General features: G+C 32.6%; 2 protein-coding genes across 2 annotated transcripts; both read right to left on the reverse strand.

Annotated features, from left to right (window-relative positions):
- Positions 1-12,488: 12,488 nt before the first annotated feature.
- On the reverse strand, positions 12,489-17,382 carry LOC142632046 (cytochrome P450 CYP736A12-like). The gene is made up of 2 exons (XM_075806472.1): positions 16,650-17,382; positions 12,489-13,440 (listed from the first exon to the last, which is right to left on the reverse strand). The coding sequence occupies exons 1-2, from the start codon at positions 17,355-17,357 to the stop codon at positions 12,613-12,615; spliced, it is 1,536 nt and encodes a 511-aa protein (XP_075662587.1). The 5' UTR covers positions 17,358-17,382; the 3' UTR covers positions 12,489-12,612.
- An 18,488-nt stretch (positions 17,383-35,870) lies between these two features.
- Positions 35,871-49,389, reverse strand: LOC142632695 (uncharacterized). The gene is made up of 4 exons (XM_075807060.1): positions 49,042-49,389; positions 48,142-48,935; positions 47,895-48,072; positions 35,871-35,978 (listed from the first exon to the last, which is right to left on the reverse strand). The coding sequence occupies exons 1-4, from the start codon at positions 49,387-49,389 to the stop codon at positions 35,871-35,873; spliced, it is 1,428 nt and encodes a 475-aa protein (XP_075663175.1).
- Between the last annotated feature and the right edge of the window lie 22,700 nt (positions 49,390-72,089).

Below are 72,089 nucleotides of genomic sequence, written 5' to 3' on the forward strand. Positions count from 1 at the left end.
AACACCAATTACCCAAAGCTTTTTTGTTTTTGTTTTTTGACCTCTTAAGAATGTGCCACCTCAACTTTATAGCCTCCACAATTTTACAATTCATTTTAATTTTTAACTGAATACTACTTGACATGAAATCTTTGAAGGAAAAAAAAAAACCACTCTTTACTAGCTCTATTTATCTTGCTCTTGTTCACTTTTCTTTCTCCAAACCCTAACAAATTTGAAATTTTTGATTCTAAAGAACATTTCATAAATTTGTAAAATTTTTAGGATTTTCAAAAACAAAACCAGACCCTTAAAGTATGGTTGGTGTTTTGGCGAGGCCTTTGCTATTGAGCACAAGTTTCTATTGGAGAGGTTATTATAAGTAGAAGTTCTTAAATCAGTGATTTCATTAGAAGTTCATTCTCTTGGGGTATGTTACTTTGTCTAAGCCTTTTTAAAGTGATAGTATATTGTTCTATCCCGTTAAACATCTATGACTTAGATTTGCTAATAGAAGAAGAAAAATGTTTTAAGTGGATAAGCATAGGATGAGTAAAGAAAAAATTTTCTTTGTTAATGTTTAAGACAATAATTTTTTATTTAATATGTAATGATTAAGACAATAACATGAAAAATTCTATTGAGTATTTTTGCATACTGTTTATGTAAATTCTTTTCTTATTGGATTAGTGTTGATTGCTTGCTATCTAATTTTTTTACGGTGTATATACTTTAAATTTGTATATTTTTTCATGCTTTGATTGTTTTTAGTTCATCTAAATTGAAGAGGTTGTAATCAGATTATAATATATAATTTAGCAAATATAAATATTCATTAGGTTAGTTGCAATTAGATATCGGATATAATTAAGCAACCAAGAGGTAATTGTTTTCCAATATTAAAAGATAAACAAAGTTTAGCTACAAAATTGATTGTAATCTAAGGCTACAACCTTTTCAATATCTTTTTATTGGAGGTGAATTTTGACAAATCTACTATTGAATTACATATTCTTCTTATATCCTCCATGCTTACAAATTTCTAGAAAATTAAATATCAATAGCTATGTCATTAATAAATTGTTTAAATTAAAAGTTTTTGTAATTTAAATTTGTGCATAAAATATAAACTTATAAATCATATAATAAATAATATCCGATTTACATTAAATTTGACATGTATATTAAGAGTATAAAGAATATGTAATTCAATTGGTTAGCTACAACCAATTTTGTAGATAAACTTTGTCCTTAAATGATTTAATGCAAAACATGTTCATTTTAAAATACAATCTTATAGTGGCAATATACCCCATTACATAGTTTGTCAAATTTTACATTTAGAAAAATGTAAGCATGCAAATGGTTCAAATCATAACCAATCCAATCCAATCAAATTTCAAATTTATTAAGATGTTAGTAAGGAATCTACAAATTTTCACAAATTCAAACATCTATTACGATTAGTAGATCAAATAGATAATTGGATTGTTGGGTATGATATTGATTTTACAGCTTGTGCTGCACTATCTATAGAGGTTTACTTTTAATGTAATTATGAACTTTAGTTGCACTATATTCATCTAACTTAGCTTGCTCTCACTTTTAAAAATGAAAATGCTCGGTTAATAGCGAAAAAAATTATATTTGTATTTTCTTGATTGAAAAACTGACTAAAAAAGTGCACTTTACATCCGACAATTTGGTATTTTCAAATCTCATACTCTTGTAAATGACACTTATTTTTCATGAAGAACTAAGTCAAGAGAATGGCATTCTAAAGAGACTAGTCTCGTAGTGAGTTCAGAAATTGTTAGGACATATGTGGAACTTGTTAGAACATATGTTATGTAAAATTGGCTAATCCTTTGACAAAACACACTTTACTTGTAATTGAGTAGATCTAGGATGAGTTTAGTACTTCAAGGAACAAGAATTCTAATATTGTAGCCATGCAAATCTGTCCAAGAAACAAGTAAATAAGTTTTGTTCATTAAAACTCGACAGATAGCTCAACAGATAAATATCTATCAGGGTTTAATGCTTATGCTCGATAGTTGCTTGACAGAAATAGTATCTATCAAGAATTACAAAATTTAGATTTCCAAATATGTTTTCACGCATATCCAAGTGTATTTTTGTAGGGTTTTTTTTTCTCACAACCCTAGACATATATAAGGATTATTTTAAGGGTTGTCTTAAGTGATGCAAAGTGATTATTCATGCATATTATGACCAGAGATAATTTACCCTAGTTCATCTTTTCTTTGAAGAAGCTATCGTGTCTTTGCACCAAGGGTTTTGTAACCAAGGAGCTTCTTGATCTTCATCGTTGGATGAACTAAAGAACTTTGCAGCCAACATCTTCCTCAAGTTGGTGTGTTAGTCATGTACTTGGATCCCTGCATCAATTGGTTAGTCACGTACTTAGAGCCATGCATTGAAAGGAAAGATTGTCACTACATTACAAGTCCAATTAGGTATTGGGGTAAGGGTTCAATTGTAGGTTGGTATAAGGAACTGGGATTCCTTTACTTGTAACCGTTTGTTTTGATAACAGTGGATTCTCAAAAGTGGTGACTTTAAATTCACCCGGTAGGGTTTTGCCTCGGTGGTTTTTCCCATTTGTAAACAAATCACCTGTGTCAAATTTATTTTCAGCTGCATTTAACGTAGTTGGTGGTTTGTTTGTGCTACTGTGCTTATTGCATGTAATTGAATCTAATTAGTTAACTTGGCTAATTAATTGTTTGATTTACTAGAGGGGTCAATACATTCTTGGCATAACAAGTGGTATCAGAGCGGGCACACTCCGATTAGGTTTTAATCATTGCTGTGTGATCCATTGACCCTTGTTGTCATGGAAACTCTTGATTGTTTTGATTTGCATGATCTTGTGTTGAATGATGATGATGATATTCAAGATGCCTATTGTAAGCCTTATAATTTTTGTATGAGATCTCTTAAAAGTTCTACAAAATCAAAAGTTAAATTTAAAAAGCTCAAGCTTGAAAAAGATTATTTGATTGCAAAATTCGATGAAGCCAATAATTTGAATGAGAATTTTAAAAATCAAATTTCATCTCAGGTGGACAAAATTAAGAGTTTGGAAGTGCAACTAGTTGAATTTAAAATTAAAGTTGAAAAATATTTTTATATTCCTCTATTTAAAAGGAATAATGAAGAGTTGAAGGCTAATATTGTTAGGATAGACAATGGTAAAAATTATGATGTTAACACTGAAGTTTCTAAACCTATGTCTAAAACTCCTCCTAGGAAGAATAAAAATTATGAATTTGTCCTCACTTGTCATCATCGTCATGTTGTTGGTCATATTTGTTAGGATTAATGTCCTTAAATCCTATTGTATGATGCTATGTATGATATTATGTATAACATGATGTATGACTTAACATTGTGATTAATAAAGTTGTTTTATTTTTATCTAAAATAATGGTAACATGAATATGGGACATTATCATATAGTCCATGAGATGCATAGTATGTGATTTATGTGAAAAGTCACAGAAGATATAAATCAAAGTTCTTTGTAAACTCAAAATTGTAGTTCATAGTCGGTGATGAAATTGGGATTTCATCTACGAAGCCTATAAGATATCAACTAAGATGATTTGTCTTGATCATGGAAATAGAAATTTTTAGTTGGTATGTTGATATGTTTTAAGAGTTAAAACATATTGAACTGGACCACAGTGAGATTTATTATTCTTCTAACGACTGTCAAATGAATAATAAACTAACGACTTATATTTACATGAACTCTTAATCCTGAAAGGATAATGGACTTGATCATGAAGTGTAAGTTGCTTTGATATATCAAGAGTGAGATCTAAAGTTGCGGTCAAAACCTCAGTATGTTGGGCAACCACATTTAGTGTTGATGGAACATATATTCTCAAGATGGAATTTATAGTCTCTTAACAGAGATACAAAATATTCCCTTGAGATAAGTTTAAAGGGTTTGGTTATTCAGAGAGTTAGGATTAACCACTTTAGTAAGGAGTTACTAAAGTATATATATTTATGAATTGAATTTCATAAATATATGATGAATAACTTTAAAGGATTAAACTGGATACTCAAGGAATTAAGATGTAATAATTTATAAAGTGGCCATCTACATTTATGACTTTGTATTACTACGAATATTTTATGAAGGGGTTGCATGTACAATAAAGTCTTGGAATATAATTTATAAATAAGGCTTAGAGTGCAACTATATTTATATAGTGGTATTAAATATAATTAATGATAACTTTAGACTTGTCAAGAGTTAACAGAAAAGCCCAAGACCCATTGGAGCTAGTGTCTTATTAGTCCCTTTTGGTCCCACTCCAAGCCACACACTTAAGCCCAATTGGAAAGGCCTAAAAGGCCAATCCAATTTGATAATCAGTTAGATACAAAGGGAGAAACATACAGAATTTTGTATGTATGAAAATGAATAATACTATTGTGAAATAGTGTGTATGTGAGAGTTAGACACTTTGACATTCTCCCTATTGTGAAATGGTGTGTATGTGAGAGTTAGACACTTTTACATTATCCCTTGAAAAACTGATTGAGAGACCACACATCTTGGGCATTAGTGGAATTGGAGTGAAGATTGAAAGTGTTTTCAAGTACTTCTGATCTTTGGTTTTGAAATTCACCACACCAAGGCACACTCTCTTGTTCTTAAATTCTGAGACTTACATAGTACATGTTAACATTTATGAATGAAGTAGATCAACTATTTTTTCCGCTGCGTATGTTTTGTATGCAATACAAACATGTTATTTCCATTAAATGGTATCAAAGTGGTCTTCATTTTCGTATCTGTTTAACATGTTTTGAGTTTTGGAATTAGAGACAATAGTTTCATGTTGTTAGAAATTAGTTTTCTACATGGTTGTTGAAATTATTGTTTGATGAAAACTGATATTGATGTTATGATGTTGTTTGAATTTGAGTTTAAGTGTGTTAAATTGAATTTTAAGACTATAGCATCAATGATATTCAGTTTAGATATCAATCTTTGTCTATTATGTTCATATAATGGTTGTTTAGTACATAAAAACGTTAAAAAAATTGTCTTAGAAAATTTTGAAAAATTCAAAATTCGTGAACCTCGATCGATCAAGAATCTGTCGAGTATCGATCGAGCTGGCAGAAGTTTTCTCAACCGATCAAGGATCTGTTGAGCATCAATTGAGCTTCGCAGAATTTTTCTCGATCAATCGAGCATCTGTCGAGGATAGATCAAGCAGCCAAAACTTTTCTCGATCGATCGAGGACTGAGGATCTAGAATTTTCTTAAAGAGTTTTTTACATATATAAAGAGCAAGTCTATGTGTAATTTGTTTACGCATGTTTTAAATTAAAACTTTTTATTTTAAAACATCTAGTGGGAGAGAGATACAAGAGTTGCATCTCATGGCCTCCATTGTTGGTTCATAGTAGTGAGAAATATATACTTTGTCTTTGCCTCGAGCTTAGCATTCCATGTGGAGAGTATTTATTTCGTGGTCCTACAAGATTGAATTTCCTAGTTTATAGTGGTTTGATCAAACACCTTGTCTTAGTTTCGAGCTTTGCATTCCATGCGGAGGGTGTTTTTATCATGGTACTACAAAATAAGCCTATTATAGGGATGAGACGTGGCTACACATGATTCTAGACAATGGTATACGCTAGACTAAGTATTATAGTATCCTCTATGCTGAGTTCTTACTATTATTACTTAGAGGCTAAATTTAAAACAACATATTATTAGTGTTTGATAAAAGTTATCATGATAACACTAATAATGAGAATAGTTCTCAATCAATCATAGTATTCAATGCTCACTCTATGCTGAGGGATATTGCATATAGGATTGGGTTATCGTTGCATATATTATATTGTGGTTTTATTAAGGTTCCATACTATATGTTTATATCCTAAATTGATAATATCCAATTTACTTATTATATTCATGTTTATTGTTTTTAGATTTGACCATGGCATCATTTAGCCCACTTGTTACTATTCTTAACCAAAACTAACTGACTAGATCTAGCTATGTTGACTGGAAAAGAAATTTGGACATTATTCTTACGGCTGAAAAACACAAATATGTGCTTACTCAATCTTGTTCTAGCTTTCCTTCATTAGATGCTCCTGCTGAGAAAAAACAACAATATGATCGTTGGTAGAAATCTAATGAAATGGTCAAGTGCTATATCCTAGCATCCATCTCAAATGTTCTACAACATCAAATGCAAGATGTAGAACTAGCTTTGGACATTATGCTAAGTCTGAAGGAGATGTTTGGTGAGCAAGGTCGTTTAGCAAGGCAAGAAACTATGAGGTAAATTTAAAATATTAAAATGGCTGAAGGTACTTTAGTGAGGGAGCATTGTCTTACAATGATCTCTAATCTGAATACATTGGAAGTTTTAGGTGCCGACATTGATGGAGAATCCCAAGTAGATATGATACTCCAGTCACTACCAGAATTATTCAAAGAATTTAGACTTAATTATAACATGAACAAAAAATATTTACTTTTTGTCTGAATTAATGAATGAGTTAGTGGTAGCGGAAGGCATCCTTGGTACTTCTAGTGTTGAAGCCAATGTGGGTGAAGCTTCTACTTCTCAACCTAACTCGAAATGCAAGGGTGAGAAGAAGAAGATGAAGAAGAAGGGCTTCACTAAGCAAGAGGGTAAGCAAATTACCTTAGGGGTTGCCGACAAAGGAAAAAAGATCAAAGGAAAGTGTTTCCATTGTGGTGAGAAAGGACATTAGAAGAGGAATTGTCCAAAGTTTAAAGCTGCCAAGAATAAGGGTATGAAAAGTTTATTTCTTCTTGAAATATGTTTGGTACAGAATCCCACGGATTCCTGGTGTGTGGATTCAGGTTGTGCTAGTCATATCTACAATTCTTTGCAGGGGTTTCAAGAGACTAGAAAGCTAAGTGAAGGGGAATTGTTTCTTACCTTAGCGGATGGGAGTAGAATTCCAGTTGTAGCTGTTGGAGTTGTTAATTTATGCTTTGAGTCTAGGGTTTTAATATTGCAAGACTGTCTATTTGTGCTTAATATTCATAGAAATTTAATTTTTGCAACTTATTTGGGTAAACATGGATATTGTATTGTTCTTAAAGACAACGTTGTAATAAAGAAGGGTAAAGTGTTTATCTGTTCTGGCAATATTGTGAATGGTCTTTATATTTTTAACTCCTGATAAGCATGAATTATATAATTCTGAATTAGATAATAACTATCATGTAAAATCATTAAAGAGAAAGTTTCCTTCTACTAGTGAAACATATCTTTGGCACTTATGTTTAGGTCATATTAATTCAAACAAAATTCAAAAACTTATCAAAGATGGACTCTTAGGGCCCATGGACTTTGATTGTTTTCCAGTTTGTAAATCTTATTTGGAAGGTAAAATGACCAAACGACCTTTTAATGCAAAAGGTAGAAGAGCCCAAGATTTGTTAGAACTAGTACATTCAGATGTATGTGGTCCTATGTCAATCTAAGCAAGAGGTGGCTATGAGCATTTCATTACTTTCACTGATGATTACTCTAGATTTGGTTATGTGTATCTAATGAAACAGAAGTTTGAAGCTTTTGAAAAGTTCAAAGAGTTTAGGGTTGAAGTTGAAAATCAATTAGGTAGACACATAAAGGCCATTCGATTTGATTGAGGTGGCGAATACCTTCTTAGGGATTTCAAGGATTGCTTGATAGAAAATGGGATTATATCCCGGTTGACTGCACCTGGAACTCCATAACAAAATGGTGTGGCAGAAAGAAGGAATAAGACTCCTTTAGATATGGTTAGATCCATGTTGAGTTATTCGAATTTACCAATTTCTTTTTAGGGATATGCCTTAAGCATTGCAATGTATCTTCTGAATTTAGTACCTTCGAAGTCTATTCCTAAAACACCTGTAGAGTTGTGGAATGGGCGTAAGCCTAGTATAAGACATCTCAACATTTAGGGTTGTCCAGCACATGTGTTGAAAGGAAAATCTGACAAGTTACAGTCTAAAACAAAAGTGGTATTTTTTGTAGGATATCCAAAAGGAACTATTGGAGGTTTATTCTATAGTCATAAGGATAATAAAGTGTTTGTTAGTACAAATGCCAAATTCTTAGAAAATGACTACATAAATAATTTTACTCCTAGAAGTAGAGTTGTCTTGGCTTAAATGAATGAACTTGTAGTTAAACAACCAATGTATGAAACTAAGGATGATGTGGTTGTATTAGATACACCACAAGATATTACTTATGAGATGTCTAGTACACAGGTACCTTGTTGTAGTGGGAGAAATGTTCAGCCTCCTATGAGATTTATAAGTTTGGGAGAAACTTATGAAGCTATCGTAGGGGAGACTGAATCAGATTCCTACACTTATGAAGAGGCAATGAATGATATAGATGCACATCAATGGGTTCAAGCTATGAAATCTGAGTTGGATTCTATGTATTCCAATCAATTTTGGGATCTTGTAGAGGCACCTAACGACATTAAACCTGTTGGTTGCAAATGAGTTTACAAGAGGAAGAGAGGGATAGATGGAAAGGTTAAAACCTTTAAAGCAAGGCTAGTGGCCAAAGGGTATATTCAAAAAGAATGTGTTGATTATGAAGAAACCTTTTCACCAGTAACCATGTTTAAATCTATCAAAATTTTCTTATCCATTGTTGCTCATTACGATTATGAGATTTGGCAAATGGATGTCAAGACTGCATTTCTTAATGGCAATCTTGAAGAAGAAATCTATATGATGCAACCGGAAGGTTTCATAGCAAAGAACCAAGAGCATATGGTATGCAAGTTGAAAAGGTCCATTTATGGACTTAAGCAAGCATCTAGGTCATGAAACATCAGATTTGATCAAGCAATCAAGTCATTTGGTTTTGAACAAAATCTTGATGAATCATGTGTGTATAAAAGACATAGAGACAAAGTAGTAATGTTCCAAGTGCTTTATATTGATGATATTCTACTCATTGGAAATGATGTAGGAGTAATATCATCGGTTAAAGTTTGGTTGTCAAGCCAATTTGATATGAAGGACTTAGACGAAGCTAACTATATTCTAGGGATCAAGCTTTAGCGAGATCGAAAGAATAAGATATTAGGTTTATCACAAGCTAAATATATAGAAAAGGTTCTAGAACGGTTTAGCATGCAAAACTCCAAGAAAGGATTACTTCTTTTTAGACATGGAGTTCCTCTGTTTGATGACCAAAGGCCTAAGACTCTTGAGGAAGAAAACATGATGAGACAAGTTCCTTATGCTTCTGCGGTAGGAAGTCTCATGTATGCCATGCTTTGTACTAGACTGGATATTTGTTATTCAGTTGGTATGGTCAGCCAATATCAATCAAATCTAGGACCAAAAAATTGGCAAGCTGTAAAACATATTCTCAAGTATCTTAGGAGAACGAGAGATTATGTGCTTGTTTACCGATCTGAGGATTTGATTCCTATTGGCTATATAGATTCAGATTTTCAGTCAGATCTAGATTTCAGAAAACCCACGTCGAGTTGTGTATTCACCTTGGGAGGTGGAGCCATAAGTTGGAGGAGTGTTAAGCAATCTTGTATTGCGAACTCCACCATGGAAGCTGAATATGTTGCTGCTTGTGAGGCGGCAAAGGAAGCTGTTGGGCTCAAGAAATTCCTTTATGATCTTGGTGTTGTGAGAATGGAGTAAGTTCCCATCATATTGTTTTGCGACAATAGTGGAGCGGTTGCACAATCCAAAGATCCAAGGAATCACAAAAAGGAAAGCACATAGGAAGAAAGTACTAAATCATTCGAGACATTGTTACTCATGAAGATGTAGTGGTAGCAAAGATTTATAGTGCAAAGAATCTAGTGGATCCCTTTACCAAAGCCTTGCCTCAAAGGACTTTTGAGTCGCATTTGGAGGGAATGGGAGTTAGATTAGTACACAATAGTCTTTAGGGCAAGTGGGAGATTGTTAGGATTAGTGCCCTTAAATCCTATTGTAGGATGTTATGTATGATATTATGTATGACATGAATAATTAATAGGATTAATCTGTAATGACTATTGGTTAGGAAAATGAACATGAATTTGAACTATTTATAATCCGTGTTTAAGTAGGTCAACCTGTTTTGAAAGCAATATATATATATATTTCTATTTTTTATTGACCTGTTTATCTCATGTTGTGTTTGTGGGTTGTATCAAACACTACCACCCTTCCACCTGTCGATCCTATGCACCCTACACACCAAATTGTCTCTTGGTCTCATGTTGAACATGCATCAGACATAATTATCATATGCTCCAATCAAGAAAATCACCAATTAAAACCATGGTTAACATAACATAGTTAAGCCTAAAATCATAATTAGATGTACAATCTCTCATGTACAATTTCCTAAATCTTTTTGTGGTGAGATAGTGAGGACCGTTGCTGATTTGATCAATCTCGTTGCCAATTCCTTAGGATGGTAATATTCCTTAAAGAGTTGGGTTAGGGAAAGATGTTTGTTTTGAGCACTTGAGAGTGTTTTATTACAGAGCCTTTGTTCATATTCCAAAAAATTAGATGTCTAAGTTTGATAGAAAATCAAAATAGTACAGCTTCCTAAGTCATGCATATTGTTAGGGACATATCTTATGTAATTGGCTAATCCTTTGAAAAAATGCACTTTACTTGTAATTGGATAGATCTAGGATGGGTTTAAGACTTCAAGAAATATATTGTTCAAGTCTAGTGTTAAAGCCGTGAAGATCTGACCAAGAAATAAGTGAAGAAGAGCTATTCATTAAAACTCAACAGATATCTCGACAGAATCCTTTCTATCGAGATTTAATGTTGAAGCTCAACAAAAGCTCAACACAAGTTGTTTCTGTTAAGACTTACAAAATCAAAATTTCCAGATCTAATTTTCAGCCCATGCTGAAATATTTGTATTGAGTTTCTTTTCTCACAACCCTAGACATATATAAGACTTATTTTAAAGACCGTCACTAGGTGATGCCAAGAGAATACAAGCAAATAGTGATCTGGTTCATTATTCTCTCTGTAGAAGCTATTGCGTCTTTATGCTAAGGGTTTTGTAACCAAGAAGCTTCCTGATCTTCATTGTTGATGAACTAAAGAACTTTGCAGCCAATATCTTGTTCAAGTTGCTGGAGTTAGTCGCGTACTGGGATCTATGCGTCATTGGTTAGTCACGTACTGGGATTCGTGCATTGAACGGAAAGATTGCCGCTACAATACAAGTCCAATTGGATATTCGGGTAAGGGTTCAACTATAGATTGGAATTTCGGGATAGGCCATAAGGTTTGGTAAGATGTCTTATACTTGTAACTGCTTGTGATTAATGATAGTGGATTCTTGGGAGTGGTAACCTTAAATTCACCTGGTGGGTTTTTGCCTTAGTAGTTTTCCCCATTCGTAAACAAATTACCTGTGTCAAATTTAATTTCCGTTGCATTTAGTATAATTGGTGATTTGTTTGTACTACCATGCCATTGCATGTAATTTGATCTAATTAATTTACTTGAATGAATTAATTTGCAATGAGTCAATATATTTTTCCCTAACACACATGAAGAGTTTGGGTACAAATTAAGGGATATGGTTGATAAGAAAACCGTTTGGATTTTAGAGGAAAAGCTTTTGGATTTTTTTTTTTTGAGTAATAAATATTATGAATATTACAAATTTTACTATATAGGTCATATAAATTGAAATGTCACCAATCACAATATACAAGTAATTTAAAGGGAAAATTACACTTTATCACCTTAAACTATGCACCAGATTACACTTTGCACCCTAAACTATTAAAATGCACACTTTGCACCCTAAACTATTACACTTATCACACTTTGCACCCGGTGTTACTTTTCCTGTTATGTTTAATGGAATCTTGCTGTTTTAATTAATTTTGAAGAAGGGCATTTTAATCTTTTAAGTTTGTTCCACCTAAGTAAGAAGCATGTGCTTGTCACATGCAACAAGATTCCGTTAAACATAACAGCAAAAGTAACACCGAGGTGCAAAGTGTGATAAGTGTAATAGTTTAGAGTGCAAAATGTGCATTTGGATAGTTTAGAGTGCAAAGTGTAATCTGGTGCATAGTGTAATCTGGTGCATAGTTTAGAGTGGTAAAGTGTAATTTTTCCTAATTTAAATTCACATTTATTATTTTGTTGAAGTGTCATCAATCACATTCATTACCACATTGTTTTGTAATTTTTGGTAATAGCTTTCACATTTGTGAAAAAAAAAAAGAATTAATAGAAATCCAATCCAATCACAATTAGTCATATTAAAATGTAAGAATACTGGATTTAAAATATATATATATATATAGAACAAGAAATAAATATTATTTAACTGATAATGAAATATAAAAGGCCAATTAATAGTACTCCCTTATTGAAATAAATATTATTTAATTGACATTGAAATATAAAAAAGCCAATTAATAGCCAAAGTGACTTGATATAATGTGGCACCACCTTCAAATCTTCGAATAAATTATCCTTCTAGAAAAACAAAGAATAAAACCCTATTAAAACACACCTAATAGGAGTAAGTAACAAAATAAGATAGTAGTTCTCTTAAAAGTTTAATCAAGTAGGCGATAAGTTGGTATGGCGAGCAAGGGATTGGCTCTTGGCATTGTTAACCCATCCTTCTCCTCCATGTCTAGGTCATTAGGCGACATGCCATTAGGTAGCTCCCAGTGAAAGAAATGCACTAATTGAGCTACAATATATTTGACATTTGTAATGCCTAATAGCATTCCAGGACACCCTCTTCGACCAGACCCAAATGGGAGAAGCTGGAAGTCACGTCCCTTAATATCTATATTATTATTTATAAATCTTTCAGGGTAAAATTCTTCCGCATTATTGGACCACACATCAGGATCTCGTCCAATAGCCCAAGAATTTATTAAAATTACTGTTGTCTTAGGTATGTAATATCCATCAATCTCAATGTCCTTCATGGATTGATGTGGGATTAGAAATTCCGCAATAGGATGTAGTCTAAAACTTTCTCTTATCACCATATCCAAGTATGGTAACTTTTCCAAATCTGTTTCCTCCACCATTCTATTCATTCCAACAACACTTCTTAGCTCTTCTTGTAGATGTTTCATCACTCGTGGATGCCTCAAGAGCTCAGAGAGGGTCCACTCAATTGCAGCACTTGAAGTGTCTGATGCGCCCGCAAACATGTCCAACATGATAGCCTTTATACTCTCTCGGTCAATTGTGTAAATTTGCTCATCATGGGGATTCATGGGTTGGTTCATCAAGGAAAGTAATGTGTCCACAAAGTCCCTATGATGACCTTGTTGCCCAATGTCAACTTGTTCATGTTCTTGGATAATTGCGTCAAAGACTTTGTCGAGAGCCTCAGTAACATTCTTCCGGCGCCGGTCCAATCCCTGAGTACAATAAATGGTCAATCAATTGTAAAGTCACATTACCATTACTTGATTGATAAATGCATTTGGAAAAAAATATCATTTTTTTATTCAGTAATTTTTCAATTCGAGTATTATATATATAGTTTTAAATTTAAATACAATCCATCAATATATTTCCTATTTATAGTATAAAATCTTAGTATGTTTAAAATAAAATAAACTTTTAAAATGTAGAACAATAGAATTTAATTTATCAAGAGTACTATTGCAGTTTTGACCTGCCAATAGAATTACTCAATAACTTAAACTTTAAAAGAAAAGATGAATTCACTTCAAATTTAATTTATAATCTAAATTTTCACATCAATTATATATAAAACATAAATATATAAAAAAAAAAACTTACCTTAATTTTACCTTATAACTCATAAGAGCAAGTTTTTGAGATTGGTTCATTTAATTTTATTTCTAACATTAGATAGATTAGCTAATCACCAACCTAGGTTTACATATTCAAGCTTAATTACATTTCTTTTTGGTCAAAGAAGTTTAAGTTTGTTCAAGAGTTACTTGCTGATTTATTCTTTCCCAATAAATTTGTTTACCCCTGTAAATCTATACACATAATTAATAACTAAATTATAATTGAAATTAAATCAATTAAGTTAATTACATAGAAATGATTTTTTATATGAAATTTTAAAAATTAGTTTCTCCAAATTTAAATTTGTTAAAATTATACACACACATACACACACACACACACTCTCTCTCTCTCTCTCTCTCTCTCTCTCTCTCTCTCTCTCTAAAATAGACTATTTATATCATTAATAAATTACAAAAAATAATTGATATCTTATAAACTTACTTACACACTTACATAATCCAATTTCAAGTTTATATAAGTATATAATTATATATGTATACATATAAAAATATAATATTATATATACTAAAACTTATACTCATGAGTTTTTTCACGAACACTTCGTCATTTTTGAATTTGACTTGTTCAATTGTTGAGTTTAAATTTGGACTTAGGTTTGACTTGTTTAGTAAATAGAATAATATAGACAAGCATTTATTGGTACCAAGTGCGAATATTAATAGCTAGATTTATTTACAAGCATATTATCACTTGGATTGTTTTTAGTCCTAATCAACTACCTTATGCTGGATGTAGTTTTGCCTTTTAAAATTTTGGGGTTTTGAATATTCTAAGGGTAGAATATATAGTTTTTTTTTTTTTTTTTTATAACTTATTTTAGGAGGAGGGGGTTTTAACTTTTGAACCACAAACATAAAGAGTCTATTTGGATACCGCTTATTTTGCTGAAAACTGAAAATTAAAAACAATAAAAAAATTATTGTTCACGTGTTTAACACTGTTCATAAACCTAAAATTACTGTTCATGGACAATGAACAGTGCCAGACACGCGTCCAGAAAAAAAAAACGTAGAAAACTCAATGCAAGACACGCAATACCCAAACGCCACCAAAGTATTACAAAAGATGTTATTATCACTAGGCTATTACTTAAACCCCCAATAATGACAAATTTGAACTTCTCACCAGGTGACTTCACTCTTGTCGGTCATCAAAACCAAGCATTCCCTCTTTTGGGGGAAAAAAAGAGGGGCGCCCCAGGGGTGGATTTGAAGTAAAAAGAGATAGAAGAACAAGCTTAAAGGATAGTTAGTAGATACACAAAATAAATGAAGTCAACATGTGATAAATCTTAAAGCATTTCTATGTTTGGTATAATAAAGATCTTTTTTCATTCAATAGAAGGATAGATTTATTTTAATCTCACATAAATTAAAAGCTGAATATTAAACCTTCTGAAAGTCAATTGCGACTATATAACTAGATTACAAGGTCCTTTGTGAATATTGTAGTGTGCGTTTGGGTATAGCATATTGTTAGTAACTTATTTATATAGTATGAGATAAAAAATTAAAATATAATTTATTTTCAAAAAGTTAAAAATTAGATATTTGAAATAAATTTGAGACAAAAAGCAAGATGAAAAAACTTGTAACCAAATGGACACACATATTGGAGGATTTGGATCCTATGCAATACCTAGAATATTGCACTGGGTGTAATTACACCCACTCACTCTCACATCAATTATTACCATTCTATTTTATTTTAACTTTAAATTTTTTTCAATTTTTAATTTCAGCCATCTATTGTTATTACATCAAGTGTAATACCCGAGCTATTATACCTAATCTCAACCCATCTTGGACTAATGCTCCAGTGATTACGAGGAAAACTCCACAAGCACAAGGGGCTCCACATGCATGAATCCCATAAATGAAGATATTATACAAGATAACATTATTTTGGAAAATTATAAAATATTATTACACTATAAAATTAATTAAGGACTCACTATTATGTGAAAGAAGAGAATTTGCTTTTCATATACTCTCGAAATACTCTATACCCCCATAATATTTTTGTTGATTTATTCAAGAATCATGCTATGCATCCCCCCCCCCCCCCCAAATGCATAGAATTTTAACTTTTATGGTCTATTTCATGATGATTGTTTTTTTATCACTAGGTCACTACCCTAATTGATTTTTGGTGTATGTGGAGTTTGAACTCCCAATTTCTTATTTAATGATAAAAGATTATAGTAGGATGGAGGGAGAGAAGAGTCGTGAAAATCCTATCTTGGTGTAATTACAGTAGCCTTCTTCAGAAACTGATACCAAGAGGGTCCTAGACGTGCACTAGGTGGTGGGCATCAGTATTCCAGTTGAAGCAACAATATACCATTACCTCAACCAAACCAAATGAAGTAAGTTCTTTGTTCCCTGAATGAATAGTTGGCGGTCGCTTTATCATATCTAATATCTAAGGGGTTTTGACAACTTATATAATGCAAGAAGAGAGTTTTTAAGTGCTGATTAGTTGAATATGTGACATTCTAAAAATCGTTTTCATTTTGCTGTATTAAACTTGTTTTTGGTTGAACACAGAAAACCTTTTCCATTGACCTGCATTTTCCACCTTATCAAACATCACATAATGCAGAATATATATATAGAAAAACAATTCTCACTGAAAAGAAACGAATGCCTAACTGAAAATGTTAAATAAAACTTCTATAAAATGACTGTTCCAATCTAGGAAATGAATATCTGCAAATAAATCTATACCTCATAGTTCAATGGAGCCTAAAGTTGGAGGCCAATATAATGAAAAATACCTGTAGATCAAGTGGCCTAAGGAAAGGCAAAAATGATGATACATCAAGGGGCTGCCCCAAGAACATAAGCTCGCGAATAAGCGCCGTCATTTTCAACCTATCACCCTTATTCCGCCCAAATATCATTCTACATGTTGTTTCCTCAATAAACTCATTCACTTTCTTAGTAACGTCCACAACCTCATGCATTGCCGCACATTTTTTGAGAGATCCCACCAATGATTTTACCTCCTGCTTTCTCATAGGTGCAAATGACTCAATTTTTGACGCACTAAGAAGCTGTAATGTGCATATTTTCCTAACGTTACGCCAATATGGGCCATACGGAGCAAAAGCCAAGCCCTTTCGTGCATCATATATGGAGAAATCAGAGCTTTTGGGAGGAGGTCGACTTGCAAAAACGCTGTCATGAGTTTTTAAAAATAGCTTGGCGGCTTTGGGTGATGAGACCACGACCGCCGGTGTTTTTCCAAGCCACAATGACATGATGGGGCCGTATTGTTTGGCTAAGGTTTGGAGGTAACGGTGTGGATGGTTACCTAGTTTGTGGAGGTTACCGATAATTGGTAAGGGTGGCGGTCCAGGTGGGGGTTTCTTGTGATTTTTGGGGTCCTTTGGACGTGAATAGGAAGCATATATGATGTGGATGAATGCCCCAATGGATCCAAGGAAGAGTAGAAGATTAATGAGTAATGTGAATGGAGACATTTTGGATAAGTGGGGCAAGCAAATCGATGATATTAGGGAAGAGGAGCAAGGGGGTATTTAAATTATTTAACAAACTAAGATACTAATGCAAAGTTTGACTAGAATGTGGTTTTAGGAGTTAGCTAGACTTAAAGGGTAGAGCTGAAGGGGTAGTTAAAAAATTATCATAGAGTTTTATTTGATTTGGTTTAGTTTTGTCTTTATTTTTTAATTAATATTATTATGTTTTAATATTTATAATTACTTCTATTTAGGGTTGTTCTTATATATTTACTCCTTAATTAGTTAGTTAAGTAATTAATTAAAGAGAATGACAGATATCCAAACCTACCATCAAACTATTAAGGTTATTCAAGAGGGATAGATAACCAAAAGTATAATGGTTAAAGAAAATTATTAGTTTTCTTTTTTTTTTTTTTTTTGAGAAAGAAATATTCATTCAATTATAATAATGAAGCATCATGATACAAGGCTCCAAAGTTGGTGGAGGAGAATCCTCCATCCAATACAAGTCATCATCTAAAATTCTAGCATGTTAGGCAAGAACATGTGCAACTATATTCCCTCCCCTTCTAGGAGGAGGTGATAGAAAATTACATGTTTGTATCATATACAAAACATACGCAGCGGAAATTAATGAATTTACTTCATTCGCAATTGTTAACATGTACTATGCAAATTTCATAATTCAAGAACAAGAGAGCGTACTTTGGTGTGGTGAAAATCAAAACCAAAATCAGAAATACTCGAAAACACATTTAATTTTCACTTCAATTTCACTTTGCACCCAAGAAGTGTGGTCTCACAATCAGTTTCCAAAGGAGAATGATAGAGTGTCTCTCTCTCACATACACACCATTTCATATTAATACCAAAAATTCTATATGTTTCTCTCCTTATAACTGATTATCTAATTGGGCTAACCTTTTGGCCCTTTCTAATTGGGTTTTAGTATGTGGCTTGGAGTGGGACCAAAAGGGACCAATAAGACACTAGATCCAATGGGCTTTGGGCTTTTCTGTCAACTCTTGACAAGTCCAAAGTTACCATTAACTATATTTAATATTACTATAGTTGCACTTTAGGTCTTATTTATAAATTATATCCCAAAACTTTATTATACATGCAATTCCTTCATAAAATATTCCTAATAATATAAAGTCATGAATGTAGACTGCCACTTTGTAAATTACTACATCTTATCCTTGAGTACCCGGTTTAATCCTTTAAAGTTATTCATTATATATTTATGAAATCCAATTTCATAAATATATACTTTAGTAACTCCTTACTAAAGTGGTTAGGTCTAACACTCTAAATAACCAAAACTATTAAACTTATCTCAAGGGAATATTTTATATCTCGATTAAGAGACTATGAATTCCATCTTGAGAGTATATGTTTCATCAACACTAAATGTGGCTACCCAGCATACTAAGGTTTTGGCCGTTACTTTAGATCTTATTCTTAATATATCAAAGCAACCTATATTTCATGATCAGGTCCATTATCCTATCAAGATTAAGAGTTCATGTAAATAGAAGTCGTGAGATTTATTATTCAATTGACAGTCTTTAGGAGAATAATAAATCTCACAGTGGTTCAGTTCAATATATCTTAACTCTTAAAATATATTAACATATCAACTAGAAGTCTACACTTCCATGATTAAGACAAATCATCTTAGTTGATATGTTATAGTCTTCGCATATGAAATACCCAATTTCATCATCGTCTATGAACTATAATTCTGAGCTTACAAAGAACTTGTGATTTATATCTTCTGTGACTTTTCACATAAATCACATACTATGCATTTCAAGAACTATATGACAATATCCAATATCCATGTTACCATTATTTTAGATTACAATAAAACAACTTTATCAATCACAATATTAAGTCATACATCTTGTCATATATTATGTCATACATAATATCATACATAGCATTATACAATAGGATTTAAGAGCACTAATCCCAACAGGAGTGGCAAAGGGGGTATTTAAATTGTTTAGCAAACAAGGATACTAAAGCAAAGTCTAGCTAGAATGTAGTTTCAGGAGTTAGCTAAATTTAGAGGGCTAGAGTTGAAGGAGTAGTCAAAAAATTATCATAGGGTTTCGTTTGATTTGGTTTAGTTTTGTATTTATTTTTTAAATATTATTATTATGTTTTAAAATTTACAATTACTTCTGTTAAGAGTTGTTCTTATATATTTCCTCAATTAGTTAGTTAATTAATCAATTAAAAAGACGGATGGATATCCAAACCTACCCTCAAACTATTAAGATTTTTCAATACAGATAGAAAACCAAAAGTATAATGATTAATGAAAATTAATATTTTTTTTTTCTAGAAAGAAATATTCATCCAATTATGACAATTAAGCATCATGATACAAGGCAACCAAAGTTGGTGGACGAGAATCCTCCATCCATAACAAATCATCATCTAAATTTCTAGCACGTTGGGCAAGAACATGTCTAATTGTATTCCCTCCCCTCCAAAGAAGGAGCCTAGGGAGGAGGGGCCAAGGGGGTACTTAAATTGTTTAGCAAACTAAGATACTAATGCAAAGTATGGCAGGAACGTAGTTTTAGGAGTTAGCTATACTTAGAGGTGTAGCGTTGAAGGGGCAGTTAAAAAATTATCATTGGGTTTCGTTTGATTTGGTTTGGTTGTGTCTTTATTTTTTAATTATTATTATTATCTTTTAACATTTCTCATTACTTCTGTTAAGGGTTGTTCTTATATATGTCCACCTTAATTAGTTATTTAATTAATCAATTAAAGAGACGGATGGATATCCAAACCTACCCTCAAACTATTAAGATTACACAATAGGGATAGATAACCAAAAGTATAATGATTAATGAAAATTATTAGTTTTTTCTCTTTTTTTTTTCGAGAAAGAAACATTCAATCAATTATGATAAATAAGCATCATGATACAAGGCTACCAAAGTTGGTGGACGAGAATTCTCCATCCAAAACAAATCATCATCTAAATTTGTAGCATGTTGGGCAAGAACATGTCTAATTGTATTCCCTCCCAACGTAAGGAGGAGCCTAGGGAGGAGGGGCCAAGGGGGTACTTAAATTGTTTAGCAAACTAAGATACTAATGCAAAGTCTGGCAGGAATGTAGTTTTAGGAGTTAGCTATACTTAGAGGTGTAGCGTTGAAGGGGTAGTTAAAAATTATCATAGGGTTTCGTTTGATTTGGTTTCGTTATGTCTATATTTTTTAATTACTATTATTATGTTTTAACATTTATAATTACATCTGTTAAGGGTTGTTCTTATATATTTACTACTTAATTAGATAGTTAATTAATTAACTAAAGAGAAGAAGGATATCCAAACCTACCCTCAAACTATTAAGATTATTCAACAGGGATAGATAACCAAAAGTATAATGATTAATGAAAATTATTAGTTTTTTTTTTTTCATTCTGAGAAAGAAAAATTAATTCAATTATAATAATGACGCATCATGATATGAGGCTGCCAAAGTTGGTGGAGGAGAATCCTCCATCAAAATCATCATCTAAATTTCTAGCATGTGGGGCAAGAACATGTGCAACTGCATCCCTCTGATCCTAGGGAGGAGGGGTCAAGGGGGTATTTAAATTGTTTAGCAAACTAAGATACTAATGCAAAGTCAAGCCGGAATTTAGTGTTAGAAGTTAACTAGACTTAGAGGGGTAAAGTGGAAGGGGTAGTTAAAAATTATCATAAGGTTCTGTTTGATTTGGTATGGTTTTGTCTTTATTTTTTAATTGCTATTGTTTTTTGTAAATATATATAATTCCTTCGGCTAAGGGTTGTTATTATATACATACAGCTTAATTAGTTATTTAATTAATCAATTAAAGAGACAGATGGATATCCAAACCTACCCTCAAACTATTGAGATTATTCAATAGGGATAGATAACCAAAAGTATAATGATTAATGAAAATTATTAGTTTTTTTTTTCCATTTTGAGAAAGAAAAATTAATTCAATTATAATAACGACACATCATGATCCAAGGTTGCCAAAGTTGGTGGAGGAGAATCCTCCATCCAAATCATCATCTAAATTTCTAGCATGTGGGGCAAGAACATGTGCAACTGTATCCCTCCGATCCTGGGGAAGAGGGGTCAAGGGGGTATTTAAATTGTTTAGCAAACTAAGATACTAATGCAAAGTCAAGCTGGAATTTAGTGTTAGAAGTTAACTAGACTTAGAGGGGTAAAGTGGAAGGGGTAGTTAAAAATTATCATAAGGTTCGGTTTGATTTAGTTTGGTTCTGTCTTTATTTTTTAATTATTATTATTATTTTTAAATATTTATAATTCCTTCGGCTAAGGGTTGTTCTTATATACGTACAGCTTAATTAGTTATTTAATTAATCAATTAAAGAGACGGATGGATATCCAAACCTGCCCTCAAACTATTGAGATTTTTCAATAGGGATAGATAACCAAAAGTATAATGACTAATGAAAATTATTAGTTTTTTTTGTTTTTTCATTTTGAGAAAGAAAAATTAATTCAATTATAATAACGAAGCATCATGACACAAGGTTGCCAAAGTTGGTGGAGGAGAATCCTCCATCCAAATCATCATCTAAATTTGTGGCATGTCGGGCAAGAACATGTGCAACTGTATCCCTAACCTCCTAGGCAAGAGGGGTAAAGGGGGTATTTAAATTTTTTAGCAAACAAAGATACTAATGCAAAGTCTAGCTGGAATGTAGTGTTAGGAGTTAACTATACTTAGAGGGGTAGAGTTGAAGCGGTAGTTAAAAAATTATCATAAGGTTTTGTTTGATTCGGTTTGGTTTTGTCTTTATTTTTTAAGTATTATTATTATGTTTTAACATTTTCCATTACTTCTGTTAAGGGTTGTTCTTATATATGTCCACCCGAATTAGTTATTTAATTAATCAATTAAAGAGACGGATGGAAATCCAAACCTACCCTCAAACTATAAAGATATTTCAATAGGGATAGATAACCAAAAGTATAATGATTAATGAAAATTATTAGTTTTAGTTTTTTTTTTTTTTTTTTTTTTTTTTTTAGAGAAAGAAACATTCAATCAATTATGATAATTAAGCATCATGATACAAGGCTACCAAAGTTGGTGGACGAGAATCCTCCATCCAAAACAAATCATCATCTAAATTTGTAGCACGTTGGGCAAGAACATGTCTAATTGTATTCCCTCCCATCGTAAGGAGGAGCTCAGGGAGGAGGGGCCAAGGGGGTACATAAATTGTTTAGCAAACTAAGATACTAATGCAAAGTCTAGCAGGAATGTAGTTTTAGTAGTTAGCTATACTTAGAGGTGTAGCATTCAAGGGGTAGTTAAAAAATTATCACAGGGTTTCGTTTGATTTGGTTTCGTTATATTTTTTAATTATTATTATTATTATGTTTTAATGTTTATAATTACTTCTGTTAAGGGTTGTTCTTATATATTTACTACTTAATTAGATAGATAATTAATTAACTAACTAAAGAGAAGATGGATACCCAAACCTACCCTCAAACTATTAAGATTATTCAACAGGGATAGATAACCAAAAGTATAATGATTAATGAAAATTATTAGTTTTTATTTTTTCATTCTGTGAACGAAAAATTAATTCAATTATAATAATGACGCATCATGATACGAGGCTGCCAAAGTTGGTGGAGGAGAATCCTCCATCTAAATCATCATCTAAATTTCTAGCATGTGGGGCAAGAACATGTGCAACTGCATCCCTCTGATCCTAGGGAGGAGGGGTCAAGGGGATATTTAAATTGTTTAGCAAACTAAGATACTAATGCAAAGTCAAGCCGGAATTTAGTGTTAGAAGTTAACTAGACTTAGAGGGGTAAAGTGGAAGGGGTAGTTAAAAATTATCATAAGGTTCTGTTTGATTTGGTTTGGTTTTGTCTTTATTTTTTAATTGTTATTATTTTTTTAAAATATTTATAATTCCTTCGGCTAAGGGTTGTTATTATATATGTACAGCTTAATTAGTTATTTAATTAATCATTTAAAGAGACGGATGGATATCCAAACCGACCCTCAAACTATTGAGATAATTCAATAGGGATAGATAACCAAAAGTATAATGATTAATGAAAATTATTAGTTTTTTTTTTCCATTTTGAGAAAGAAAAATTAATTCAATTATAATAACCACGCATCATGATCCAAGGTTGCCAAAGTTGGTGGAGGAGAATCCTCCATCCAAATCATCATCTAAATTTGTGGCATGTTGGGCAAGAACATGTGCAACTGCATCCCTAACCTCCTAGGCAAGAGGGGTAAAGGGGGTATTTAAATTTTTTAGCAAACAAAGATACTAATGCAAAGTCTAGCTGGAATGTAGTGTTAGGAGTTAACTATACCTAGAGGGGTAGAGTTGAAGCGGTAGTTAAAAAATTATCATAAGGTTTTGTTTGATTCGGTTTGGTTTTGTCTTTATTTTTAATTATTATTATTATGTTTTAACATTTTCCATTACTTCTGTTAAGGGTTGTTCTTATATATGTCCACCTTAATTACTTATTTAATTAATCAATTAAAGAGACGGATGGATATCCAAACCTACCCTCAAACTATAAAGATTATTCAATAGGGATAGATAACCAAAAGTATAATGATTAATGAAAATTATTAGTTTTTTTTTTTTTTTCTAAAAAGAAACATTCAATCAATTATGATAATTAAGCATCATGATAAAAGGCTACCAAAGTTGGTGGATGAGAATCCTCCATCCAAAATAAATCATCGTCTAAATTTGTAGCACGTTGGGCCAGAACATGTCTAATTGTATTCCCTCCCATCGTAAGGACGAGCCCAGGGAGGAGGGGCCAAGGGGGTACTTAAATTGTTTAGCAAACTAAGATACTAATGCAAAGTCTGGCAGGAACGTAGTTTTAGGAGTTAGCTATACTTAGAGGTGTAGCGTTGAAGGGGTAGTTAAAAATTATCATAGGGTTTCGTTTGATTTGGTTTCGTTATGTCTATATTTTTTAATTATTATTATTTTGTTTTAACATTTATAATTACATCTGTTAAGGGTTGTTCTTATATATTTACTACTTAATTTGATTGTTAATTAATTAACTAAAGAGAAGATGGATATCCAAACCTACCCTCAAACTATTAAGATTATTCAACAGGGACAGATAACCAAAAGTATAATGATTAATGAAAATTATTAGTTTTTTTTTTTCATTCTGAGAAAGAAAAATTAATTCAATTATAATAATGACGCATCATGATACGAGGCTGCCAAAGTTGGTGGAGGAGAATCCTCCATCCAAATCATCATCTAAATTTCTAAGATGTGGGGCAAGAACATGTGCAACTGCATCCCTCTGATCCTAGGGAGGAGGGGTCAAGGGGGTATTTAAATTGTTTAGCAAACTAAGATACTAATGCAAAGTCAAGCTGGAATATAGTGTTAGAAGTTAACTAGTCTTAGAGGGGTAAAGTGGAAGGGGTAGTTAAAAATTATCATAAGGTTCTGTTTGATTTGGTTTGGTTTTGTCTTTATTTTATTGTTATTTTTTTTTTAATATTTATAATTCCTTCGGCTAAGGGTTGTTATTATATACGTACAGCTTAATTAGTTATTTAATTAATCAATTAAAGAGACGGATGGATATCCAAACCTACCCTCAAACTACTGAGATTATTCAATAGGGATAGATAACCAAAAGTATAATGATTAATGAAAATTATTAGTTTTTTTTTTCCATTTTGAGAAAGAAAAATTAATTCAATTATAATAACGATGCATCATGATCCAAGGTTGCCAAAGTTGGTAGAGGAGAATCCTCCATCCGAATCATCATCTAAATTTCTAGCATGTGGGGCAAGAACATGTGCAACTGTATCCCTCCAATCCTGGGGAGGAGGGGTCAAGGGGGTATTTAAATTGTTTAGCAAACTAAGATATTAATGCAAAGTCAAGCTGGAATTTAGTGTTAGAAGTTAACTAGACTTAGAGGGGTAAAGTGGAAGGGGTTGTTAAAAATTATCATAAGGTTCTGTTTGATTTGGTTTGGTTCTGTCTTTATTTTTTAATTATTATTATTATTTTTAAATATTTATAATTCCTTCTGCTAAGGGTTGTTCTTATATACGTACAGCTTAATTAGATATTTAATTAATCAATTAAAGAGACGGATGGATATCCAAACCTGCCCTCAAACTATTGAGATTATTCAATAGGGATAGATAACCAAAAGTATAATGACTAATGAAAATTATTAGTTTTTTTTTTTTCATTTTGAGAAAGAAAAATTGATTCAATTATAATAACGAAGCATCATGACACAAGGTTGCCAAAGTTGGTGGAGGAGAATCCTCCATCCAAATCATCATCTAAATTTGTGGCATGTCGGGCAAGAACTTGTGCAACTGTATCCCTAAACTCCTAGGCAAGAGGGGTAAAGGGGGTATTTAAATTTTTTAGGAAACAAAGATACTAATGCAAAGTCTAGCTGGAATGTGGTGTTAGGAGTTAACTATACTTAGAGGGGAAGAGTTGAAGCGGAAGTTAAAAAATTATCATAAGGTTTTGTTTCATTCGGTTCGGTTTTGTCTTTATTTTTAATTATTATTATTATGTTTTAACATTTTCCATTACCTCTGTTAAGGGTTGTTCTTATATATGTCCACCTTAATTACTTATTTAATTAATCAATTAAAGAGACGGATGGATATCCAAACCTACCCTCAAACTATAAAGATTATTCAATAGGGATAGATAACCAAAAGTATAATGATTAATGAAAATTATTAGTTTTTTTTTTTCTAGAAAGAAACATTCAATCAATTATGATAATTAAGCATCATGATACAAGGCTACCAAAGTTGGTGGACGAGAATCCTCCATCCAAAATAAATCATCGTCTAAATTTGTAGCACGTTGGGCCAGAACATGTCTAATTGTATTCCCTCCCATCGTAAGGAGGAGCCCAGGGAGGAGGGGCCAAGGGGGTACTTAAATTGTTTAGCAAACTAAGATACTAGTGCAAAGTCTGGCAGGAATGTAGTTATAGGAGTTAGCTATACTTAGAGGTGTAGCGTTGAAGGGGTAGTTAAAATTTATCATAGGGTTTCGTTTAATTTGGTTTCGTTATGTCTATATTTTTTAATTATTATTATTTTGTTTTAACATTTATAATTACATCTGTTAAGGGTTGTTCTTATATATTTACTACTTAATTTGATTGTTAATTAATTAACTAAAGAGAAGATGGATATCCAAACCTACCCTCAAACTATTAAGATTATTCAACAGGGACAGATAACCAAAAGTATAATGATTAATGAAAATTATTAGTTTTTTTTTTTTCATTCTGAGAAAGAAAAATTAATTCAATTATAATAACGACGCATCATGATACGAGGCTGCCAAAGTTGGTGGAGGAGAATCCTCCATCCAAATCATCATCTAAATTTCTAGCATGTGGGGCATGAACATGTGCAACTGTATCCCTCCGATCCTGGGGAGGACGGGTCAAGGGGGTATTTAAATTGTTTAGCAAACTAAGATACTAATGCAAAGTCAAGCTGGAATTTAGTGTTAGAAGTTAACTAGTCTTAGAGGGGTAAAGTGGAAGGGGTAGTTAAAAATTATCATAAGGTTCTGTTTGATTTGGTTTGGTTTTGTCTTTATTTTTTAATTGTTATTTTTTTTTAATATTTATAATTCCTTCGGCTAAGGGTTGTTATTATATACGTACAGCTTAATTAGTTATTTAATTAATCAATTAAAAAGACGGATGGATATCCAAACCTACCCTCAAACTATTGAGATTATTCAATAGGGATAGATAACCAAAAGTATAATGATTAATGAAAATTATAAGTTTTTTTTTTCCATTTTGAGAAAGAAAAATTAATTCAATTATAATAACGACGCATCATGATCCAAGGTTGCCAAAGTTGGTGGAGGAGAATCCTCCATCCGAATCATCATCTAAATTTCTAGCATGTGGGGCATGAACATGTGCAACTGTATCCCTCCGATCCTAGGGAGGACGGGTCAAGGGGGTATTTAAATTGTTTAGCAAACTAAGATACTAATGCAAAGTCAAGCTGGAATTTAGTGTTAGAAGTTAACTAGTCTTAGAGGGGTAAAGTGGAAGGGGTAGTTAAAAATTATCATAAGGTTCTGTTTGATTTGGTTTGGTTTTGTCTTTATTTTTTAATTGTTATTTTTTTTTTAATATTTATAATTCCTTCGGCTAAGGGTTGTTATTATATACGTATAGCTTAATTAGTTATTTAATTAATCAATTAAAGAGACGGATGGATATCCAAACCTGCCCCCAAACTATTGAGATTATTCAATAGGGATAGATAACCAAAAGTATAATGATTAATGAAAATTATTAGTTTTTTTTTCCATTTTGAGAAAGAAAAATTAATTCAATTATAATAACGACGCATCATGATCCAAGGTTGCCAAAGTTGGTGGAGGAGAATCCTCCATCCGAATCATCATCTAAATTTCTAGCATGTGGGGCAAGAACATGTGCAACTGTATCCCTCCGATCCTAGGGAGGAGGGGTCAAGGGGGTATTTAAATTTTTTAGCAAACTAAGATACTAATGCAAAGTCAAGCTGGAATTTAGTGTTAGAAGTTAACTAGACTTAGAGGGGTAAAGTGGAAGGGGTAGTTAAAAATTATCATAAGGTTCTGTTTGATTTGGTTTGGTTCTGTCTTTATTTTTTAATTATTATTATTATTTTTAAAGATTTATAATTCCTTCTGCTGAGGGTTGTTCTTATATAAGTACAGCTTAATTAGTTATTTAATTAATCAATTAAAGAGACGGATGGATATCCAAACCTGCCCTCAAACTATTGAGATTATTCAATAGGGATAGATAACCAAAAGTATAATGATTAATGAAAATTATTAGCTTTTTTTTTTCCATTTTGAGAAAGAAAAATTAATTCAATTATAATAACGACGCATCATGATACAAGGTTGCCAAAGTTGGTGGAGGAGAATCCTCCATCCAAATCATCATCTAAATTTGTGGAATGTCGGGCAAGAACATGTGCAACTCTATCCCTAACCTTCTAGGCAAGAGGGGCAAAGGGGGTATTTAAATTTTTTAGCAAACAAAGATACTAATGCAAAGTCTAGCTGGAAGGTAGTGTTAGGAGTTAACTATACTTAGAGGGGTAGAGTTGAAGCGGTAGTTAAAAAATTATCATAAGGTTTTGTTTGATTCGGTTTGGTTTTCTCTTTATTTTTTAATTATTATTATTATGTTTTAACATTTTCCATTACTTCTGTTAAGGGTTGTTCTTATATATGTCCACCTTAATTAGTTATTTAATTAATCAATTAAAGAGACGGATGGATATCCAAACCTACCCTCAAACTATAAAGATTAGTCAATAGGGATAGATAACCAAAATTATAATGATTAATGAAAATTATTAGTTTTTTTTTTTTTTTTCGAGAAAGAAACATTCAATCAATTATGATAATTAAGCATCATGATACAATGCTACCAAAGTTGGTGGACGAGAATCCTCCATCCAAAACAAATCATCATCTAAATTTGTAGCACGTTGGGCAAGAACATGTCTAATTGTATTCCCTCCCATCGTAAGGAGGAGCTCAGGGAGGAGGGGCCAAGGGGGTACATAAATTGTTTAGCAAACTAAGATACTAATGCAAAGTCTAGCAGGAATGTAGTTTTAGTTGTTAGCTATACTTAGAGGTGTAGCATTGAAGGGGTAGTTAAAAAATTATCATAGGGCTTCGTTTGATTTGGTTTCGTTATGTCTATATTTTTTAATTATTATTATTATGTTTTAGCATTTATAATTACATCTGTTAAGGGTTCTTCTTATATATTTACTACTTAATTAGATGGTTAATTGATTAACTAAAGAGAATATGGATATCCAAACCTACCCTCAAACTATTAAGAATATTCAACAGGGATAGATAACCAAAAGTATAATGATTAATGAAAATTATTAGTTTTTTTTTTTTTCATTCTGAGAAAGAAAAATTAATTCAATTATAATAATGACGCATCATGATACGAGGCTGCCAAAGTTGGTGGAGGAGAATCCTCCATCCAAATCATCATCTAAATTTCTAGCATGTGGGGCAAGAACATGTGCAACTGCATCCCTCTAATCCTAGGGAGGGGGGGTCAAGGGGGTATTTAAATTGTTTAGCAAACTAAGATACTAATGAAAAGTCAAGCCGGAATTTAGTGTTAGAAGTTAACTAGACTTAGAGGGGTAAATTGGAAGGGGTAGTTAAAAATTATCATAAGGTTCTGTTTGATTTGGTTTGGTTTTGTCCTTATTTTTTAATTGTTATTATTTTTTTAAAATATTTATAATTCCTTCGGCTAAGGGTTGTTATTATATACGTACAGCTTAATTAGTTATTTAATTAATCGATTAAAGAGACGGATGGATATCCAAACCTACCCTCAAACTATTGAGATTATTCAATAGGGATAGATAACCAAAAGTATAATGATTAATGAAAATTATTAGTTTTTTTTTTCCACTTTGAGAAAGAAAAATTAATTCAATTATAATAACGACGCATCATGATCCAAGGTTGTCAAAGTTGGTGGAGGAGAATCCACCATCCAAATCATCATCTAAATTTCTAGCAAGTGGGGCAAGAACATGTGCAACTGTATCCCTCCGATCCTAGGGAAGAGGGGTCAAGGGGGTATTGAAATTGTTTAGCAAACTAAGATACTAATGCAAAGTCAAGCTGGAATTTAGTGTTAGAAGTTAACTAGACTTAGAGGGGTAAAGTGGAAGGGGTAGTTAAAAATTATCATAAGGTTCTGTTTGATTTGGTTTGGTTCTGTCTTTATTTTTTAATTATTATTATTATTTTTAAATATTTATAATTCCTGCTGCTAAGGGTTGTTCTTATATACGTACAGCTTAATTAGTTATTTAATTAATCAATTAAAGAGACGGATGGATATCCAAACCTGCCCTCAAACTGTTGAGATTATTCAATAGGGATGGATAACCAAAAGTATAATGACTAATGAAAATTATTAGTTTTTTTTTTCATTTTGAGAAAGAAAAATTAATTCAATTATAATAACGAAGCATCATGACACAAGGTTGCCAAAGTTGGTGGAGGAGAATCCTCCATCCAAATCATCATCTAAATTTGTGGCATGTCGGGCAAGAACATGTGCAACTGTATCCCTAAACTCCTAGGCAAGAGGGGTAAAGGGGGTATTTAAATTTTTTAGCAAACAAAGATACTAATGCAAAGTCTAGCTGGAATGTAGTGCTAGGAGTTAACTATACTTAGAGGGGAAGAGTTGAAGCGGAAGTTAAAAAATTATCATAAGGTTTTGTTTGATTCGGTTTGGTTTTGTCTTTATTTTTTAATTATTATTATTATGTTTTAACATTTTCCATTACTTCTGTTAAGGGTTGTTCTTAGATATGTCCACCCGAATTAGTTATTTAATTAATCAACTAAAGAGACGGATGGATATCCAAACCTACCCTCAAACTATAAAGATATTTCAATAGGGATTGATAACCAAAAGTATAATGATTAATGAAAATTATTAGTTTTTTTTTTTTTTTTCGAGAAAGAAACATTCAATCAATTATGATAATTGAGCATCATGATACAAGGCTACCAAAGTTGGTGGACGAGAATCCTCCATCCAAAACAAATCATCATCTAAATTTGTAGCACGTTGGGCAAGAACATGTCTAATTGTATTCCCTCCCATCGTAAGGAGAAGCCCAGGGAGGAGGGGCCAAGGGGTTACATAAATTGTTTAGCAAACTAAGATAATAATGCAAAGTCTAGCAGGAATGTAGTTTTAGTAGTTAGCTATACTTAGAGGTGTAGCATTGAAGGGGTAGTTCAAAAATTATCATAGGGTTTCGTTTGATTTGGTTTCCTTATGTCTATATTTTTTAATTATTATTATTATGTTTTAACATTTATAATTACATCTGTTAAGGGTTGTTCTTATATATTTACTACTTAATTAGATAGTTAATTAATTAACTAAAGAGAAGATGGATATCCAAACCTACCCTCAAACTATTAAGATTATTCAACAGGGATAGATAACCAAAAGTATAATGATTAATGAAAATTATTAGTTTTTTTTTTTTCATTCTGAGAAAGAAAAATTAATTCAATTATAATAATGACGCATCATGATACGAGGCTGCCAAAGTTGGTGGAGGAGAATCCTCCATCCAAATCATCATCTAAATTTCTAACATGTGGGGCAAGAACATGTGCAACTGCATCCCTCTGATCCTAGGGAGGAGGGGTCAAGGGGGTATTTAAATAGTTTAGCAAACTAAGATACAAATGCAAAGTCAAGCCGGAATTTAGTGTTAGAAGTTAACTAGACTTAGAGGGGTAAAGTGGAAGGGGTAGTTAAAAATTATCATAAGGTTCTGTTTGATTTGGTTTGGTTTTGTCTTTATTTTTTAATTGTTATTTTTTTTTAATATTTATAATTCCTTCGGCTAAGGGTTGTTATTATATACGTACAGCTTAATTAGTTATTTAATTAATCAATTAAAGAGACGGATGGATATCCAAACCTACCCTCAAACTATTGAGATTATTCAATAGGGATAGATAACCAAAAGTATAATGATTAATGAAAATTATTAGTTTTTTTTTTTTTTTCCATTTTGAGAAAGAAAAATTAATTCAATTATAATAACCACGCATCATGATCCAAGGTTGCCAAAGTTGGTAGAGGAGAATCCTCCATCCGAATCATCATCTAAATTTCTAGCATGTGGGGCAAGAACATGTGCAACTGTATCCCTACGATCCTGGGGAGGAGGGGTCAAGGGGGTCTTTAAATTGTTTAGCAAACTAAGATACTAATGCAAAGTCAAGCTGGAATTTAGTGTTAGAAGTTAACTAGACATAGAGGGGTAAAGTGGAAGGGGTAGTTAAAAATTATCATAAGGTTCTGTTTGATTTGGTTTGGTTCTGTCTTTATTTTTTAATTATTATTATTATTTTTAAATATTTATAATTCCTTCGGCTAAGTGTTGTTCTTATATACGTACAGCTTAATTAGTTATTTAATTAATCAATTAAAGAGACGTATGGATATCCAAACCTGCCCTCAAACTATTGAGATTATTCAATAGGGATAGATAACCAAAAGTATAATGACTAATGAAAATTATTAGTTTTTTTTTTTTTCATTTTGAGAAAGAAAAATTAATTCAATTATAATAACGAAGCATCATGACACAAGGTTGCCAAAGTTGGTGGAGGAGAATCCTCCATCCAAATCATCATCTAAATTTGTGGCATGTCGGGCAGGAACATGTGCAACTGTATCCCAAACCTCCTAGGCAAGAGGGGTAAATGGGGTATTTAAATTTTTTAGCAAACAAAGATACTAATGCAAAGTCTAGCTGGAATGTAGTGTTAGGAGTTAACTATACTTAGAGGGGTAGAGTTGAAGCGGTAGTTAAAAAATTATCATAAGGTTTTGTTTGATTCGGTTTGGTTTTGTCTTTATTTTTTAATTATTATTATTATGTTTTAACATTTTCCACTACTTCTGTTAAGGGTTGTTCTTATATATGTCCACCTTAATTAGTTATTTAATTAATCAACTAAAGAGACGGATGGATATCCAAACCTACCCTCAAACTATAAAGATTATTCAATAGGGATTGATAACCAAAAGTATAATGATTAATGAAAATTATTAGTTATTTTTTTTTTTTCGAGAAAGAAACATTCAATCAATTATGATAATTGAGCATCATGATACAAGGCTACCAAAGTTGGTGGACGAGAATCCTCCATCCAAAACAAATCATCATCTAAATTTGTAGCACGTTGGGCAAGAACATGTCTAATTGTATTCCCTCCCATCGTAAGGAGGAGCCCAGGGAGGAGGGGCCAAGGGGGTATATAAATTGTTTAGCAAACTAAGATACTAATGCAAAGTCTAGCAGGAATGTAGTTTTAGTAGTTAGCTATACTTAGAGGTGTAGCATTGAAGGGGTAGTTAAAAAATTATCACAGGGTTTCGTTTGATTTGGTTTCCTTATGTCTATATTTTTTAATTATTATTATTATTATGTTTTAACGTTTATAATTACTTCTGTTAAGGGTTGTTCTTATATATTTACTACTTAATTAGATAGTTAATTAATTAACTAACTAAAGAGAAGATGGATATCCAAACCTACCCTCAAACTATTAAGATTATTCAACAGGGATAGATAACCAAAAGTATAATGATTAATGAAAATTATTAGTTTTTATTTTTTCATTCTGAGAAAGAAAAATTAATGCAATTATAATAATGACGCATCATGATACGAGGCTGCCAAAGTTGGTGGAGGAGAATCCTCCATCCAAATCATCATCTAAATTTCTAGCATGTGGGGCAAGAACATGTGCAACTGCATCCCTCTGATCCTAGGGAGGAGGGGTCAAGGGGGTATTTAAATTGTCTAGCAAACTAAGATACTAATGCAAAGTCAAGCCGGAATTTAGTGTTAGAAGTTAACTAGACTTAGAGGGGTAAAGTGGAAGGGGTAGTTAAAAATTATCATAAGGTTCTGTTAGATTTGGTTTGGTTTTGTCTTTATTTTTTAATTGTTATTATTTTTTTAAAATATTTATAATTCCTTCGGCTAAGGGTTGTTATTATATACGTACAGCTTAATTAGTTATTTAATTAATCATTTAAAGAGACGGATGGATATCCAAACCGGCCCTCAAACTATTGAGATAATTCAAGAGGGATAGATAACCAAAAGTATAATTACTAATGAAAATTATTAGTTTTTTTTTTCATTTTGAGAAAGAAAAATTAATTCAATTATAATAACGAAGCATCATGACACGAGGTTGCCAAAGTTGGTGGAGGAGAATCCTCCATCCAAATCATCATCTAAATTTGTGGCATGTCGGGCAAGAACATGTGCAACTGTATCCCTAACCTCCTAGGCAAGAGGGGTAAAGTGGGTATTTAAATTTTTTAGCAAACAAAGATACTAATGCAAAGTCTAGCTGGAATGTAGTGTTAGGAGTTAACTATACTTAGAGGGGTAGAGTTGAAGCGGTAGTTAAAAAATTATCATAAGGTTTTGTTTGATTCGGTTTGGTTTTGTCTTTATTTTTTAATTATTATTATTATGTTTTAACATTTTCCACTACTTCTGTTAAGGGTTGTTCTTATATATGTCCACCTTAATTAGTTATTTAATTAATCAATTAAAGAGACGGATGGATATTCAAACCTACCCTCAAACTATAAAGATTATTCAATAGGGATTGATAACCAAAAGTATAATGATTAATGAAAATTATTATTATTTTTTTTTTTTCGAGAAAGAAACATTCAATCAATTATGATAATTAAGCATCATGATACAAGGCTACCAAAGTTGGTGGACGAGAATCCTCCATCCAAAACAAATCATCATCTAAATTTGTAGCACGTTGGGCAAGAACATGTCTAATTGTATTCCCTCCCATCGTAAGGAGAAGCCCAGGGAGGAGGGGCCAAGGGGGTACATAAATTGTTTAGCAAACTAAGATACTAATGCAAAGTCTAGCAGGAATGTAGTTTTAGTAGTTAGCTATACTTAGAGGTGTAGCATTGAAGGGGTAGTTCAAAAATTATCAGAGGGTTTCGTTTGATTTGGTTTCCTTATGTCTATATTTTTTAATTATTATTATTATGTTTTAACGTTTATAATTACATCTGTTAAGGGTTGTTCTTATATATTTACTACTTAATTAGATAGTTAATTAATTAACTAAAGAGAAGATGGATATCCAAACCTACCCTCAAACTATTAAGATTATTCAACAAGGATAGATAACCAAAAGTATAATGATTAATGAAAATTATTAGTTTTTTTTTTTCATTCTGAGAAAGAAAAATTAATTCAATTATAATAATGACGGATCATGATACGAGGCTGCCAAAGTTGGTGGGGGAGAATCCTCCATCCAAATCATCATCTAAATTTCTAGCATGTGGGGCAAGAACATGTGCAACTGCATCCCTCTAATCCTTGGGAGGAGGGGTCAAGGGCGTATTTAAATTGTTTAGCAAACTAAGATACTAATGCAAAGTCAAGCCGGAATTTAGTGTTAGAAGTTAACTAGACTTAGAGGGGTAAAGTGGAAGGGGTAGTTAAAAATTATCATAAGGTTCTGTTTGATTTGGTTTGGTTTTGTCTTTATTTTTTAATTGTTATTATTATTTTTAAATATTTATAATTCCTTCGGCTAAGGGTTGTTATTATATAAGTACAGCTTAATTAGTTATTTAATTAATCAATTAAAGTGACAGATGGATATCCAAACCTACCCTCAAACTATTGAGATTATTCAATAGGGATAGATAACCAAAAGTATAATGATTAATGAAAATTATTAGTTTTTTTTTTTCCATTTTGAGAAAGAAAAATTAATTCAATTATAATAACGACGCATCATGATCCAAGGTTGCCAAAGTTGGTGGAGGAGAATCCTTCATCCAAATCATCATTTAAATTTCTAGCATGTGGGGCAAGAACATGTGCAACTGTATCCCTCCGATCCTGGGGAAGAGGGGTCAAGGGGGTATTTAAATTGTTTAGCAAACTACGATACTAATGCAAAGTCAAGCTGGAATATAGTGTTAGAAGTTAACTAGACTTAGAGGGGTAAAGTGGAAGGGGTAGTTAAAAATTATCATAAGGTTTTGTTTGATTTGGTTTGGTTCTGTCTTTATTTTTTAATTATTATTATTATTTTTAAATATTTATAATTCCTTCTGCTAAGGGTTGTTCTTATATACATACAGCTTAATTAGTTATTTAATTAATCAATTAAAGAGACGGATGGATATCCAAACCTGCCCTCAAACTATTGAGATTATTCAAGAGGGATAGATAACCAAAAGTATAATTACTAATGAATATTATTAGTTTTTTTTTTTCACTTTGAGAAAGAAAAATTAATTCAATTATAATAACGAAGCATCATGACACAAGGTTGCCAAAGTTGGTGGAGGAGAATCCTCCATCCAAATCATCATCTAAATTTGTGGCATGTCGGGCAAGAACATGTGCAACTGTATCCCTAACCTCCTAGGCAAGAGGGGTAATGGGGGTATTTAAATTTTTTAGCAAACAAAGATACTAATGCAAAGTCTAGCTGGAATGTAGTGTTAGGAGTTAACTATACTTAGAGGGGTAGAGTTGAAGCGGTAGTTAAAAAATTATCATAAGGTTTTGTTTGATTCGGTTTGGTTTTGTCTTTATTTTTTAATTATTATTATTATGTTTTAACATTTTCCACTACTTCTGTTAAGGGTTGTTCTTATATATGTCCACCTTAATTAGTTATTTAATTAATCAATTAAAGAGACGGATGGATATCCAAACCTACCCTCAAACTATAAAGATTATTCAATAGGGATTGATAACCAAAAGTATAATGATTAATGAAAATTATTAGTTTTTTTTTTTTTTTTTTCGAGAAAGAAACATTCAATCAATTATGATAATTAAGCATCATGATACAAGGCTACCAAAGTTGGTGGACGAGAATCCTCCATCCAAAACAAATCATCATCTAAATTTGTAGCACGTTGGGCAAGAACATGTCTATTTGTATTCCCTCCCATCGTAAGGAGGAGCCCAGGGAGGAGGGGCCAAGGGGGTACATAAATTGTTTAGCAAACTAAGATACTAATGCAAAGTCTAGCAGGAATGTAGTTTTGGTAGTTAGCTATACTTAGAGGTGTAGCATTGAAGGGGTAGTTAAAAAATTATCATAGGGTTTCGTTTGATTTGGTTTCGTTATGTCTATATTTTTTAATTATTATTATTATTATGTTTTAACGTTTATAATTACTTCTGTTAAGGGTTGTTCTTATATATTTACTACTTAATTAGATAGTTAATTAATTAACCAACTAAAGAGAAGATGGATATCTAAACCTATCCTCAAACTATTAAGATTATTCAACAGGGATAGATAACCAAAAGTATAATGATTAATGAAAATTATTAGTTTTTTTTTTTCATTCTGAGAAAGAAAAATTAATTGAATTATAATAATGACGCATCATGATACGAGGCTGCCAAAGTTGGTGGAGGAGAATCCTCCTTCCAAATCATCATCTAAATTTCTAGCATGTGGGGCAAGATCATGTGCAACTGCATGCCTCTGATCCTAGGGAGGAGGGGTCAAGGGGGTATTTAAATTGTTTAGCAAACTAAGATACTAACACAAAGTCAAGCCGGAATTTAGTGTTAGAAGTTAACTAGACTTAGAGGGGTAAAGTGGAAGGGGTAGTTAAAAATTATCTTAAGGTTCTATTTGATTTGGTTTGGTTTTGTCTTTACTTTTTAATTGTTATTATTTTTTTAAATATTTATAATTCCTTCGGCTAAGGGTTGTTATTATATACGTACAGCTTAATTACTTATTTAATTAATCAATTAAAGAGACGGATGGATATCCAAACCTACCCTCAAACTATTGAGATTATTCAATAGGGATAGATAACCAAAAGTATAATGATTAATGAAAATTATTAGTTTTTTTTCCATTTTGAGAAAGAAAAATTAATTCTATTATAATAACGACGCATCATGATCCAAGGTTGCCAAAGTTGGTGGACGAGAATCCTCCATCCAAATCATCATCTAAATTTCTAGCATGTGGGGCAAGAACATGTTCAACTGTATCCCTCCGATCCTAGGGAAGAGGGGTCAAGGGGGTATTCAAATTGTTTAGCAAACTAAGATACTAATGCAAAGTCAAGCTGGAATTTAGTGTTAGAAGTTAACTAGACTTAGAGGGGTGAAGTGGAAGGGGTAGTTAAAAATTATTATAAGGTTCTGTTTGATTTGGTTTGGTTCTGTCATTATTTTTTAATTATTATTATTATTTTAAATATTTATAATTCCTTCTGCTAAGGGTTGTTCTTATATACGTACAGCTTAATTAGTTATTTAATTAATCAATTAAAGAGACGGATGGATATCCAAACCTGCCCTCAAACTATTGAGATTATTCAATAGGGATAGATAACCAAAAGTATAATGACTAATGAAAATTATTAGTTTTTTTTTTTTCATTTTGAGAAAGAAAAATTAATTCAATTATAATAACGAAGCATCATGACACAAGGTTGCCAAAGTTGGTGGAGGAGAATCCTCCATCCAAATCATCATCTAAATTTGTGGCATGTCAGGCAAGAACATGTGCAACTGTATCCCTAACCTCCTAGGCAAGAGGGGTAAAGGGGGTATTTAAATTTTTTAGCAAACAAAGATACTAATGCAAAGTCTAGCTGGAATGTAGTGTTAGGAGTTAACTATACTTAGAGGGGTAGAGTTGAAGCGGTAGTTAAAAAATTATCATAAGGTTTTGTTTGATTCGGTTTGGTTTTGTCTTTATTTTTTAATTATTATTATTATTTTTAAATATTTATAATTCCTTCTGCTAAGAGTTGTTCTTATATACGTACAGCTTAATTAGTTATTTAATTAATCAATTAAAGAGACGGATGGATATCCAAACCTGCCCTCAAATTATTGAGATTATTCAATAGGGATAGATAACCAGAAGTATAATGATTAATTAAAATTATTAGTTTTTTTTTTTCCGTTTTGAGAAAGAAAAATTAATTCAATTATAATAGCGAAGCATCACGATACAAGGTTGCCAAAGTTGGTTGAGGTGAATCCTCCATCCAAATCATCATCTAAATTTGTGGCATGTCGGGCAAGAACATGTGCAACTGTATCCCTAACCTCCTAGGCAAGAGGGGTGAAGGGGGTATTTAAATTTTTTAGCAAACTAAGTTACTAATGCAAAGTCTGGCTAGAATGTAGTGTTAGGAGTTAACTATACTTAGAGCGGTAGAGTGGAAGCGGTAGTTAAAAAATTATCATAAGGTTTTGTTTGATTCGGCTTGGTGTTGTCTTTATTTTTTAATTATTATTATTATTTTTAAATATTTATAATTACTTCTGTTAAGGGTTGTTCTTATATACGTACACCTTAATTAGTTATTTAATTAATCAATTAAAGAGACGGATGGATATCCAAACCTGCCCTCAAACTATTGAGATTATTCAATAGGGATTGATAACCAAAAGTATAATGATTATGAAAATTATTAGTTTTTTTTTTTTTTTTTTTTTTCGAGAAAGAAACATTCAATCAATTTTGATAATTAAGCATCATGATACAAGGCTACCAAAGTTGGTGGATGGGAATCCTCCATCCAAAACAAATCATCATCTAAATTTCTAGCACGTTGGGCAAGAACATGTCTTATTGTATTCGCTCCCCTCTTAAGAAGGAGCCTATAGAGGAGGGGCCAAGGGGTTAGTTAAATTGTTTAGAAAACTAAGATACTATTGCAAAGTCTGGCAGGAATGTACTTTTAGGAGTTAGCTATACTTTGAGGTGTAGCGTTGAAGGGGTAGTTAAAAAATTATCATAGGGTTTTGTTTCATTTGGTTTTGTTATGTCTATATGTTTTAATTATTAATATTATGTTTTAACATTTACAATTCTGTTAAGGGTTGTTCCTATATATTTACTACTTAATTAGTAAGTTAATTAATTAACTAAAGAGAAGATGGATATCCAAACCTACTCTCAAACTATTAAGATTATTCAATATGGATAGATAACCAAAAGTATAATGATCAATGAAAATTATTAGTTTTTTTTTTTTCATTTTAAGAAAGAAAAATTATTTCAATTATAATAACGACGCATCGTGATACAAGGCTACCAAAGTTGGTCAAGGAGAATCCTCTGTCCAAATCATCATCTAAATTTCTAACGAGCGGGGCAAGAACATGTGCAACTGTATCCCTCCCATCCTAGGGAGAAGGGGTCAAGGGGGTATTTAAATTGTTTAGCAAACTAAGATACTAATGCAAAGTCTGGCTAGAATGTAGTGTTAGAAGTTAACTAGACTTAGAGCCGTAGAGTGGATGGGGTAGATAAAAAATTATCATAAGGTTTTGTTTGATTTGGTTTGGTTTTGTCTTTATTTTTTAATTATTATTATTATTTTTAAATATTAATAATTACTTCTGTTAAGGGTTGTTCTTATATATGTACACCTCAATTAGTTATTTAATTAATCAATTAAAGAGGCGGATGGATATCCAAACCTACCCTCAAACTATTTAGATTATTCAATAGGGATAGATAACCAAAAGTATAATGATTAATGAAAGTTATTAGTTGTTTTTTTTTTTTTCGAGAAAGAAACATTCAATCAATTATGATAATTCAGCATCATGATACGAGGCTAACAAAGTTGGTGGACGAGAATCCTCCATCCAAAACAAATCATCATCTAAATTTGTAGCACGTTGGGCAAGAACATGCCTAATTGTATTTCCTCCCCTCCGAAGGAGGAGCCTAGGGGGGAGGGGCCAAGGGGGTACTTAAATTGTTTAGCAAACTAAGATACTAATGCAAAGCCTGGCTGGAATGTAGTTTTAGGAGTTAGCTATACTTAGAGGTGTCGCGTTGAAGGCGTAGTTAAAAAATTATAATAGGGTTTTGTTTGATTTGGTTTGGTTATGTCTTTATTTTTAATTATTATTATTATCTTTTAACTTTTATAATTACTTCTGTTAAGGGTTTTTATTATATTTTTAATCCTTAAATAGTTAGTTAATTAATTAACTAAAGAGAAGATGGATATCCGAACCAACCCTCAAAGTATTAGGATTATTCAATAGGGATAGATAACCAAAAGTATAATGATTAATGAAAATTATTAGATTTTTTTTTTTTCAAGATAGAAACATTGAATCAATTGTGATAATTAAGCATCATGATACAAGGCTACCAAAGTTGGTGGACGAGAATCCTCCATCCAAAACAATTCATCATCTAAATTTGTAGCACGTTGGGCAAGAACATGTCTAATTGTATTCCCTCCCTTTCTAAGGAGGAGCATTGGGAGGAGGGGCCAAGGGGGTATTTAAATTGATTAGCAAACTAAGATGCTAGTGCAAAGTGTGGCAGGAATGTAGTTTTAGGAGTTAGCTATACTTAGAGGTGTAGTGTTGAAGTGGTAGTTAAAAAATTGTCATAGGGTGTCGTTTGATTTGGTTTGGTTATGTATTTATTTTTAATTATTATTATTATCTTTTAACTTCTATAATTACTTCTGTTAAGGGTTGTTCTTATATATTTACTCCTTAATTGGTTAGTTAATTAATTAACTAAAGAGAAGATGGATATCCAAACCTACCCTCAAACTATTAAGATTATTCAATAGGGATAGATAACCAAAAGTATAATGATTAATGAAAATTATTAGTTTTTTTTTTCATTTTATGAAAGAAAAATTATTTTAATTATAATAACGACGAATCATGATACAAGACTACCAAAGTTGGTGGAGGAAAATCCTCCGTCCAAATCATCATCTAAATTTCTTGCAAGCGGTGCAAGAACATGTGCAACTGTATCCCTTCCATCCTAGGGAGGAAGGGTCAAGGGGGTATTTAAATTGTTTAGCAAACTAAGATACTAATGCGAAGTGTAGCTGGAATGTAGTGTTAGAAGTTAACTAGACTTAAAGGGGTAGAGTGGAAGGGGTAGTTAAAAAATTATCATAAGGTTTTGTTTGATTTGGTTTGGTTTTGTCCTTATTTTATTATTATTATTTTTAAATATTTATAATTACTTCTGTTAAGGGTTGTTCTTATATATGTACACCTCAATTAGTTATTTAATTAATCAATTAAAGAGATGGATGGATACCCAAACCTACCCTCAAACTATTAAGATCATTCAATCGGGATAGATAACTAAAAGTATAATGATTAATGAAAATTATTAGTTTTTTTTTTTTTTTTGAGACATAAACATTCAATCAATTATGATAATTACGCATCATGATACGTAGCTACCAAAGTTGGTGGACGAGAATCCTCCATCCAAAACCAATCATCATCTAAATTTGTAGCACGTTGGGCAAGAACTTGTCTAATTGTATTCCCTCCCCTCCTAAGGAGGAGCCTAGGGGGGAGGGGCCAAGGGGGTACTTAAATTGTTTAGCAAACTAAGATACTAGTGCAAAGTCTCGTAGGAATGTAGTTTTAGGAGTTAGCTATACATAGAGGTGTAGCGTTGAAGGGGTAGTTAAAAAATTATCATAGGGTTTCGTTTGATTTGGTTTGGTTATGTTTTTATTTTTAAATATTATTATTATCTTTTAACATTTATAATTACTTCTGTTAATGGTTGTTCTTATATATTTACTCCTTAATTAGTTTGTTAATTAATTAACTAAGAAGAAGATGGATATCGAAACCTACCCTCAAACTATTAAGATTATTCAATAGGGATAGATAACCAAAAGTATAATGATTTGTGAAAATTATTAGTTTTTTTTTTTTTTTTTTTCATTTTGAGAAAGAAAACTTAATTCAATTATAATAACAACGCATCATGATACAAGGCTGCCAAAGTTGGTGGAGGAGAATCCTCCATCCAAATCATCATCTAAATTTGTAGCATGTCGGGCAAGAACATGTGCAACTGTATCCCTCCCTTCCTAGGGAGGAGGGGTCAAGGGGGTATTTAAATTGTTTAGCAAACTAAGATACTAATGCAAAGTCAAGCTGGAATGTAGTGTTAGGAGTTAACTAGACTTAGAGGGGTAGAGTGGAAGGGGTAGTTAAAAAATTATCATAAGGTTTTGTTTGATTTGGTTTGGTTTTATCTTTATTTTTTATTAAATATTTATAATTACTTCTGTTAAGGGTTGTTCTTATATATGTATACCTTAATTAGTTATTTAATTAATCAATTAAAGAGACGGATGGATATCCAAACCTGCCCTCAAACTATTGAGATTATTCAATAGGGATTGATAACCAAAAGTATAATGATTAATGAAAATTATTAGTTTTTTTTTTTTTCGAGAAAGAAACATTGAATCAATTGTGATAATTAAGCATCATGATACAAGGCTACCAAAGTTGGTGGACGAGAATCCTCCATCCAAAACAAATCATCATCTAAATTTCTAGCATGTTGGGCAAGAACATGTCTAATTGTATTCCCTCTCCTACTAAGGAGGAGCCTAGGGAGGAGGGGCCATGGGGGTAATTAAATTGTTTAGCAAAGTAAGATACTAATGCAAAGTCTGGTAGGAATGTAGTTTTAGGAGTTGTCTATACTTAGAGGTGTAGCGTTGTATGGGTAGTTAAACAAATATCGTAGGGTTTCGTTTGATTTGGTTTGGTTATGTCTTTATTTTTTAATTATTATTATTATTATTATTATTATTATTATTATTATTATTATTATTATTATGTTTTAACATTTTTAATTACTTCTGTTAAGGGTTGTTCTTATATATTTACTCCTTAATTAGTTAGTTAATTAATTAACTAAAGCGAAGATGGATATCCAAACCTACCCTCAAACTATTAAGATTATTCACGAGGGATAGATAACCAAAAGTACAATGATTAATGAAAATTATTAGTTTTTTTTTTTTAACCTTTTTGATAAAGAAACATTCGTTCAATTATAATAATGAAGCATCATGATACAAGGCTACCAAAGTTGGTGGAGGAGAATCCTCCATCCAATACAAATTATCATCAAAATTTCTAGCATGGTGGGCAAGAACATGTGCAACTGTATTGCCTCCCCTCCTAGGGAGGAGGGGCCAAGGGGGTAATTAAATTGTTTAGCTAACTAAGATACTAATGCAAAGTCTAGCTAGAATGTAGTTTTAGTAGTTAGCTAGACTTAGAGGGTTTCGTTTGAATTAGTTGGTTAGTTAATTAATTAAAGAGAAGGATGGATATCCAAAGCTACCCTCAAACTACTAAGATTATTTAAGAGGGATTCGATAACCAAATGTATAATGATTAATGAAAATTATTAGTTTTTTTTTAAAAATTTTTTTAAATTTTTTTTTATAGAAAGAAACATTCATGCAATTATAATAAAGAAGCATCATTATACGAGGCTGCAAAAGTTGGTAGAGGAGAATCCTCCATCTTGTACAATTCTTCTTCTAAATTTCCAACGTATTGGGTAAGAACATGTGCAACTGTATTCCCTATTATCTTAGGGAGGAGGGGCCAATGGGGTATTTAAAATGTTTAGAAAACTAAGATACTAATGCAAAGTCTAGCTGGAATGTAGTTTTAGGGGTTAGCTAGACTTAGAAGGTTTCGTTTGAATTAGTTAGCTAATTAATAATTAAAGAGAGGGATGGATATCCAAACCTACCCTCACACTATTAAGATTATTCAAGCAGGATCGATAACAAAATCTATAATGATTAATGAAAATAATTAGTTTTTTTTTTATGAGAAAGAAACATTCATTCAATTATAATAATGAAACATCGTTATACAAGTCTGCCAAAGTTGGTGGAGGAGAATCCTTCATCCAGTACAAACCATCTTCTAAATTTCCAACATGTTGAGCTAAAATATGTGTAACTGTATTCCCTCCCCTCCTTGGGAGGCTAGGCCAAGGGGGAATTTAAATGTTTCACAAACTAAGATACTAATGCAAAGCCTAGTTGGAATGTAGTTTCCATAGTTAGCTAGACTTCGAGGGGTAGAGTGGAAGGGGTAGTTAAAAAATTATCATAGGGTTTCGTTTGATTTGGTTTGGTTTTGTCTTTACTTTTTAATTATTATTATTATGTTTTAATATTTATAATTACTTCTGTTAAGGATTGTTCTTACATATTTACTCCTTAATTAGTTAGTTAATCAATTAATTAAAGAGAAGGATGGTTAGCCAAACCTACCCCAAACTATTAGGATTATTCATGTGGGATAGATAACTAAAAGTATAATGATTAATGAAAATTAAAAGTTTTTTTTTTTCCTTTTTGAGAAAGAAACAATCATTTTTTTATAATAATGAAGCATTACAATACAAGGCTGCCAAAGTTGGTGGAGTAATCCTCCATCCAATACAAATCATCATCTAAATTTCTAGCATGATGGGTAGGAACTTGTGCAACTATATTGCCTCCCCTCCTAGGGAGGAGGGGTCAAGGGGGTATTTATATTGTTTAGCACACTAAGATACTAACGCAAAGTCTATCTGGAATGTAGTTTTAGGAGTTAGCTGGATTTAGAGGGGTAGAGATGTAGGGGTAGTTAAAAAATTATCATAGGTTTTCGTTTGATTTGGTTTGGTTTAGTCTTTATTATTATTATTATTATTATTATTATTATTATTATTATTATTATTATTATTATTATTATTATTATTATTATTATGTTTTAATATATGTAATTACTTCTGTTAAGGGTTGTTCTTATATATTTACTCCTTAATTAGTTAGTTAATTAATTAATCAAAGAGACGGAAGGATATCCAAACCTACCCTCAAACTATTAAGTTTGTTCAAGAGGGATAGATAACCAAAAGTATAATGATTATTGAAAATTATTAGTTGTTTTTCCTTTTTGAGAAAGAAACATTCATTAAATTATAATAATGAAGCATCATTATACAAGGCTGCCAAAGTTGGTGGTGGAGAATCCTCCATCCAATAGAAATCGTCATCTGAATTTCCAACATGTTGGGCAAAAACATGTGCCACTATATTTTCTCCCCTCCTAGGGAGGTGGGGCCAAGGGGGTATTTAAATTGTTTAGCGAACTAAGATACTAATGCAAAGTCTGGCTGTAATGTAGTTTCAAGAGTTAGCTAGACTTAGAGGGGTAGAGTTGAAGAGGTAATTAAAAAATTATCATAAGGTTTGGTTTGGTTTGGTTTGGTTTTTTCTTTACTTTTTAATTATTATTATGATGTTTTAATATTTATAATTACTTTTGTCAAGGGTTGTTCTTATATATTTATTCCTTATTTAGTTAGTTAATTAATTAATAAAAGAGAAGGATGGATATCCAAACCTACCCTCAAACTATTACGATTATTCAAGAGTTATAGACAACGAAAAGTATATTGATTAACGAAAATTATTAGTTTTTTTTTTTTCCTTTTAGAGAAAGAAACATTCATTGAATTATAATAATGAAGCATCATGATACAAGGCTACCAAAGTTGGTGGAGGAGAATCCTCCATCTAGTACAAATCTTCTTCTAAATTTCCAGCATGTTGGGCAAGAGCATGTGCAACTGTATTCCCCGTCATCTTAGGGAGGAGGGGCCAGGGGGTATTTAAATTATTTAGCAAACTAAGATACTAATGCAAAGTCTGACAGGAATGTAGTTTCAGGAGTTAGCTAGACTTAAAGGGGTAGAGTTGAAAGGGTAGTTAAAAAATTATCATAGGGTTTTGTTTAAGTCAAGTTGACTATCTCAATTATAGAAATGAACATATATGATCTTTCACAAGAATGATTACAAAACATTGAAGCTTTTCATTTGACTTCTTTACAAAACATAACATATGATCATTTTTGAACAAAGTACATCTCATTTTGTGATTGATGCCTGAACTTTTATTATTTCAACTTTGTAAGTGAGTAAGCCTTTGCCTTTTTTGAGGCACTGTACTTTTCAATACAAGTCGTTTTCCCTTTTTCCTAGTCAAATACTAGTATCTGCTACGGCTTTTGCAGCTCAATATCTCTTTCCGAGATTTGACATTTAATGAGCTCTTTAAGCAAAAACATAAAAGTGTGGGAATAGATATAGGCACAAGTCTATGCATGTATCAAGACCAATAAGACTATTGACTAATTATTCATGACAAGCTTGAAGATCAATTTACAACAATCACACATTGATTTCAAGATTTGTCCCACAAAGATAGATGTGCATACAAAATAAGCTAAGCTCGTAAATGTACTATGTACTACGCCATTAGTACGAGAGTACTTGACCAAACTCACATGTGATATACAATACAAGCAATCAAACTTTTTAAAGATTTTTCAATTTTATGAGTTTTTGAATTTTTCAAAGTACTCAAAAACATAGCACAAAAAGTAAGATCAACAAAAACAAAAACAAAAACAAAAATGACAGCTAGCAAAAGAAACATGCTACGAATCGGAAGCAATGACACTAGAAGATTTTGCATGACATGATGCATAAACCTATGACCCTAAACATTGAAAGAATTAAAACATGGTCATAGGAAATAATTATGCATGGGTACCCTTCTTCACCCACACTTTTCGAGTGTTTTTGATGAGAGCCTTGGATGGAGGTGCACGACCAACATAGCTTTCCAACTTTGGAGTGAAGCTAGCAAGGCATAGAGAGATGTTCTTCAGCGTTTCCATGACATCTCCAATGAGATGTCCTTCATTTTCTCTCTTTGATTGTGTTCCCTTTGGTTTCTTCTTTGAACTTTCTTGGCCACGCATGGAATTAGCTTTCTTGAGTGCATGTAGCTTGAAGCAGTTGGGTCTTTTGTGCCCTTGAACGCCACAATGATAACACACATGTTTCACTTGAGGCCCCCTCTGATTTTTGGGTAATGACTTCCCTTTATCTCTTGGTCTTACACCAATGGTTCTTTTCTCAGCAGCAGGGGTCTCAGTCTCAGGCATCACTTCTTTAAGATTCTCAACACTCTTGGCTAATACGAACCTTACTTCCTTCTTCGATTCGCTGCTAGAGCTTTCTTCTCCGGTATAGCCCAAACCAGTCTTGTCATGTGAAGATTTTTGTGACAACAACACACTGTCAAGTTTCTTGGTGGAGATACACTCAACCTTGACATTGGCTTGGATTATTTCAAGCTCTAGAAACTTGATCTTAGAGTAAGCTTCAACTAGCTCTCCCTTGAGTGCTTCTACTTCACATTTAGCCTCTTTAAGTTGCACACGAGTACACTTATGCTCTTCTTCAATTTTCTTCATCTTTCTCACAGCATGATTCGCAACCTTGGCATATTTTCCACAATCTTCTAGCAAAGAATCATATGCTTCTTGAAGATTGCTCTCTCTTACATTTTGGCATATATCTTCATCTTCCGATTCTTCAACTTCCTTACCCTTGAAATGCTCACCAAGTTCATTTACCAAATTTCTTAAATCATCCTTAGATTCGATGAAGGTAATTGTCATGAAAGTCCTATAGTTCCTGTCACTGTCACACTCTTCTTCTGTGTTTGAATTTGAGCTTTCGGAGTCGCTAAAGTCGCTAAGAGTAGTGGCAAACACCTTGCCTTTCCCTCTCAAGTAGTTGGGACATTCTTTCTTGATGTGTCCATGGCCGTTGCATTCAAAGCACACAACTCCTTGGGGGGATTGAGAGTCCTTCCCATCTTTCTTCTTGAACTCTTTTTTACCACCTTTGGATGATGAGAACTTTCCTTTGCTAAAGGACTTCCCACTGCTCTTCATCTTTAGAAATTTTCGGAAGTTCTTTGCAAGGAATGCTACTTCTTTCTCCACATCATCTTCCTCGGAAGAGTCGTCCAACCTCTCATTGATGGTTTTGAGTGCAAGCGATTTGCTTGGCTTGTGAGAAGGCAATCCAAGTTCATATGTTTGGAAAGATCCAATTAGCTCTTGAATTTTAATCTCAATCTTTGTTTTCTTCTATAGTAGTAACTTTCACACGATAACTCTCTAGTAAGGACCTCAAGATCTTTCTCACCACCTTAACATCCTCAATCTTTTCACCGAGATTGAGCTTGGCAATCACGATTTCGTTGAGCTTCCCATAGAATGAATCAAATGACTTATCGTCACTCATCTTAAGCTCTTCAAATTGAGTGGTAAGCATTTGAAAATTTGTGTCCTTAACCTTCTTGGTACCTTCGTAGGTAGTCTCAAGAATCATCCAAGCTCCCTTAGCAGTCTTCGCATGTGATATCTTGTGGAATTCATCAGTAGACACACCACAAAATATAGCGTTAATTGCTTTGCTATTGGCATTTGCTAAAGCAAGTACTGCCTTGTCACATTCAGACCTGGCTGTTGTGGGTCTAACATACCCATTCTCAATGGAATCCCATACGGACTCATCTATAGAACAAAGAAATGCTCTCATACAAACTTTCCAAAAAGCATAGTTGCTCCCATCAAAGAATGGTGGAGCATTGAGAGATTGTGACCGATCTAGTACAAAAAGGGTCTTGGATTGCACTTAGGAAATGAAACCACAACAAGTGCACCCGCTTTGATACCAATTGAAAGCTCGAATTTATGTTAAAAACACAAGAGCTTGTTTAGACTCCAAACAAAAATTACAGCTCGGTTGATTTTACTTTAACTTATCTAAGTGCAGAAACAAGAGCAAATGCGAGCGACCAAAAAATAAAATTACTCTAAGCCATATTCAACAAATCACAGTAGTAAAATGAAAGCTAAAAGAGTAGGGAAGAGAGAAGCAAACACAAGATAACACGCCGATGTGTTATTGAAGAGGAAACCGAAGAACTTGGCAAAATACCTCTCCGTCGCCCTCCAAGCGGTTAAATCGATCCACTAGACAATAAGTTAGGATACACGAATAGTAAAAGACCCTCCAACCTAGTCTACCCAATGCACCTAAGCCCTCCAAGCTCCTACTCCAACAAGGCTTTTCGGAAACATGTCTTGTCTAGCTTTCCGGATCCCGCAAAGCGCCTGATTGCATCCGCCAAAGCTTAGCTTCTTCCAATGCTTCCCAGCAGCACCAAAAACTCACTGGACACTCAGTATGGGTGTGGTAAGTGTTTGGGTTATCAACCTCCCAAGGATATAGAAATGGAGAGGTAGGAGTAGAGGAAAACCACAATGGATGATGTGTAAAATTGTGGGTATGAAAATCTCACACCCTCAAGGGTTGAGGCTAGGGTTTCCTCTTCTGAAAAGCTTTCTATCCAATATGTGGGTAATAATGGTATATATAGTGTGTATGAAGATGTCGAGGAGCAGATAGGACAAAATAGCAAAATAGACTGTTTCATGGGTATCTCGCGGGAAGGCCTTACCCGTGAGACACTCGCAAAAAACCAGTTGTCACCATCTGTCATGACTCTTCGCATTCCAGTCATGTGCAAGGCACATGCATCACTTCACCGGATGCTTAGTCGCGAGATACCCGCGAGAAATCTTCTATCTTCCAATGCTTGAGTTTTCACACACTCTCTCTCTATCACACAACCCTTACAACAAAATCCCACATAAAGTATAGAGTATAAAAGATTGAACAAAAATACAATCAAATTTGACACGGAATTAAAGCCAACACAAAACAGTTGTAAATCACAACTTTAAAAATGAAAATTATTAGTTTTTTTTTTTTTTTGAGAAAGAAATATTCGTTCAATTATAATAATGAAGCATCAATCTACAAGGTTGCCAAAGTTGGTGGAGGAGAATCCTCCATCCAGTACAAATCATCTACTAAATTTCCAGCATGTTGGGCAAAAACATGTGCAACTGTATTCCCTCCCCTCCTCGGGAATGGGGTTCAAAGGGGTAGTTAAATTTTTTAGCAAACTATGATACTAATGCAAAGTTTGGCTAGAATGTAGTTTCAGGAGTTAGCTAGACTTAGAGGGGTAGAGTTGAAGGGGTAGTTAAAAAAATATCATAGGGTTTCATTTGATTTGGTTTGGTTTTGTCTCTACTTTTTAATTATTTTTATTATGTTTTAATATTTATAATTACTTTTGTTAAGGGTTGTTCTTATATATTTACTCCTTAATTAGTTAGTTAATTAATTGAAGAGAATGATGGTTATCCAAACCAACCCTCAAACTATTAAGATTATTTAAGAGGGATAGATAACCAAAAGTCTAATGATTAATAAAAATAATAAGTTTTTTTTTTTTTCCTTTTTGAGAAAGAAACAATCATTTCTTTTTTTATGATAATGAAGCATTACAATACAAGGCTACCAAAGTTGGTGGAGGAGAATCCTCTATCCAATACAAATCATCATCCAAATTTCTAGCATGTTGGGCAAGAACTTGTGTAACTGTATTGCCTCCCCTCCAAGGGAGGAGGGGCCAAGGTGGTATTTAAATTGTTTAGCAAACTATGATACTAATGCTAAGTCTAGCTGGAATGTAGTTTTGGGAGGTAGCTAGACTTAGAAGGGTAGAGTTGAAGGGGTAGTTAAAAAATTATCATAGGGTTTCGTTTGATTTGGATTGGTTTTGTCTTTACTTTTTAATTATTATTATTATGTTTTAATATATATAATTACTTCTGTTAAGGGTTGTTCTTATATATTTACTCCTTAATTAGTTAGTTAATTAACTAATCAAAGAGACGGAAGGATATGCAAACCGACGCTCAAACTATTAAGGTTATTCAAGAGGGATAGATAACCAGACGTATAATGCTTAGTGAAAGTTTTTTTTCCTCTTTGAGAAAGAAACATTTATTGAATTATAATAATGAAGCATCATGATACAAGGCTGCCAAAGTTGGTGGAGGAGAATACTCCATCGAATAGAAATCGTCATCCAAATTTCCGACATGTTGGGTAAGAACATGTGCAACTGTATTCCCTCCCCTCCTAGGGAGGAGGGGCCAAGGGGGTATTTAAATTATTTAGCAAACTAAGATACTAAGGCAAAGTCTGCCTGGAATGTAGTTTCAGGAGTTGGCTAGACTTAGAGGGGTAGAGTTAAAGGGGTAATTAAAAAATTATCATAAGGTTTCACTTGATTTGGTTTGGGTTTGTCTTTAAATTTTAATTATTATTATTATGTTTTAATATTTATAACTACTTCTGTTAAGGTTTGTTCTTATATATTTACTCCTTATTTAGTTCGTTAATTAATTAATAAAAGAGAAGGATGGATACCCGAAACCTACCCTCAAACTATTAAGATTATTCAACAGAGACTGACAATGAAAAGTATATTGATTAATGAAAATTATAAGTAATTTTTTTCCTTTTAGAGAAAGAAACATTCATTGAATTATAATAACGAAGCATCACAATATAAGGCTGCCAAAGTTGGTGGAGGAGAATCCCCCATCTAGTACAAATCTTCTTCTAAATTTCCAGCATGTTGGGCAAGAACATGTGCAACTGTATTCCCCACCATCTTAGGGAGGAGGGGCCAAGTGAGTATTTAAATTGTTTAGCAAACTAAGATACTAATGCAAAGTCTGGTTGGAATGTAGTTTCAGGAGTTAGCTAGACTTAGAGGGGTACAGTTGAAGAGGTAGTTAAAAAATTATCATAGGGTATTGTTCTAATTAGTTAGTTAATCAATTAATTAAAGAGAAGGATGAATATCCAAACCTACCCTCAAAATATTAAGATTATTCAAGAGGGATATATAACCAAAAGTACAATGATTAATGAAAATTTTTTGTTTTTTTTTTTCCACTTTGAGAAAGAAACATTCATAAAATTATATTAATGAAGCATCCAGATAAAATGTGGCCAAACTTGGTGGAGGAGAATCCTTCATCAATTACAAATCATCATCTAAATTTCTAGCATATAGGGCAAGAACATGGGCAATTGTATTGCCTCCCCTCCTAGGGAGGAGGGGCCAAGAGGGTATTTAAATTGTTTAGCAAACTACGATGCTAACGCAAACTCTAGCCGGAATGTAGTTTTAGGAGCTAGCTAGACTTAGAGGGGTAGAGTTGAAGGGGTAGTTAAAAAATTATCATAGGGTTTCGTTTGATTTGGTTTGGTTTCGTCCTTTAGTTTTAATTATTATTATTATTATTATTATTATTATTATTATTATTATTATTATTATTATTATTATTATGTTTCAATATTTGTAAATACTTCAGTTAAGGGTTGTTCTTATATATTTTATCCTTGTTTAGTTTGTTAATTAATTAATTAAAGAGAATGATGGATATCCAAACCTACCCTCAAACTATTAAGATTATTCAAGAGGGATAGATAACCAAAAGTATAATGATTAATGAAAATTATTTGTTTTTTTTTTCCATTTTAAGGAAAAAACATTCATTAAATTATAATAATGAAGCATCTTGATAAAAGGCTGCCAAAGTTTAGGGGAGGAGAATCCTCCATAAATTACAAATCATCATCTAAGTTTCTAGCATGTTGGGCAAGAACATGTGCAAATGTATTGCCTGCCCTCCGAGGGAGAAGGGGCCAAGGGTGTATTTAAATTATTTAGCAAACTAAGATACTAATGAAAAGTCTAGCAGGAATATAGTTTCAGGAGTTGGCAAGACTTAGAGGGGTAGAGTTGAAGGGGTAGTTAAAAAATTATCACTGGGTTTTGTTTGATTTGGATTGGTTTTGTCTTTACATTTTAATTATTGTTATTATGTTTTAATATATATAATTACTTCTGTTAAGGGTTGTTCTTATATATTTACTCCTTAATTAGTTAGTTAATTAATTAATCAGAGAGACGGAAGGATATCCAAACGTACCCTCAAACTATTTAGGTTATTCAAGAGGGATAGATAACCAAAAGTTTCATGATTAATGAAAATTATTAGTTTTTTTTATTCCTTTTTTTATTAAGAACATTTATTGAATTAAAATAATGAAGCATCATGATACAAGGCTGCCAAAGTTGGTGGAGAAGAATCCTCCATCCAATAGAAATCGTCATCTAAATTTCCGGCATGTTGGGCAAGAACATGTGCAACTGTATTCCCAGCCCTCCTAGGGAGGAGGGGCCAATGGGGTATTTAAATTGTTTAGCAAACGAAGATACTAAGGCAAAGTCTGCCTGGAATGTAGTTTCAAGAGTTGGCTAGACGTAGAGGGGTGGAGTTGAAGGGGTAATTAAAAAAATTATCATAGGGTTTCATTTGATTTGGTTTGGGTATGTCCTTACATTTTAATTATTATTTTTATGTTTTAATATTTATAACTACTTCTGTTAAGGGTAGTTCTTATATATTTACTCCTTATTTAGTTAGTTAATTAATTAATAAAAGAGAAGGATGGATACCCAAAACCAACCCAAACTATTAAGATTATTCAAGATAGACAGACAAAGAAAAGTATATTGATTTATGAAAATTATAAGTTATCTTTTTCCATTTATAGTAAGAAAAGTTCATTGAATTGTAATAACAAAGTATCACAATATAAGGCTGCCAAAGTTGGTGGAGCAGAATCCTCCATCTAGTACAAATCTTCTTCTAAATTTCCAGCATGTTGGGCAAGAACATGTGTAACTGTATTCCCCACCATCTTAGGGAGGAGGGGCCAAGGGGTTATTTAAATTTTTTAGCAAACTAAGATACTAATGCAAAGTCTGGCTGGAATGTAGTTTCAGGAGTTAGCTAGACTTAGTGGGGTAGAGTTTAAGAGGTAGTAAAAAAATTGTCATAGGGTTTTGTTCGCATTAGTTAGTTAATTAACTAATTAAAGAGAAGGATGAATATCCAAACCTACCCTCAAACAATTAAGATTATTCAAGAGGGATAGATAACCAATAGTATAATGATTAATGAAATTTTTTTTTTTTTCCATTTTGATAAAGAAACATTCATTCAATTGAAGAATCCTGATAAAATGCTGCCAAAGTTGGTGGAAGAGAATCCTCCATCAATTAGAAATTATCATCTAAATTTCTAGCATGTCGGGCAAGAACATGTGCAACTTTATTGCCTCCCCTCCTAGGGAGGAGGGGCCAAGGGGGTATTTAAATTGTTTGGCAAACTATGATACTAATGCAAAGTCTAGCTGGAATGTAGTTTTAGAAGCTAGCTAGACTTAGAGGGGTAGAGTTGAAGGGGTAGTTAAAAAATTTTCATAGGGTTTCATTTGATTTGGTTTGGTTTTGTCTTTTAGTTTTAATTATTATTATTATTATTATTATTATTATTATTATTATTATTATTATTATTATTATTATTATTATTATGTTTTAATATTTGTAAATACTTCTGTTAAGGGTTGTTCTTATATATTTACTCCTTCTTTACTTTGTTAATTAATTAATTAAAGAGAAGGATGGATATTCAAACCTACCCTCAAACTGTTAAGATTATTCAAGAGGGATAGATAACCAAAAGTATAATGATTAATGATTTTTTTTTTTTTTTCATTTTAAGGAAGAAACATTCATTAAATTATAATAATGAAACATCCTGATAAAAGGCTGCCAAAGTTTGGGGAGGAGAATCCTCCATCAATTACAAATCATCATCTAATTTTCTAGCATGTTGGGCAAGAACATGTACAATTGTATTGCCTCCCCTCCTAGGGAGGAGGGGCCAAGGGGGTATTTAAATTGATTACCAAACTAAGATACTAATGCAAAGTCTAGCTGTAATGTAGTTTCAGGAGTTGGCTAGTCTTAGAGGAGTAGAGTTGAAGGGGTAATTGAAAAATTATCATAGGGTTTCGTTTGATTTGGTTTGGTTTTGTCTTTACTTTTTAATTATTATTATTATGTTTTAATATATATAATTACTTCTGTTAAGGGTTGTTTTATATATTTATTCCTTAATTAGTTTGTTAATTAATTAATCAAAGAGACGGAAGGATATCCAAATGTACCCTCAAACTATTAAGGTTATTCAAGAGGGATAGATAACCAAAAGTTTAATGATTAATGAAAATTATTAGTTTTTTTTTCCTTTTTGAGAAAGAAACATTTATTGAATTATAATAATGAAGCATCATAATACAAAGCTGCCAAAGTTGGTGGAGGAGAATCCTTCATCCAATAGAAATCATCATCTAAATTTCCGGCAAGTTGGGCAAGAACATGTGCAACTGTATTCCCTCCCCTCCCTAGGAGGAGGGGCCATGGGAGTATTTAAATTGTGTAGCAAACTAAGAAACTAAGGCAAAGTCTGCCTGGAATGTTGGTTCAAGAGTTTGCTAGACTTAGAGCGGAAGAGTTGAAGGGGTAATTAAAAAATTATCATAGCGTTTCATTTGATTTGGTTTGGGTTTGTCTTTACTTTTTAATTATTATTATTATTATATTTTAATATTTATAACTACTTCTATTAGGGGTAGTTCTTATATATTTACTCCTTATTTAGTTAGTTAATTAATTAATAAAAGAGAAGGATGGATATCCGAAACCTACCCTCAAATTACTAAGATTATTCAAGAGAGACAGACAATGAAAAGTATTTTGATTAATGAAAATTATATGTTATTTTTTCCCTTTTAGAGAAAGAAACATTCATTGAATTATATTAACGAAGCATCACAATATAAGGCTGCCAAAGTTAGTGGAGGAGAATCCTCCATCTACTACAAATCTTCTTCTAAATTTCTAGCATGTTGGGCAAGAATATGTGCAACTGTATTCCCCACCAAATTAGGATGGAGGGAACAAGGGGGTATTTAAATTGTTTAGCAAACTAAGATGCTAATGCAAAGTCTGGCTGGAATGTACTTTCAAGAGTTAGCTAGACTTAGAGGGGTAGAGTTGAAGGTGTAGTTACAAAATTATCATAGGGTTTTTTCTGAATCAGTTAGTTAATTAATTAATTAAAGAGAAGGATGAATATCAAAACCTACCCTCAAACTATTAAGATTATTCAAGAGGGATAGATAACCAAAAGTATAATGACTAATGATTTTTTTTTTTTCCATTTTATCGAAGAAACATTCATTCAATTATAATAATGAAGCATCCTGATAAAAGTCTGCCAATGTTGGGGGAGGAGAATCCTCCATCAAATATAAATCATCTTCTAAGTTTATAGCATGTTGGGCAAGAACATGTGCAACTGTATTGCCGCCCCTCCTAGGGAGGAGGGGCCAAAGGGGTATTTAAAATGTTTAGCAAACTACGGTACTAATGTAGAGTCTAGCTAGAATGTAGTTTTAGGAGTTAGCTAGACTTAGAGGGGTAGAGTTGAAGGGCTCATTAAAAAATTATTATAGGGTTTCGTTTGATTTGGTTTGGTTGTCTTTATTTTTTAATTATTATTACTATTATTATGTTTTAATATTTGTAATTACTTCTGTTAAGGGTTGTTCTTATATATTTACTCCTTTTTTTTTTTTGTTAATAATTAATTAAAGAGAAGGATGGATATCAAAACCTACCCTCAAACTATTAAGATTATTCAAGAGGAATTGGTAACCAAAAGTATAATGATTAATGAAAATTATTAGTTTTTTTTTCCTTTTTGACAAAGAACATTCATTGATTATAATAATGAAGCATTATGATACGAGGCTACCAAAGTTGGTGTAGGAGAATCCTCCATCCAGTAGAAATCATCATCTAAATTTCCAGCATGTTTGGCAAGAACATGTGCAACTGTATTCCCTCCCCTCTTAGGGTGGAAGGTGTTAGGATTAGTGTCATTAAGTCCTATTGTATGATGCTATGTATGATATTATGTATGACATTATGTATGACATTGTGTATAACTTAATATTGTGATTAATAAAGTTATTTTATTATTATCTAAAATAATGGTAACATGAATATTTAGATATTATCATATAGTCCATGAGATGCATAGTACGTGATTTAGTCACAGATGATATAAGTCACAAGTTCTTTGTAAACTCAGAATTTATAGTTCGTAGTCGGTGATGAAATTGGGCATTTCATTTGTGAAAACTATAACGTATCAACTAAGATGATTTATCTTGATCATGGAAGTGGAGACTTCTAGTTGATATGTTGATATATTTTAAGAGTTAAGACATATTGAATTGGACTGTGTGAGATTTATTATTCTCTTAACGACTGTCAAATGAATAATAAATCTCACGGCTTCTATTTACATGAACTCTTAATCCTAAGAGAATAATGAACCTGATAATAAGGTGTAAGTTGCTTTGATATATCAAGAGTGAGATCTGAAGTAACGTTCAAAACCTCAGTATATTGGGCAGCCATATTTAGTGTTGATGGAACATATATTCTCATGATGGAATTCATAATCTCTTAATGGAGATATAAAACATTCTCTTGAGATAAGTTTAGTGGGTTCAGTTATTCAGAGAGTTAGGTCTAACCACTTTAGTAAGAAGTTACTATAGTATATATTTATGAAATTGGATTTTATAAATATATAATGAATAATCTTAAAGGATTAAACCGGGTACTCAAGAATAAGATGTAGTAATTTATAAAATGGCAGTCTACATTCATGACTTTGTGTTACTACGAATATTTTATGAAGGGGTTGCATATATAATAAAGTCTTGGAATATAATTTATTAATAAGACCTAGAGTGCAATTATATTTATATAGTGGTATTAAATATAATTAATGGTAACTTTGGACTTGTCAAGAGTTGACAAAAAAGCCCAAGGCCCATTGGAGCTAGTGTCTTATTGGTCTCTTTTGGTCCCACTCCAAGCCACACACTAAAGCCCAATTGGAAAGGCCCAATAGGCCAGCCCAATTAGATAATCAGTTAGTTATAAAGGGAGAAACATACAGAATTTTTATTAGTGATATAAGAAATGGTGTGTATGTAAGAGTGAGACACACTTTCATTCTCCCTTTGAAAACTGATCGAGAGACCACACATCTTGGGCGTAAAGTGGAATTGGAGTGAAGATTAAAAGTATTCCCGAGTACTTCAATCTTTGGTTTTAAATTTCACCACACAAAGATACGCTATCTTGTTCTTAAATTCTGAAATTTACATAGTGCATGTTATCAATCATGAATGAAATAGATCCTTATTTGTTGCTTCCGCTATGTGTTTTGTATAAAATACAAAGCCAGATTTTCCTTCAATTGGTATCAGAGCCAGGTTTTCATATCATGTTTGTAAAATATATGATTGAATTTTAGAATTTAAGAAAACCGTCATCCTTGTGTTGACATGGTTTGATAATTATGGTTTTATGAATATACGTTATTAGCATTGGAATTCATATGTCATGATTCATATATGTTATATATAGATTGAAGTTTATGAAACTTCAAGATGATTTATATATATATATATATATATATATATATATATATATATATATATAGCCATTACAATTCTGCATGGCTACATTCAATGTCTGTGGTCGTGATATGCATTCGAAAGGGGTAGTTATTAATATAGGGGTAGTTATTCTCATTGTACCTATATAAATAAATAACTACCTTTTTGTGTGTCTTCATTCCTTGCACCGTTTGGCTTCGAAGTGGGAATTGTTATATGGCCGTGTATTATATGGCATGTAAGTTATAAAGAATTCATGCATTTATATGTGTTATTTGTTTCCTTCAATCCGTGGGTATATATATATATATATATATGAACCCATGTAAAGAAGTGTTATAAGGATTCAATGACTTGAATATTAATGCACCTCTTGGTTTATTCATTGCATGGCTTGAAACTTATTGCACTCTTGGACTTTGATGCATGGAGTGCATGGCTTGAAAATGGCTTGGCCATTTTGCATGTGTTAGTCATCTTGGTTTATAAGGATTCTTGCAATCCGTATAGTATATATATATAATGTAATATAAAATCATATATTACATATATATATATATATATCCATATATTATATTTTATATAATGTAATATGGGTTTACATTACGTTATATATATTTTTATATATTAATGCTAAGATTATGAATTTATTCTTAATGAAATTAGGATTATGTTTCCAAAGTGTCTAGCATTATAATGGTTCTTGATCCTAAAAACCTTTAATTTAAATATCTAGTGGTAGAGAGATACAAGGGTTGAATCTCACGGTCTCCATTATTGGTTCATAGTAGTGTGGGTAAACACCTCGTATTAGCGTATATGCCTCGCAATCTCAAAGGAGGGTGTTTACTTCATAGTACTACAAAATTGAACTTACCCATTTAAAGTAGTGTGGGCAAACACCTTGTCTTGGCGTATATGCCTCACGATCCCAAAGGAGGATGTTTTATTCCATGGTACTACAAGTTTAAACACTATAAAAGAGAGATGAAATGTGGCTACACATGACTCTAGATAATGGTGTACACTAGACTAAGTGTAATGTTAACCTCCCAAAGGAGCTATGTCATTATTACTTAGAGGCTAAAGGTAATATGACATATTATTAATGTTTGATAGAGTTATCATGATAACACTAATAATGAGAACAAGTCTCAACCAATTAATGCGTTTATAATAAACTTGCTACCAAGGAATTATAGACATGGATTGGGTTGTCGTTGCATATATTATTTTATGGTTTTATTAAGGTTCCATATTAAATGCTTATATGCTAAATTGATAATGTCCAGTTTACTTATTATATTCATGTTTATTATTTTCAGATTTAAATCATGGCATCATTTAGCCCACTTGTTGCTATTCTTAACCAAAACAAACTGACTGGATCCAACTATGTTGATTGGAAAAGAAATTTGGACATTGTTCTTATTGCTGAAGAGTACAAATATGTGCTTACTTAACCATGTCCTAGCTTTCCTTCATTGGATGCTCTTCTTGAGGAAAAACAGTGATATGATCGTTGGCAAAAATCTAATGAGATGGCTAAGTGCTATATCCTAACATCTATTTCAAATGTTCTACAGCATCAAATGCTAGATGTAGAACTAGCTTTGGACATAATGCTAAGTTTGAAGGAGATTTTTGGTGAGCAAGGCCGTTCTGCAAGACAAGAAACCATGAGACAAATTTATAATACCAAAATGGCTGCAGGAAGTTCAGTGAGGGAGTATTGTCTTAGGATGATTGCTAATCTGAACACATTAGAAGTTTTAGGTGCTGACATTGATGGAGAATTCCAAGTGGATATGATACTCCAGTTACTACCGGAATCATTCAAGGAATTCAGACTCAATTATAATATGAACAAAAAGATTTATTCTTTGTCTGAATTAATGAATGAGTTAGTGGCGGCGGAAGGCATCCTTGGTACTTCTAGTGTTGAAGCCAATATGGATGAAGCTTCTACTTCTCAGCCTAAGTTGAAAGGTAAGGATAAGAAGAAGAAGAAGAAGAAGAAAAAGAAGAAGGACTTCACTAAGAAAGATTGTAAACAAACTGCCTTAGGAGTTGCCAACAAAAGAAAGAAAATCAAAGAAAAGTGTTTCCATTGTAGTGAGAACGGACATTGGAAGAGGAATTGTCCAAAGTTCAAAGCTGCCAAGAATAAGGGTAGTAAAAGTTCCTTTCTTCTTGAAATATGTTTAGTACAGAATCCAACAGATTCCTGGTGTGTGGATTCAGGTTGTACTAATCATATCGACAATTCTTTGCAGGGGTTCCAGGAGACCAGAAAGTTGAATGAGGGAGAACAATTTCTTACTTTGGCTTATGGGAGCAAGATTCCAGTTGAAGCTGTTGGAGTGTTTAATTTATGTTTAAATTGTTTAGCAAACTAAGATATTAATGCAAAGTCTGGCTGTAATGTAGTTTCAGGAGTTGGCTAGAATTAGAGGGGTAGAGTTAAAGGGGTAATTAAAAAATTATCATAGGGTTTCGTTTGATTTGGTTTGGTTTTGTCTTTACTTTTTAATTAATATCATTATGTTATAATATTTATAATTACCTCTGTTAAGGGTTGTTCTTATATATTTACTCCTTATGTAGTAAGTTAATTAATTAAGAAAAGAGAAGGATGGATATCTAAACCTACCCTCAAAACTATTAAGATTATTCAAGAAAGATAGACAATGAAAAGTATATTGATTAATGAAAATTATTCGTTTCTTTTTTCCTATAAGAGAAAGAAACATTTATTAAATTATAATAACGAAGCATCACGATACAAGGCTGCAAAAGTTGGTGGAGGAGAATCCTCCATCCGATACAAATCATCATCAAAATTTCTAGCATGTTGGGCAAGAACGTGAGCAACTGTATTGCCTCCCCTCATAGGGAGGAGGGGCCAAGGGGGTATTTTAATTGTTTATCAAACTACGATATTAATGCAAAGTCTAGCTAAAATGTAGTATAAGGAGTTAGCTAGACTTAGAGGGGTAGAGTGAAGGGGAAGTCAAAAAATTATCATAGGGTTTCATTTGATTTGGTTTGGTTTGGTCTTTATTTTTAATTATTATTATTATTATGTTTTAATATTTTTAATTACTTCTGTTAAGGGTTGTTCTTATATATTTATTCCTTATTTTGTTTGTTAATTAATTAATTAAATAGAAGGATGGATATCCAAACCTACCCTGAAACTATTAAGATTATTCAAGAGGGATTGATAACCAAAAGTAAAAGGATCAATGAAATTTTTTTTTCAATTTAGAGAAAGAAACATTGATTCAATTATAATAATGAACCATCCTGATGAAAGGCTACCAAAGTTGGTGGAGGAGAATCATCCATCCAATACAAATCAACATCTAAATTTCTAGCATGTTGGGCAAGAACATGTGCAATTGTATTACTTCGCCTCCTAGGGAGGAGGGGCTAAGGGGGTATTTAAATTGTTTAACAAACAACGATACTAATGCAAAGTCTAGCTGGAATGTAATATTTGGAGTTAGCTAGATTTAGAGGGGTAGAGTTGAAGGGGTAGTTAAAAAATTATCATAGGATTTTGTTTGATTTGGTTTGGTTTTGTCTTTATTTTTTAATTATTATTCTTATTATGTTGTAATATTTGTAATTACTTCTGTTAAGGGTTGTTCTTATATATTTATTCCTTATTTTGTTTGTTAATAAATTAATTGAAGAGAAGGATGGATATCCAAATCTACCCTCAAACTATTAAGATTATTTAAGAGGGATCGATAACCAAAAGCATAATGATTAATGAAAATTATTAGTTTTTTTTTCCTTCTTGAGAAAGAACATTCATTGATTATAATAATGCAGCATTATGATACAAGGCTGCCAAGGTTGGTGCAGGAGAATCCTCCATCCAATAGAAATCGTCATCTAAATTTCCAACTTGTTTAGCAAACAAAGATACTAATGAAAAGTCTGGCTGGAATGTAGTTTTAGGAGTTAGCTAGACTTAGAGGGGTAGATTTGAAGGGGTAGTTAAAAAATTATCACAGGTTTTCGTTTGATTTGGTTTGGTTTTGTCTTTAATTTTTTAATTATTATTATGATTATGTTTAAATATTTGTAATTACTTCTGTTAAGGGTTGCTCTTATATATTTACTCCTTATTTTGTTTGTTAATTAATTAATTAAAGATAAGGATGGATATCCAAACCTACCCTCAAACTATTAAGATTATTTGAGAGGGATTGATAACCAAAAGTATAATGATTAATGAAAATTATTAGTTTTTTTCCCTTTTCAAGAAATAACATTCATTGATTATAATAATGAAGTATCATGATACAAGGCTGCCAAAGTTGGTGGAGGAGAATCCTTCATCCAATAGAAATCGTCATCTAAATTTCCAGCATGTTGGGCAAGAACATGTGCAACTGTATTCCCTCCCCTCCTAGGTAGGAAGGGCCAAGGGGGTATTTAAGTTGTTTAGCAAACAAAGATACTACTGCAAATTCTGGCTGGAATGTAGTTTTAAGAGTTAGCTAGACTTAAAGGGGTAGAGTTGAAGGGGTAGTTAAAAAATTATCATTGGATTTCGATTGATTTGGTTTGATTTTGTCTTAACTTTTTAATTATTTTTATTATGTTTTAATATTTATAATTACTTCTGTTTAGGCTAGTTCTTATATATTTACACCTTATTTAGTTAGTTAGTTAATTAATTAATAAAAGAGAACGATGGATATCCAAACCAACCCTCAAACTATTAAGATTATTCAAGAGAGATAGGGAACGAAACGTATATTGATTAATGAAAATTATTAGTTTTTTTTTCCCTTTCGGAGAAATAAACATTTATTGAATTATAATAATGAAGCAACACGATACAAGGTTGCAAAAGTTGGTGGAGGAGAATCCTCCATCTAGTACAAATCTTCTTCTAAATTTCCAGCATGTTGGGCAAGAACATGTGCAACTGTATTCCCCACCATCTTAGGGAGGAGGGGCCAAATGGGTATTTAAATTGTTTAGTAAACTAAGATACTAAGGCAAAGTGTAGCTAGAATGTAGTTTCAGGAGTTGGCTAGAATTAGAGGGGTTGAGTTGAAGGGGTAATTAAAAAATTATCATAGGGTTTCGTTTGATTTGGTTTGGTTTTGTCATTACTTTTTAAATATTATTATTATGTTTTAATATTTATAATTTCTTCTCTTAAGGGTAGTTCTTATATATTTACTCCTTACTTAGTTAGTTAATAAATTAATAAAAGAGAAGGACGGATATCCAAATCTACCCTCAAACTGTTAAGATTATTCAAGAGAGATAAATAACGAAAAGTATATTGATTAATGAAAATTATTAGTTTTTTTTTCCTTCTTGAGAAAGGAACATTTATTGAATTATAATAATGAAGCATCCTGATACAAGGTTGCAAAAGTTGGTGGAGGAGAATCCTCCATCTAGTACAAATCATCATCTAAATTTCCAGCATGTTGGGCAAGAACATGTGCAACTGTATTCCCCACCATCTTAGGGAGGAGGGGCCAAATGGGTATTTAAATTGTTTAGTAAACTAAGATACTAATGCAAAGTCTAGCTAGAATGTAGTTTCAGGAGTTGGCTAGAATTAGAGGGGTTGAGTTGAAGGGGTAATTAAAAAATTATCATAGGGTTTCGTTTGATTTGGTTTGGTTTTGTCATTACTTTTTAAATATTATTATTATGTTTTAATATTTATAATTTCTTCTCTTAAGGGTAGTTCTTATATATTTACTCCTTACTTAGTTAGTTAATAAATTAATAAAAGAGAAGGACGGATATCCAAATCTACCCTCAAACTGTTAAGATTATTCAAGAGAGATAAATAACGAAAAGTATATTGATTAATGAAAATTATTAGTTTTTTTTTCCTTCTTGAGAAAGGAACATTTATTGAATTATAATAATGAAGCATCCTGATAAAAGGCTACCAAAGTTGGTGGAGGAGAATCCTCTATCCAATACAAATCATCATCTAAATTTCTAGCATGTTGGGCAAGAACATGTGCAAATGTATTGCCTCCCCTCCTAAGGAGGAGGGGCCAAGGGGGTATTTAAATTGTTTAGCAAACTACGATACTAATGCAAAGTCTAGCTGGAATGTAGTACTAGGAGTTAGCTAGACTTAGAGGGGTAGAGTTGAAGGGGTTGTTAAAATATTATCGTAGGGTTTCGTTTGATTTGGTTTGGTTTTATTTTTATTTTTTAATTATTATTATTATGATGTTTTAATATTTGTAATTACTTTTGTTAAGTGTTGTTCTTATATATCTACTCCTTTTTTTTGTTTGTTAATTAATTATTTAAAGAGTGGGATGGATATCGAACCTACCCTCAAATTATTAAGATTATTCAAGAGGGATTGATAACCAAAAGTATAAATATTAATGAATATTATTAGTTTTTTTTCCTTTTTGAGAAAGAACATTCATAGATTATAATAATGAAGCATCACGATACAAGGCTGCCAAAGTTGGTGGAGGAGAATCCTCCATCTAGTACAAATTTTCTTCTAAATTTCCAGCATGTTGGACAAGAACATGTGCGACTATATTCCCCATCATCTTAGAGAGGAGGGGCCATGGTGGAGTTTAAATTGTTTTGCAAATTAAGATACTAATCCAAAATATGGCTGGAATGGAGTTTTAGGAGTTGGCTAGACTTAGAGGGGTAGTTAAAAAATTGTCATAGGGTTTCGTTTGATTTGGTTTGGTTTTGTCTTCTTTTTTTTAATTATTATTATTATTATTATTATTATTATTATTATTATTATTATTATTATTATTATTATTATTATTATTATTATTATTATTATGTTTAAATATTTGTAATTACTTCTGTTAAGGGTTGTTCTTATATATTTACTCCTTATTTTGTTTGTTAATTAATTAATTAAAGAGAAGGATGGATATCCAAACGTACCCTCAAACTATTAAGATTGTTCAAGAGGGATTGATAACCAAAAATATAATGATTAATGAAAATCATTAGTTTTTTTTTTTTCCCTTTTCGTGAAATAACATTCATTGATTATAATAATGAAGCATCATGATACAAGGCTACCAAAGTTGGTGGAGGAGAATCCTCCATCCAATAGAAATTGTCATCTAAATTTCCACCATGTTGGGCAAGAACTTGTGCAACTATATTCCCTCCCCTCCTAGGAAGGAGGGGCCAAGGGAGTATTTAAATTGTTTAGAAAACTAAGATACTAATGCAAAGTCTAGCTGGAATGTAGTTTCCGGAGTTAGCTAAACTTATAGGGGTAGAGTTGAAGGGGTAGTTAAAAAATTATCATAGGATTTCGTTTGATTTGGTTTGGTTTTGTCTTTACTTTATAATTATAACTATTATGTTTTAATATTTATAATTACTTCTATTAAGGATTGTTCTTATATGTTTAGTCCTTATTTAGTTAGTTAATTAATTAATAAAAGAGAAGGATGGATATCCAAACCTACCCTCAAACTGTTAAGATTGTTTACGAGGGATTGATAACCAAAAGTATAATGATTAATGAAAATTATTAGTTTTTTTCCCTTTTCGTGAAATAACATTCATTGATTATAATAATGAAGCATCATGATACAAGGCTACCAAAGTTGGTGGAGGAGAATCCTTCATCCACTAGAAATCGTCATCTATATTTCCAACATGTTGGGCAAGAACATGTGCAACTGTATTCCCTCCCCTCTTAGGGAGGAGGGGACAAGGGGGTATTTAATTTGTTTAGAAAACTAAGATAATAATGCAAAGTCTGGTTGGAATGTAGTTTTTGGAGTTAGCTAGACTTATAGGGGTAGAATTGAAGGGGTAGTTAAAAAATTATCAGAGGGTTTCGTTTGATTTGGTTTGGTTTTGTCTTTATTTTTTAATTATTATTATTATTATTATTATGTTTTAATATTTATAATTACTTTTGTTAAGGGTTGTTCTTATATATTTACTCCTTATTTAGTTAGTTAATTAATTAATTGAAGAGAAGGATGGATATCCAAACCTACCCTTAAACTTTTAAGATTTTTCAAGAGATGAAGAGATGGCTTATATGACATTGACGCTTTCAATAATCAAGCTTGTGAACCTAGCATCCATGGCAAACTCCAAATATCTTCTGTAGGCAAGAAGTTCAGCTTCCTCACTATTTTCTGTACTCGGCCCAACAGCAGACATTGCCACCATAACCTCCCCCTTGTCGTTGCGAATTATAACTCTTATCCCTATTTTCTCTAGCCTTGAAAAAACTACAACATCAAAATTAAGCTTATAGATAGATGGTGGTGGTAGTTGCCACACTTCGTTGTTGGTTTGCTCGACTCGAGTGACTTTCAAATGCGCTTGAGCCTGCTTAAATTCCTTAGGGTACTCCTCTGCTCGCTTGTTAAGGCAGTTCAGATCCTTCAATTTTCCCCCATGCACCACACAATTTCTTTGGTTCCATATAATCCATGCCTGCACCCAAAACAGCTCCATTTCCTCAACCAATAATTTGTCCACCAGATACTCCATCAGTTGTAGTGTATCCTGAAAACCAGAGCATCCTTTCTAAAATTTTGAAATGCTACCAACCCATATGTCTTGCTTCGTAACACACTCCCACAATGCGTGAGTTGTTGTCTCCGATTCTCTGGTACATGATGGGCATTTATCTTTAATTATGATCTTACGGCGTGGCAGATTGTAGTATGTAGGCAATATATCATGGCATGCTCTCCACCCAAATAATTTAATTTTATTTGGGATTCAAAGCTTCCACAAAACCGGCCGAACCTTTTTCCCGGCACAACCATTTGAAGATTTTGCCCTATCTCCATTAGATTGAGTCCTTCTTGCAAGCTTATAGGCTGATTTGACAGAAAACTTCCCATTCTTCTTGTGCAACCATATAATAGAATTTGAAACAGTCCTTCAGCTAAGAGGAATTCTGCATATTGCTTCAGCGTCTTCTCTATGAAACATTGACAAAACCATATCACTTCTCCATGCATGCAACTCCGGGTTAATTAAATCTGAGACAGCCAATTCACCAACCAGCTGATGACTTGGATGAAGAATTTTATTTATGGGAGTTTGGGGATCCATCTATCCCCTAATACACTTATTAAAGACCCATTGCAAACCCTCCAACAATACCCCGATCTAAGAATTGGTAAGGAAGCCATCAAACTTCTCCACACATAGGAACAGCCAGGTGATTCTTTAGCATCAAGAAAAGAAGATCGAGGAAAGTACCTTGCTATAAAGCACTTGTATAACAAGGAATCATTACCTTGAATCATTCTCCAGCCTTGTTTAGCCAACATAGCTAAATTAAAATATCTCAAATCTCAAAATCTCATACCACCCTCCATCTTTGAGGTTGACAGCTTATCCCACCTTTTCCAATCGATTTTCCTTTCATCACCTACTTGGCCCCACCAAAATTTAGCACACAAGCTATCCAGTTCATCACATAGTTTCATAGGAAGTTGGAAAACACTCATAGTATATGTGGGTATAGATTGGGCCACTGCCTTTATTAGGATCTCTTTTCTAGCTATAAATAACAACATATCTTTCCATCCTTACAGCTTCTTCCAAATTTTGTCTTTCAAATAAGAAAAAGAGTGATACTTGGCTCTTCCAATCAAGGTTGGCAACCCTAAATAAGAATCAAACCTCTCCACCTCCTTTACCCCCAAGATCTGCATAATTTGTTGCCTTTGACTACCTATTGTATTACCGCTAAAATAAACTGATGACTTCTCCAAATTTATACATTGCCTTGAAGCCTTTGCATATGTTTGAAGAATTTCGATTATAGCTTGCCCTTCATTGTGGATAGCTTGACAAAACAACAAAGAATCATCTGCAAACAGTAAATTAGTAACTCTAGGTGCCCCTGTACAAATAGAAACCCCTTTTATCCTCCCTTCCAATTTTGCTTTTGCCAACAGAGCAGTGAAGCCTTCTGCATATAAGAGAAATAGATACGATGACAATGGATCACCTTGTCGTATTCCTCTTGATAGATGTATCATACCATAAGGTTTACCATTCACCAAAATAGAGAAAGATGGAGTAGTGACACAACTTAACACCCTCTCTATCCACAATGCTGGGAAGCCCATCTTTTCCATAATCCCCTGAAGCAACTGTCATTCCACACGATCATAGGCTTTGTTAATATCCAATTTCAATGCTAAGGTCCCTTTCTTGCCCTTCTTCTTAGCATGCATTATAAGTAGTGTCTCATAGGCCGCCAACACATTATCAATGATCAATCTCCCCTATACAAAGGCACTTTGAGTAGGTGAGACAATATATGGGAGTACCAGTTTCAATCTGTTTGCCAAGACTTTGGACATAATCTTGTAAATCACATTACATAAACTTATAGGTCTAAAATCAGACATTTTTTCTAGAATTTTCACTTTAGGAATAAGAACTATGTTTGGGTGATTTATTTCAGGTAACATATTTCCATTATTTAGAAAATCCAAAACAACTATAATAACATCATCACCCATTATGTGCCAGAATTTTTGAAAGAAAATGGCGTTCATACCATCAGGTCTTGGAGCTTTTGTAGGTCCCATTTGGAATAAGGCTACTTTGACTTCATCTGTAATAAACTCACCAGATAAAGCCTCCTTCATTTCTTCGGTCACCATCTGTGGAACAGCATCCAGGCACTTCTCCATCTGATCACTTGCTCCTGCATGAAAAAGGCTATCAAAATAATCTGAAACTACTTCCACCAACTCCTCTAATTCCTCCACCCATTGCCCTTGGCCATTTTTAATACCCCAAATATGATTCTTTCTTCTTCTTTGTGATGCCTTTGGGTGAAAAAACTTAATATTTTTATCACCATGCTTCAACCATGAAACTCTAGACCTTTGAGCCCAATAAATTTCTTGTTTTTGGAGAAGCTCATCTTTATTTTTATTTAGCTCTAAGTATTTGGCCTTGTTGTCATTAGACACCTCAGTCTTATTCAATAAGTCCAGCCTCTTTTGAATCTGTTTGATAGCTTCTTCATCTAGAGTTGTCCTTGCCTAGCCCCATTTCATTAATTCTGATCCATACATTTGTATTTTCTTCATAGTTAAAGCTAATCCCTGCACAACAGCAACCTCACTGCCTTAAGCCTCCTTTACCGTAGCCTCACTGTTAGGACATATGAGGTTCACATGATAAAAACATGTCATTATTTTATGTAATTGGCTAATCCTTTGAAAAAACGCACTTTACTTGTAATTTGGTAGATCTAGGATGTTTTTGATACTTTAAGAAACAAGGTTTCAGTATCAAGTGTTAAAGTCATGCAAGTCTATCCAAGAAACAAGATGAGAAGTGCTCTTCATTAAAACTCGACAGCTGCTCAATAGCACCTCGACACCTCCAGCTGTCGAGATTTAAGAAAAACAGTTTTTCAGTATAGTTTTGATTCTAATCCATGGATATGTCTTTGGGACTTCTTTTCTCATAACACTAGACATATAAAAGGATTATTTTAAGGGCCGTCAAAGTAAGCACAAGTTGCACAAGCATTGAGCAAAGTCTATTCAAGCAATTTGTGATCGAAGACAAAGTTTGCCCTAGTTTATCTCTTTGTGAAGAAGCTGCTGTGTCTTTGCACCGTAGGGTTTTGTAACCAAGCTTCTTCTTGTTCTTCATTGTGAGGATGAACTGAAGAACTTTGCAGCCAACATCTTTCTCAAGTTGGTGATTGAAGTCGTGTACTGGGATCCGCTCAATTGGTTAGTCACGTACTGGGAGCCGTGCATTGAAAAGGAGAGATTGTCACTACAGAACAAGTCCAATTGGGTATTGGGGTAAATGTTCAACTGTAGGTTGGTATAAGGTATTGGAATTTCTTTACTTGTAACCGCTTGGTGTGATAATAGTGGATTCTTGGGAGTGGTGACTCATCCGGTGGGATTTTTGCCTTGGAGGTTTTCCCCATTAGTAAACAAATTACCGTGTCAATTTATTTTCCGCTACACTTTAGTTTATTGGTGATTTGTTTGTACTACCACGCATTTGCATGTTAATTTGATTAATTAATAAACTTGGCTAATTAATCAACTTAATCCATCACTAAGGGTCAATAAGTTTTTGGAATATCAAGTGGTATCAGAGCAGACACTCTGATTAGGGTTTAATCCTTGTGTGTGATCCATTGACCCCTGTTTGTCATGGATAGAGGACAATCTCTTATTATCCCTCCTTTATCTGATGAGACTAACTATGTATACTAGAAAGTACGCATAAGAGCTTTTTTGCAGTCTCTAGATGAGAAAGTATGGTAAGCTGTAGAGATTGGCTTGACCAAGCCAAAGGAAGTGCCGGCCGATTAGGATGAGGCAAAGATCAAGGCAGCAAACTTCAACAAAAGGGCATTGAATGCGTTGTTCAGTGCAGTCACAAATGAGGAATTCAAGAAGATATCCTCCACTGAAACTGCAAAGGAAGCATGGACCATCCTCTAGACAACCTATGAGGGAACAAAGGCTGTCAAGGATTCGAAGCTTCAAAGGCTCACTACAAGCTTCAAAGGCTCACTACAAGCTTCAAAGGCTCACTACAAGCTTCAAAGAGATAAAAATGGAGAAGGATGAGTCATTTGATGAGTTCTATGCAAAACTCAAAGACATAGTGAAGTCTGCCTTTAATCTTAGAGAAACTATCTCAGAACCCAAGATTGTGAGAAAAATGCTTAGATCTCTACCCGAAAGATTCCATGCCAAAATCACTGTGATTGAGGAATCAAATGATATTAATAAAATTCCTTTGACAGAGCTGGTTGGAAATCTACAGACCTATGAGTTGGGTTTTTCTAGAATCGGAAAGACTAGCAAAAGCAAGAATATGGTACTAAAGGCCAAGAGTAGTGAGACGGA

This window comes from Castanea sativa, chromosome 4, assembly GCF_040712315.1.
Source record: "Castanea sativa cultivar Marrone di Chiusa Pesio chromosome 4, ASM4071231v1".
NCBI classification, from domain to species: Eukaryota; Viridiplantae; Streptophyta; class Magnoliopsida; order Fagales; family Fagaceae; genus Castanea; species Castanea sativa.

Excerpts from the sequence above, each read along its gene's own strand:
- LOC142632046 (XM_075806472.1), bottom strand. The coding sequence starts at position 17,357 with ATGTCTCCATTCACATTACTCATTAATCTTCTACTCTTCCTTGGATCC. Across the intron at positions 13,441-16,649 it reads TTAGGCCACTTGATCTACAG|GGATTGGACCGGCGCCGGAA; the intron begins GTATTTTTCATT and ends TATTGTACTCAG.
- LOC142632695 (XM_075807060.1), bottom strand. The coding sequence starts at position 49,389 with ATGAGAGCATTTCTTTGTTCTATAGATGAGTCCGTATGGGATTCCATT. Across the intron at positions 48,936-49,041 it reads ATGGGAAGCTCAACGAAATC|AAGAAAACAAAGATTGAGAT; the intron begins GTGATTGCCAAG and ends TTACTACTATAG. Across the intron at positions 48,073-48,141 it reads GAAGCTTACTCTAAGATCAA|TGTGTTGTTGTCACAAAAAT; the intron begins GTTTCTAGAGCT and ends GAAACTTGACAG.